The sequence below is a fragment of the Oryzias melastigma genome, linkage group LG13 (assembly GCF_002922805.2).
Source record: "Oryzias melastigma strain HK-1 linkage group LG13, ASM292280v2, whole genome shotgun sequence".
Taxonomy (NCBI): Eukaryota; Metazoa; Chordata; class Actinopteri; order Beloniformes; family Adrianichthyidae; genus Oryzias; species Oryzias melastigma.
Genome location: NC_050524.1, coordinates 28186616 through 28245860, shown reverse-complemented (window position 1 = coordinate 28245860; position 59245 = coordinate 28186616). Strand labels below are relative to the sequence as shown.

At 40.3% G+C, this 59245-nt stretch overlaps 1 protein-coding gene across 2 annotated transcripts; it reads left to right on the top strand.

Moving 5' to 3' along the window:
• Positions 1-14758: 14758 nt before the first annotated feature.
• LOC112149506 (TCDD-inducible poly(ADP-ribose) polymerase) lies at positions 14759-35258 on the top strand. 2 transcript variants are annotated; one of them, XM_024277234.2, is made up of 7 exons: positions 14759-15121; positions 16054-17103; positions 25414-25603; positions 26000-26187; positions 30627-30932; positions 31960-32217; positions 34011-35258. In XM_024277234.2, the coding sequence occupies exons 2-7, from the start codon at positions 16079-16081 to the stop codon at positions 34198-34200; spliced, it is 2157 nt and encodes a 718-aa protein (XP_024133002.1). In that variant the 5' UTR covers positions 14759-15121; positions 16054-16078; the 3' UTR covers positions 34201-35258. The 2 variants fall into 2 exon arrangements, with proteins under 2 accessions (XP_024133002.1, XP_024133003.1); XM_024277235.2 differs by lacking the exon at positions 14759-15121 and adding an exon at positions 15175-15685.
• The last annotated feature ends 23987 nt before the right edge of the window (positions 35259-59245 follow it).

Here is a 59245-nt window from a genome sequence, read left to right as displayed (position 1 = left end):
GGAAGGAAACTGCATGGACGCAAGCGTCATTTTGATTTTCACCTTCACACTTAACCTCTTCTTTATGACCTGTCACACCTGTGGGACAACCTTGGACTAATTACTTTAGGAGACTTTTATCCTGGCTTTCCAATCATCCAGCATGCCACAATGAAAATAAGAAACTCAGCTTTTGCTACAAATATGCACTACATGCAACTACTTTAGAAGGTCAACAAACCAAAAATATCACAAACATGCTTTAGTATCATCCTTATCACAAGCTGGTAAACCACACAGGGTCTCAATAGAAAGCAGGGACTCTGCAGATCTCACAGAAAGGGAAATAATGAAAAACAGTACAAAGAAGTGTTGCTCCTTTTGCAAACATTAGCACTTTTAGAAATGGAAACTATAATGTCCATTCAAAAATAGCACAAAAACTCTTCAGACTAGAAAAACGCCTCAAGATTTGTCAAACATTTATGCAGATATGTCCAAATTATCACCAAAACATGAAAGTAAACAAACCATAACTGCTCATTTTCTTTGCTGCTGCATCACAAAACTCATAAAACAAGAAGGAATCTGTGCTATAATACTAGCCATACTTCCCTATGGAAATCCTACAAAAAATCTCAGTGAATGCACGTTCATTATATTGTTCTATTAATAAAATCGTCTTTGTTTACTTATGCATCTGCTGGTGCAGCTGCCACGTCTCAGAGCTCTAGTAGGTTTTTACCTTTGACTGTATATGACAACTGGACTGAGTTAGTGTGATGTCACCCATATAAAATGTCTCACTTCCTGCTCCAACCAAATGAAGTCAATTTAGTCTATTGGTAATACTTACATCGCCCTGTTGGAAACAAGAAATTGTCAGGAAGCAGTGATTGGTTCATATTTGTCTGAGTTTCTATGGCAACCACTCTTGCCAATCAGGAGTGAGCTTGTTGGTGGTCCACACCCCCACCTCTTGAAAGTGAGTTTCATGAAACCTGCCAAATTTACACTTCAAAGGTTGGATGTAGACATCTGATTGGCCAGTTATTAACTTGAATAACTTGCACCACAGATAAAACATTTTTAAAAAGTAGGATTAGCAAGAATCTGTCTAAAAGTATCAGAGCAAGAAGTGTTAATCAGACTAATAGAATGATTGAGTAATAACTGCTTATTTCTCTACAGGAGTCTAGGGGGTTTTGGCTTCTTGGAGCCACCATGTACTTCCTATTTGGAATACAAAAGCGAAGGAGTCACTCAGTCCAGTTTTCATACACAGTTTGATTTGAATTTGATTTGATTGCACGCCCCCTATCTAACTCCAAAGGAGTGCCCAAAGTGGGGCCCGTGAGCCAAATTTGGCCCGCCAAAGGTTATCTTTTGACCCGCCAAGTTGTGGCTGCTGAAGTCGCTGTGTTTTTTTAAAACCCATTGATTCTCTATGGTGTTCCAAAACTCAACAGCTGTAATTTACTTCCGGCCTCCGGGGGGCGCTGATGGCACTTCCTTTGCCTGCGGCTATATGTGAAACCATCCACAAGTGAGTCAGCCCTGGGCTGTTTTTGTTTGTGTTAGAAATTCCAAAGCGGATTCACATTCACCTCTAATGCTTTTAGAAGTCTTTTTCAGCTAGCCGAGATGGAGCGACAACGGCAAACGGATCAAGTCAAAAGAGCAGATCCACGTCTCTCATCAGGATCCCAGTTTGCTGTTTTTATTGGATGATGTTTGTTTAGCTTGCTCTTGTTTTTCAATTAAAAATAGCCAGTGAGGCCTTCCTGTTAAAGGTTTTTAAAGACAAATGTTACTTACTCTTTATTCTTACTAATTATTTAATGAGCACAGAATCAAAACAAATAAATTAAACCATATTCTTTTTTTTCTCTTTTTATTTCATGACATGCAAAACAATATTGTATTCGGCCCGCGGGCCGGGATACCATTTAGATTTTGGCCCTTTGAGCGATAAAGTTTGGACACCTCTGGTCTAAACAAAGGATGACAAACATAATGTTTTACAGCCTCTTCAAACAAAAATAAAAAGTTGATACTTGATGAAAACCCGTCGAGAATCAAATGCAGGACTAAATGTTGCGATATATCGGAATATCGATGTTTTGGCACACCCCTAGTTTACAAGATTTGGTCCGGAACAGAAATCTCCGGTAGATCCCAGTCTGAATACAATCATTCTGGACCAAAGTACGTGGACTCAATCCAGAACAAATCAGTTTTCCAGTCTAAATACACCCTAAGTTGTTTTTGTGTGTGTGTGTGTTACAAGTACATTTTAAAAAAGGTACAATATCTCTTTTTACAAATAATTTTTCAGCCATTTTAAATATCTTGCCTTAATTATTGAATGATATTAAAATACTTTTTTGACAGTTGACAGTACAAACGGAGCATAATTAATCATTAAATTTACAAAATGTGATTGAAAGTCCTAAAGCCCCTTAATGTTAATTACTGACCTTCAAGGCGGGTACGCCTTTGGATCTAACTTCAATTTGGTGGAAATGATTTACGTAATACCTTCAAATAATAAAGGCATGATTACTGGTTTTCAAAGCAGAGAAAAGTTACAGTGATTTTACCCTTCACTGACTCCCAAGAGCTGAAAACCACATTCCTGCAGCAAACGAAGCTTTAATACACATGCTACCACATGTGACTGAGCTCTAAAAATGTACCAGGGAATTCGGTTTGCCGTGTTAGAAAGTTCATCTCTGGAGTTGCAGCCGTGCAGTCAGCACACAAAAGAAAGTATGCCCAAATAAATGACGTGCACACACGCACAAACAAATAAAGTTATGTGAGTTATTTTAAGTACTATTTCTGTCAGAGACAGAGAGGGATGCCTTTGCAGGTACCCCGACTGGTTAGATCACAAAAAAATTGTTGGTGTGCTTTTTTTTTTGCATTTCTAAATGACTATTAAAGGAGTGCAACACAATTCATGTGCAGAGTGATCCTGAGCCTTTCTGAAGAAAGAAGCTACAAAAGATGAGAGAAATTCCTGGTGCCACTTTACTCCAGCAGGGAAGGAAACACTGTAATGGGTCTCCCCCCACCTGGGTTCCCTCAAGCACTTTAGGGGCCATTAACAGCTGACTGAACCTTTTAGTCGTTCCTTTCGCTCTGTTTTCCAGTTTGCCTCTCAAATGTGGATCTTGGTTATGTAAATAACAGTCATTATCTCATTACAGTTTAGCAGAAGTTTTTTTAAAAAATAGATTTTTGGATCACTTTAACACCTTTGGATTGCCTTGTTATTGCTGCACACAGGGACGTTTAGCAATAGCCATCATTTAGGTGTGTTTTTTTTTTAATTAGATGTTTGCCATTTTTTTGTAACACCAACAAAAGGTCAAACATACCTGTCTAAATATAGCTCTAAAGAGACAGGAAGTATTGTTGTGAGAAAAATTCTTCACATCTCAGACAACAGTTCACTGGCTTACTTAATTACAGATTGCCCAACACAGTTTAAAAGTTGTTTAAAAATATCTTTAAGTTACAATAAAATAAAATGATGTTCTTTTGCTTTTCTTTCAGTCTTTGTCTGTGAGCCTCCACACTAAAGTTTATTCTATGCTCACAGTGGTCTCTGAAATATGCGTTCAATCAGCCACTTCTAATGATGTAACAATTCAGTCATGCCTCAATTTGATTCGATTCACCGTTTTAAAGTCACGATTTTGATTTTTTCAGATTTTTTTTCTCGACACAATGAATTCCAGGTATTTTAAGGCTAAGTATGTTTTCTTTTTGCCCCTTACATCAAACTCAATGCAATACAAATAAACAATTATACATAACACTTTAATGATCACAAATCCTTTCATACTCGGTTCATGTTGTGCATGTGTGACAGACCACTCCGTACCCGTGCCCGCTCAGCCCAACCCCGCCAGCCACTGGTCACGCACTCACACGCTCTTGCACTGACTCGGCGCAAATGAGCATTCACGCGCAGCTTGCAAAGACAAAAGACAGAAAGCTAAAGAGCACGGTTCCCGGTAAGGAGTCAGAAGGGAAACGGTCGCGAAGCTGGGTCGTCACCCATGACTATTGTCACGGTAGATTTGTCAAAGTCGGAGTAAAGTTGCAATGAAAATGTAACGCTGCAGTGTGAAGAACAAATCTCGAACATTGCTGGAATTTGCGCTAATAGTTGCGATTGCAACTTTGCGAAATCCTGGAGGGACAGACTTATGTAAAACTTTTAAATCTGAAAGAGCTGCGGGAATTTCCCAGGGAGGGAGCGCAGATGAACAACACGCAGCCAGTCCACTACTCACCCAGTCACAGCGAGCCTGCATGGAGACATGTCATCTGCTCTGCATTTCTAAATTCAGGCACAGGCCGTGACAAACTGATTTTTTAAATTTCTGCAACGATGAACATGTTGATGAGTTTCAATCGTTTTTTTTTTTTTTAACCAATTCACGAAGAATCATTACATCCTTAGACACTTCCAATGAAAAGTCTATGTAAACAGGCATATATGCACATTTCAGTCTTTTCCGTTAAAAATTCTGGCCTTCACGTGTTACTACGCATGTTTCTATCACAGTTTTAAGCTATATTCACACCAGGCATGTTCAAGACGTGCTATGGTTTTATGAACACGCATCCAGACAATTGTGTTCACGGACTAGACAAGAAGGGAGGGGATTCTTCTCCTTATGTCTCTTTACAGTTCACTGGCGCCACCACCACCTAGAATTGGTGGAGGATTATAAAAACAGCATCGCAAAACCTTACAAATCTTGCTCCAGACTTTGTCTTTCACAGCTCCCTTCCGCTATATGAAAGACTTGGTGTCATCTGTTCTAGCAAGGTACAAACTGTAATTATCAATATCTCCTTGGCGATCATGTTTACAACATTTGACATTTCCGTGTTTCGAAAAGGACACTACCCACAGGTCACTACCAAATCCAAATCCCTGATTAATCAAAGTTTAGCATTTTTGTGATTTAGCAGTCAGAAGTTCAACTGGTTGAGCGTCCAGTGAACAGTGTTTTATACGTAGAGGTCTAGACCAGACTTAAAAACTTGCATAACAATGCGTGAACACCAACATTCTGAATGCAAAAGCTTGAAATGAGTGTTGGAAGTCGATGTGGCCGATGTGAATGCACCTTTAGGAGAGAGACCTGGTTGCAGGCAAGATGGCGCCCAAACTCAACATTAAATCATTAGCTGGAAGCGGAAATGTTGCAATTGTAGCTGGAAGCTGAATTTACATTTCTATGCCAGAATATTCCTGACCCTGCCCTCCAATGGAGGGTAGGGGTCTGAACGCTTTTCTTCTAACCCTAACCTGGTTCCAGTGTTTTTCTAGAGGAACAGCGTGAACTTCGGTCGAGGACCTCCAGCTGGCGCCATCTTGGGACCATGTTGTTGTCTCTAAGGTGGTCCTCTAGGGCTCTATGCACAAAACGTGCGGTCATTGTGTCATGGTGGTCCCGTGTTCCTGGGTATCTTCTCCAGTGCAGTACTTTGGCCTCTTACCCCGTTTTCTAGTTCAAATAGTTTCTGTCTCTTGTCTGTCCTGCCGCTCACTGCTACCACTTCCTTTCTCCTGTTTCATCACCTCCATTATCAGTCGATCTGGGTCCAACTCTCCACCACGGCAGTCCGAGTTACAAAGGAATCCTGCTTCTAGCTACGGTAAGTTCTGACGCCATTCGCCTCTGGATTCTGCTTCCTGCGCATCCATCTGTCACTGAAAACTCTGCTTCCGCTTCAAGTCACCAGACTTCCACCAGACAATAAAAAGTTATTTATTCCTCATCCTGAATTCCGTGATCCTTCTGGGTTACACCTTCTGGATCTGCTACGCCTTACCTCCGTTACCATGACACACTGAATGCACATTGAAAGAACCAGCTCAACTTTGACCAATCAGGGACCCGGATTTAGTTGTGACTTATGGGTAGTGTCCTTTTAAAACATGAACCGTTTGAAAATTGATCTTGAAGGAGAAATTACTGGGTGCGACTTGTGCCTGGCTGGATTATGTGACACCAAATCTTTCATATCTCGGAAAAGAGCTGTGAAAGTAAAAATGTTTAGCAAGATTCACAATATAAGCCCCGCTTTGACATTACGTTCCAAGCCTCTTCCAACTGTAAGTCCACACACCAGTATTGGATAGCAACCGTCCAGTGGGAAGACCACATGCTAAAATTGCTTTCAAGAATGCCCGTTTAGCACTTTCTTAAACAACTATCACAATTCCTGTGTGTACGTAGCAGTGGAGGTGTTTATCGATAACTTGATGCATGGTCTATGAATTGACTTACTTAGCATCGATATGATACAGCTAAATTATTTTACCTAAATGGATATAATCTAGATACAGTATTATTTTTTTCATTCGGTACTTAAAACTTTAAATTAAAGTGCATGTTGTTTAAAAGAGAAACTCTTATTCTTTCGTACTGGTACTTAGACTGTTTTTTCAATGTGGTTAATACAAGTTTGTCATATTTATTTAAGTACTGTTTGTAGTCCTGTGGGGGGGGGAGTGTTATTGATGCTTAGTGTACACAACACACATTCCTTACTGTGGTTCACCTTCAACCAATTGTAACTGACTCGACTAGCTAGAATCAGGCCCTCGTTTGGACGTCTTTTTGCATCATGTGTCCATAAAAAGGCAAAGACTGTGGAGAGCACAACAGGAAGTGAAACCAACGTTGCCGAAAACAGATAATTTATTTTCAGCTTGGTTTTTACACATTTTAATGACATAATTTTGTTTGTATCTGCGGTTTAGAACCAATTCTGCTGAAACTCATAGATTTCTGTATCGTTTACATCCCTATATGGAATTAAAGATCCATGTTGTCAGGAGGACCCGTGGTTACTTGTTTAGTATATACCAGAGGCCAGGTGAGTTTTGTTCCCAGGAACTAAACAGACCAAACATCCAGGTTAGAATGTGTGGTTCCTCCTTGGCTAACTCTAATCAAGACCCACAAACACTGTAGTGAAAAACATAGCAGTGCAAATGATCAGGTTTGATTAATGTAGTAATAGGCCAAAGCTACGAGGTGACCAGGTGGCTGTCCACGTTTTGTGTAAAGTCTTCATCTTCCAGTGTTTTCTATTTGATTTTAGAGCATGGGAATTATAAAACACAAAGTGATGATTCATCACAATTTCAACCCTTAATTGTGTTTCCAGTGGATGGATTTACATACTGAGTGCAGCCAATCATTGCAAGAAAAAAATGTAAAGCTGCACTTTAAAATCACTAAAGCGAGTCTATTTATTCCTTTTTTTTGGTCAGCATCACATCAGTGGGCGTCGTGCAGGCTTCAAGCAGCATAGCAGTGACAGTACCCGTCTCACTTACAGGTTTGCTTGCATTCAAAAGTCATCAATTTTGACTGCTTGACAGGTGCTGCAGATATGGTTCACAGTGCATACAATGCCAGGCAGGTGCTGGGATTTTTTTTTTTTTTTTTTTCCAAAGGCTAAACCATTGACCCGAAACTGTGTGCTTTAGATTAGACTCAACCACGACAAGACATGGAGACAGCATGTGGGCTTGCTTTTGAAATACTTTGTGAGGCCCCTTCTTAATGTTGCAACCACTAATGTGTTCTGCTCTATGTCATAAACAAACAATATTTCCAACAAATATGTTTGTAGCTGAAATGATAAAAAAGGGAATACTAGTACATATTTATTTGTTCATGCTTGTTGTATCAGTAACACTTTAGATGAGGTGCTGCAAACCATTCAATAAAATGTTAACAAAGATAGTTAATACATTTGTTAAGCTTGTAAGCAGTTTATTAATATAGACAATGGTCTACCTTTCTTACTAAGTATGTTATTAAACCTTATTAAGCCTATTGTGCTAATAAATGTCTTACTAACACCTCATAAACACATTAATAATGTTTGTTAATGTGTTAATAAAGTTTGTCAAGGAATCTTTTTAACGTTGAAACCATTGTCACATCAACACAAAAATTTGACCTGTATGCATTTTCTGAACACGGCAAAAACAGAATCTTAAGAAAGCAAAAATGATAATAATAATAAATACTCGTTTTCAGAAAAAAAAATCCTATTTTCTGACTTAAGAAAAATAATCTTATGAAGAACATTTGTCAATATCAAAATAATTGCAATTCAAGAAAACACGTCTATCTGTCTGTAATAAAAATAAGAGTTCTTGGTAAGACCATTTTTTGACCCCATTAGGATTTTTTTCTTTTAAAGAAAACATTTAGAATTTTTGACTTATTTCTTATTTCCTGATTTTGCAGCTACTGCAGTAAAAACCTGCATGTTGAGTTGAAGGGCGATACGAAATCTGGCTCTGGCTTCCTAAATCTACAAAAAAAAAAAAAAAAAAATCTAAAGAGAGGAGAAAACAGACTTAATTAACTTAATGAACTCAAGTCAAGCAGATCACCTTATCAGGCCAGATGTCACTTACAGAGTAATTAGTCGTAAAGGTCGCAGCCGAGCCTAAAGTTGCGTTTAAACTCAAGCAGAATTGGTTTCGATCAGAGAGAATGACTCACAAAGTCGGGCTCCTGCCATCGGTACTGAAGGTATTACAGTACCTGTCTAACACATGAGTCACAATCAGTTCCAGGTTGTTCACACTGTAGCATTCAATGGTCTCAGAATCATTCATATCCCTTTCTTATCACAATGTAAAACGCAAAGATAAGACTTTATAGGTTGCTGTTGGCAGTAAAAACAAACACTAAGTGATAAGGACACCATGAAGTGTGTATTTTCATATGTAATATGCCAAGAAATATGTGTATTCAACAGGACCACATTTTTTTAATGTAAACTAAGTGTTTTTATAAGAATTCACAAATTTTTCACTTAAGGTTTGCACTCAAATAATACCTAAAGTTGCAATACATTGTTTTCCAGCTTTATTTAGCTACAGTAATTTACTAATTTAATCATTTCAGCACTAGTTTTATAATCTTAGCAGTTTGAAAGCGATTTTTAATTTGAGTGCGAGAACTTCAGTTAAAATGTAGTAGTTGATGAATTCAGGAAGAGTTGCTGGATTTTTTTTCCTGTTTGTAATTATTGTTTGTTCCCTTAAGCCTGAGTTACAACTGCCCATGCGCGTGGATATGGACTGTCTTTGTACAAGAAAAAATGTTCACGTGTAATTTTTCCAATGGGCATGCTGCGGGTGACAGATCGAAAGCTATGCAACACCCAGTTGAGACTCAGGGGTTTCATTTTCTTAACCCCCCTCCTCATCCTACAGACTGTGCAAGAGCTCCTAGTGCATGGCCTGACTCTTGAAAATTAGGAAATAAAACAACCAGAGTGCAGGCGTTCCACAGGCATTTACGCATCACCTCCACAATCCATGCATGTGGTATTTGCTCACAGTCAGTAAGGGTCCATACTTGCACCTTACTAGCGATTAGGGTGGTGTGGGGCATTGAACAACAGCATCACCTGTATGTCATGAATGTGTGCAACTTACATCATTACAAATACTTCCTGATACATTTACCATGCGCACAATTGTACACTTCGTTTTCATGACATCTCTTAAAGTGGCTTCATGACCCTCAAGGTAACACACTTGCGCCCCCTTTAAGATCCAGTCACTCCTCTCTATGACCCTCTACGGCAGGGTTTCTCAAAGTCAATTGACCTTGGGGTCACTGAAGGCAGAGTCTGGCTGAGGCTGAGATGGGATTCCACTTGTGCCAAAAATATGTTTGTGTGTCCACTGACTTTATCTTTGGTCCATTGTCTATGTCTACTAAACAAGTTTATTGAACTTTGGTTCGTGTCTATGTACTACTAAGCAATATCTTCCTGTGTCCTGTGAAACGAAAGAAGGTAACGGCGCTAGCAACTGTTGCTAAGGACCTTGCTGATGACAGGAACCAACGACAATAGCAAATGCAAAGTTTTAAGCAATAAAGAAAGCTGAAACATCACAAAGCAAATATAAAGCTATCATCAAAGATGCGTGGACATGCAGAATATATACATTGAACTTCCATATTTAGGCGGAGGCTCAAAATATTGTCTTGGGGCCGCACATGGCCCGTAGGCTGCCAGTTTGAGACGCCTGCTCCACGGGCATGGACAACCCAAAAACCCTCAGCACCCATACGGTTCAACCCCGTGTAAGGATGCATGTGACTAAGGCTTTAACCAACTAAACAGAAAATCACACATAGCTGGAGTTACTTTTGTTGAGTATGTCCAAGGCAGAAGAATTACCAAAGTAGATTTGTATTATTTTTATGTAGCTTGTGTAAAATATGTGTATAAGGAGAACAGTGTGTCTGTGGAAGACTCTTACATAATGCAACTCAGAGAATTTGCATTGAAGGCTCAACGATGGAAAAAATTGAACTAAATAAACTCATAAGTCTAATTAAACAAGAGGAAGTTTTAAAGGCTATTAATTTATTCCAGGTGTTGATCAGGTAAGAGGTTCAGAAGAAACAGAACCTTAAGCACTGAATAAAATCTTGGGATTTTTTTTTAACAAATTAACATGACTTTTGAAAAGGAATAATACCTGGAATTTTAATCAAAGTAGTTTTAGTGGAAAAATATCAGTGTAGTTTTCAATTAAATTTGTCTCAAGTGTTTCTTGTTTTCAAGCAGTTGCTGGAGTTGGACAAGCTTGTCAAGCCTCCCGGTCTGTCTCTGGTTTGCCTGTGCTGTGCGAGGACTCGTAAAAAGGAAAATATTTGAACGATGGAGGCTAAAAGACGTCACCTGTACCTGTTGGTTAGTTGAACGGGTTTACAGCAGTTTTTATTTGGAGCTAGTCCTCGTGAAAACATAAATTAGGGTTTTGTTGCTGTTTCTGACAACATCATCCTGCCTGCGCTGACCTTTCACCTCTATTAGAGGGAAACAGTGGAACAGAGACCGGTTTGACACCAACATGAGAATCCAAGCATGAGAATGAACCGTGTAAAGACACGGAGGGGAGAAAAAGGACATCTCCCTTCAGCTCTGATGGTGGTATTAAAAGATTTATTGCCTCAAACCAGGTAAAACATGGTCAAATATTAACATTACACAACATGAAATTATGTAAGCAACAAAATAATAAAAAAGCATTGAAGAAATACATGGGGTAATCATTAAAACCGCATCGTTTATAGGTTCTGTTTGGCCATTTTTCATTCAATCATCCGACTCTGTCACCAATGGAGCAAATCCTTCTGTCTTGTTGAGTAAATATAATTCTCTCTATGGATTTTTCAGCCACTACTGAACATTTATTTGTCTTGTTTCAAGTGTGGTACCAACAAATTTTACTTTACAGTTAGCTTGGAGTCATGCTGCTGTGCTTACTTGGCTTAAATTTCAAATCACAAGTGATTCTAATCAATAAAAATCAGATGGAATAAAGAAAATGTTATTTCCTGTTGTGTTCTTCATGGTCCTTAACCTTAACTATCCCCTATTACTGTGGTTTACAGTAGGAGTTTAGTGCATTTGGAGATTTTAGATCATATATCAACAAAACCCAACCAAATCCTTTCCGCCAAAGTTTCTGTCTGGTGATGTTTGTGCTGATATAATCGATTTGGTTTGTCACCACCGCTGGAACCACATAATTCGGCCAGACATCACAACTTTGGTTTTGTCTGTCCAAACACCATTTATCCAGAAGTTGTGGTTTGTGCACTCATGCAACTTTGCCAACCTCAGCCACGGTGCCTTGTCCTGTGTGGTGGTAGATGAGCCATAAACTTTAAAAATACATATTTTATTTTAGGATTGCACAGAGGGATGTTGCTAAAATGATTTTTTGACAACTCCAAGGGTCTTTGTCAAATTTTTTCTCGATTATGTCATTTTTATGACGATGGGTTTTTTGGTGTTCCCTTTGGTTATAACCTTTTACCTGCTTTAATAATAGCACTCCTCCCCACATACACGAAAGGATCATCCTGTTCTTGTTGTTTCATGTGCTGAGATTACTCACTGATTTCTGTGAAACAACAAGCAACCTGGAGTTGGCAAGCAGGTATCTGTTCTACAGGGCGTCCTCTGAGACGTGTCCCAGCTTGAACAATGGGTCGTCGTTATGCATGTCAGCCAGGCAGGAATGCTCACGATCCATCGGTATGCAACCAGGCAAATACTCCTATGTACGTCAGAGATTCGGTGTTTCCAGAAGCCAGGTTGTGACTTCCCCCTTTGCTACGCCTCAGTCAAACGACTGTGATGGCATTAGTTTGTTGAAAAAAGGTGCTTGTCCATGCATTTCCCTTTATTTCTAATCTATTGATCTACTATCTGCAGCCTGCATACATAACCAAATGAAAACATAGATTTGGCAACACAGGGCTTTGTTTCTTGACACTAAAGTTAATGTGTTTTACGTTTGGAAATGTAAAAACATTTGAATATTCAAACTGCTGCAATGCGATTCTTGGTAAACAATTCCTCTTCTGGATACCTTCAGTTCCTTTAAAAAAATCTATTGGGGAAATGTTCTTGTTTCTCTCCAAGAGAAACAATTATTTTTACAAAAGGGATCCTTCATTTTATTTATTATAAGACTATTTTTTTAATCAAGACGACTCCCTTCAAATGCTGCAAGTTAAGATATATTTCTGGGCGTGTATTTTACAATCTTACATCTGCAACTGCAGTGCTGCTTTGAATATGCTGACAAAAAATGAGCCCTTTTGACATATCTCTATGAGATATGACCCCACTGAAACTGGAAGCAGTTATGCTAAGCAGGCTCAATTGACGAAACTGAGGCCGGAAGGCAGCGCAAGACAGCTAGTTCCTTAAAAAACTCCTTCTGGTAAAGCAGACAGGAGTGGGAAGCTGACTCAACACACAGTCAGTAAGCATTACACTCGCTTATGGAAATGTGCTTACTGCTCATGACAGAGACAGGCTTTGGAAATAATTGAATAATCAATGAAACTTATATGAGCATTAAACATGCACTAGTTTTAACGTTGACAAGCATATTTTTACTGAAAGGTCCTCAATTTAAAAGCTCTCCTGAAGAAAAAAAAACATATTTCTATATATTGTAACTTGACGAAGCTAGACTGAAATTTAGAAAAGAATATTTGGAGTGGAGGTGAGATGTTTAATGTCCTGAGCTTGCAGCTGTATTTTTTACTAAAACATGAAGAAGAAAAAAATAATAGCACCAACATTTGATACCAAGTGTCAAGTTTTGAGGAAGAGAGGTGATCCTTGATGACACCTGAGAGTTTTTTGCTTGACATGTAGAAAAGCAAAATTGATGCATGGCCTCTGAGAAGGCGTAGACCCTGATTGGATGAAAAATTAGTTCTATGACCAATGATGGTGTTCACACTGAACTGTGGATACCCGATACCAGCTACAGCTAGAAAAGGCTTAGTATGAAATGCCAAAGCAGTGCAAATCTCGCAAATCTTGATCCAGGCTTTTTCTTTCATGCTACGTGCACACCAGGCATGTGATGTGCTTTCAAGAACACGCTGATTGCTGGTTCTTGAATGCGCTTCTAGCAAACATTGTTCACACTGGACTCTTGCTACTTGAGACTAGCGCATATACCCACAAATTGAAAAGGCTTGGTTCAAGTTTTTTCGTTCATGCTACACACTGGGGGCGTGATGCGTGTGCAAGAGCGCACTAAACGGACGTCCATGGAGGTTTTTTTTTTCTTGTTTGAGCTCACATCTGGTTCAATTCTGTACGACTGGATAGCACCAATATTGTTCGCCATTTTTGTTGCACTAGTTATGTTAGGTTGGGGGTGTGAGAAGCTGTAAACTAGTGGGAGAAAGTGTAAACAAAGGGTTCATAGGAAATGAGGGCAGGCTTACTCTGGGCCAACAGTCTGACAAATTTCTGAAGTTCCACTACAATCATCTTTTAATCTGGTGTAAAGGCGTTCCCAGTGGTCTTTTGAATAATTACGCTATCTTTAGCCAAAATAAAAAAACCTGTATCATCTATTAAGAAATTTGCCACTGAGTTGTGGACGGGACTGTTGGTTGGGAGTATGAAAGAAGAAAACAAGATTGTATTAATTCCTATTTGTCTGCAAGTGGATGCATCAGAATTAGGGCTGCCACAAATTATTATTTTAGTCGACTAATCACTTATTATTTTTCCGATTAGTCGAAAATCTGAAACAAAGGAACTATTTTCACAAAAGATACAGTTTTTGTCTCACTGACTCAAGTATTAGTAAAGGGCATTTTTTGTTGCAGAGATAAAATAAAAAAATAAAAAAACATAAATAAAGAAAAGACTAACTGACTATTAAATTAGTCGTTGACTAATCGACTAATCGTGGCGTCCTAATCGGAATGGAGTGGAACAGGGAGCTTGTGACCTGCCAATTGTAGTTTTCACATAACAGCTACAAGCTTTTTCCAATTGTATTTTTGTCTACTCTTAACTTACCACAGTTTGAAAAAAAAACTCAAAAACACATTTTTAATCTTCTTTATACATGTCTTCTAGCATCAGAAGGAGCATGCTAAGAACACCAGACACACTTTTTTTTATTGGAGCTGGTCTTCAAATGTTTATGAATTTCTGCAGAAACTTGTACATTTTGTAATTCTTCAGAAATGAGTGTACTTTTGAGGGTTTGAAACTCTGCTCAGTCATTTTTCTAAGTAGGAGAGGCGCTTTTCTGGCCGCTTTCCATCATGGCCGCCCCTGCGCGCGCCTCAAGCTCCAGTGCAGCTTCCTTCTATCACCGCCAGACGACTCTCTTCTCTCTCTCTCTCTCTTTCCCTTCCGTTTGAAGCGAAGCCCCGCCCCTGACAGGTTACGGGGGCGGGGCCTGGCAGTGAGGAGCCGGGAGTCGAGCAGAGCGGCTCTCCCGTCTTTGTCGTTTCGTGCTCCCTCCGTTGCGGCGCTTTTATTTGTCCCGTACAAGAATACAAAGCGAGTCCCGGCCAGTATGAACTAGAGACGGGGGATGAGAGCGGCGGGGGGAGCAGCGGGACACGAGCTGTCGAGGTGGACGAACCTGTAGCCCCCGAACGGATACTAAAAAGACGGGAAACGAAGCTTCGCCGATGTACACACTGGATTCTACCCACCAAAGAGTGTCGAAATCAGCCGAAGAGGGGTGGCTTTTCTCGCTCAGGTAGGGGTTTTGTCATGGAGATATGAAAACAAAGCTGTCGGTCTGTTTATAAATCGCTATTTAGGGAGCTGCGCGGTTAAAACGGGGAGTTTGGGAACGTTTGAAGCTAGCAAGGTCCTGTAGTCGTAAAAAAATAATAATAAAGAAAAGCAGTCTTTGGTTTAAAGTGCGCGAGCCCCGTTCGTCTCTTCTCCCCCGCCGCCACACTGCAGTCCCCGCCGCGCGCTAGTGCGCGCGTGCCGCCGAGAGAGTGTCAACTGTAGCCTACGTGCAAACTTGCTCGAGCGGCGATGCAAGCGGCACGTAGACGGCGGGGGCTGCGTATCGGACTCCCGAGATCAAAATATAGTCCTGGGAGAGAGTGGTGGTGGAGGGGGTGGTTTTGTTTCGCGGATGATCCTATCGCTCCTGTGCGGATACGCAGCTGTAATTGCGGGCATGACGTTAGCAAAGACCAGAGAAGAAAGAAAGGAATAAAAAAAAAATACCCGGCAAGGTGCAAATCCGCGTCCTCCTTGTAATATGATTAATCTGGAGGTTGTAACATCTCTGCTGCAGGATTAGGTAATTGTTTTCCCTTCTCCCCAGTAGGTGTAACAGGCTGTAATATTCCGACAAAGACTAATGTGTATGTGGCAACAGATCGCTGTGGTGACTGCTGCTCCAGTTACTCCTGCAGGCCTGACCCTGGAGTCACACCAGCCTACCGTTCTCGCTGCTGGTGGGGGTGTTTCGTTTCAGCGCATAGAGGGCAAAGGTTTTCTTTTCCAGGAAGGGAAAGGAGTGTTTTGATAGTATGGCATAATAGCTCGCCTAGCAACATATTAATCACTGCTGTTGTCGCCAGGGTGACTTCACTTTGGAAACGGATCATGGGATCCTAGCGGTTACCTTTTATGACTGCCTCTATCTTTGCTTTTGTCTTTCCTCAGGATTGCCGGGGTTTAAAGGGAGATCATGGATAAAACTTTGCACATACTCCAGAAATCCGCAGACAGTGTTACAACTGGGATCTCCCTGGATATGAGTTTAAACGTGGACGAAGGGGAAGATTTCTCGGAACAGCCGATCATGGGGTTGCCAGACAAAATACCTCTGGTGAAACCCTATTTCAAGAAGAAACAGAGAAAATTGGACGCCAAATGCCTGCATCATGCTCTGGAGGATCCCATACTGTCCAGTTTGCTGAGCACGGACACGCTGGTCCCTGGAGATATGGTGTTTGTTCCCCGGAGCCAACCGGGCCGGACGCCGGGTAATCTGTGTGCGGCGGCGGTGGTGAAGCAGAGCTGTGTGGGGCAGGTGTGCCTGAAAGACCCAGGAGCTACTGAAGATGCCACAGCTGCAGCAGCAGTGACCGGCTTAATGAGTCAGGACGTTGATGTGGAAATAGCTGATACTACTGCAGAGCTGGAGGAGACGGAGCGGCGAGGAGAGCGGCCCAAGGTGGCTGATTCCACCCCCGACTGCTTTACTCTGAAACCCGGCCTCGGAGTGGTGGGTGGCACAGAGACAAATACACCCCCAGGAAGGAATATACCTCCCATAGTTGCACCCCAGGTTTCTCATCAAGAGGAATCCATCAAAAACAAAGAACTCTTAGCCTCTGTTGGTGGGAATCTTCCAGTCAAAGACTGCACTGGAATCCAGGACCCTCATTCACTCCTCCTGCAAAAGCCTGACAAAGGAGCGTTATTTCAGGATAAAAGCGAGGAGGCCTCCCTGGACCTGGTTTTTGAGCTCCTCACTCAGCTCCAGTATCACACACACCAGGCAGACTCGGTGGACATTTGTGTGGATTTTCTTCAAGGACAGTGTGCTTATGGAAACGACTGTGCCCACCACCACACCGTCTTGCCATACCACTGGCAGATACGCAAGAGCAGCAGTCAGACATGGCAGAGCTTAGCAGACGACTCCCAGGAGCAACTGGAAAGACTGTATTGCAACCCGGACACTGAGCATGTTAGGCTTAAAACTCAGTAAGTACCTTCACTGTCATCAGTGTGCATGTCCATGGCTAAAACCAGCATCAGATTTTGTGTAGGAAGCACCACTTTCAAATCCTTTGCTTTAAACAGGGAAATGAAACCACAATCTAGCAGTTTTATTTTCCTTGTATTGGCATAAAATTGGAGTAGAACACAGCTGAGTACGGTGGGAATTGATGCTCTGTGGTCAATTGAGATGCATTTGTGACACGGTAAGGATCTTTGTTAGCCATAGCCACCTTTTGTTTAGGGCATATGGGTCAAACTCAAGGCCCGGGGGCCGGATCCGGCCCTTCAGATAGTTATATTTTATATTATTGTTATTAACCAGTGTTTATGTTCTTTGATTTACTGTAACTTTTAAACCATTAACACGATCAACGTAATTCTAGTTGATTCTGAAGGAGAAAAGCGGCACAAGCTTTTCTCCTTCAGAATCTACTAGAATTAAGTTGATCATGTTAATGGTTGAAAAGTTACAGTATGTTAAACACTTGACTGGCTCCACTCTCGTCCCAGATTTGAAAAATGCAAAAAATAAAAGGGGGGCAGGGCTAGGGGAGGCAGGCTTAGCGAAGGAGGTGTGGTCTGGAAATGTGATTGACAGTGACAGTGAGGTAACTAAAGGATCTTTTAATTATTGTCTCGATAACAATAAAATAAAAAAATCAGTAAGTTCAGGAGGCCCAAGCAGGCTGCCTCTCCTTCCCACAGCGAGCTAGCCATCTTTGCCGTTCTCTGCGTTTCGGGACGACCTCCACCACTCTTGACGTCAGCGTTGCGGGGTGAGCTCCAACACTCTCGGCATTAGCTCCGCCACCTTCGGCGCCGCGGGGAGATCACAAACAGTCTGTAACTCTCGAGCGTGTCATGTGTTCAAAGATGGGCGGGGCTTTTATACTGAGCATGATGAGGTGAAACTTTTTGGATTTACGCCAGTTGACCAATCAGAAAATTCAACTGTAATACCTCATTTCAACCTGTAGGGGAACATAAGATGGTTTTAAACCATATTTTCAGGAATTAAACAACTTTATTTTAAATTGTAAAAAACTGCCAATGACCAACAGACAGCTCTTTTAAAGCCCCATTTATAGAGGTCAACAGCCAAAAAAAGTTGATTTAGGTTTTGGTTACCCTTTAAGCGTCACCGGCAACGCCTCAGCTGTTAAAGGGTTCCAACTTATATAATTTTTCCGAAATATATTTACACAGAGTAAACTATTGAAAGTTATTTAAGGTTTAAGCTAATTTATTCTGGAATAATATTGCTGCCTGTTTTAAAAAGTTAATGTAAAAAGTTAAGTTTTTAAAGTTTTAAAATGTAGTTTTAGTGTGTTCAATAATGTTTATCCTGTTCGACCTAAGATGTGTTTTGGATTTTGGCCCCCTGTGGGATTGAGTTTGACACCCTAAACTTTAGAGTGTTAATAAAAGGAGACTGTAGGCTCAGTTCCCTTTTTGTTTTCACCTCTCCTGGCAAACAGAAAGCGGCGGCTCTGCAGCTGTTCTGCGCTTGCTGATGCCCGACCTAATAAGCCTGTTGTTTGTTTTCGAGAGCGGCGTGAACGTGGATGCTGGACCTGTTTGGCCTTCACGTGCCTTCTGGTTAATGTGCACTCTTTGTTTGAGCAGCTTTCATGCCCTGGCACTCCATCTCCCAGTTCCGATATCTGTTATCTATTTCCTGTATTTCCCTGCTCCCAAACGGGGCCATGTGATTGGCCGTGGCGTTGAGTGAAGCCAAATTTACAGCCCTCATGACCGAAAGCTGTGAACCTCCCTGACCCTTCAGTTGAGCTGTGTGGTCAGTGACACAGCCACACTTGGCAGCTCCTCTCCTCTCCCCTCAGTCGTAAACATGCACGGTATGGTGTGCAGCTGTGCGCACGCACGCACTTCGCCATGCAGACACTTGCACGAAAAGACTGCAGTAGGAGGCTAAGTGGCGTGCTGTGCTCACACGCACGCCTTTTAGGGACAGAGATAAACCTCCCTTTCACTATCTCACACTCCGTAGATGCGCAGACTCGTGCAAGCATTTGGAAAAGCTCAGTGGGTGGGGGGCGCGAAGGAGCTTGTAGTGCTTCCTGTGAAACAGTCACAAGCGCGTTTACACATGACCACTTACACACAATGAGAGCGTTCCATTTTTATGACCTCAAATCTGAACATGAGTTGTGATATTTGATCAATATTCTCATTACGGAACTTGCTGCTGCAAACATCCCCCTCCCCAAAGCAATCCATGCAGTTTCTCAGTCACTTTAATTTAAAAGGAAAATTCAGAGCAGTCAGTGACACAGCACTTTGCTATTATATCAGCTGCATCGACACCCTCAATTACATTTGTTGACTCTGAGCAGCAGTGTGTGCGTTTGTCGTTGTTTATGCTTAAACTGACGCACAGGTTAATCAGAGTATGGATGCGTCGTCTGTTTGACTTGTTGGCTGGTGTATTGAGCTGAAACTCTAAAGTGCACGTTGCTTCACAAACAGGATATGCACCTGGTGGAGCCAACCCAGATTTTTCAGAAGGTTTTTGAGGGCAATTCTCACTCAGTCAGGCTGGATGGTTTTGGCACCCTCAACTGAAACTTCCATTGAAACTAGAAATGCCAGAAATATTTCTCTAACCAATTTTGACCTCTATTCCTTTTTTTTTTTTTTTTTTTTTAAACTATGAGTCACTGTCTTTTTATTTGATTTGATGAGTCCTTGTTATGGTTTCACTGTGCGCCTGAAACTTAATATCTAAAAATTAGGTTGTATTGATGATCACTTCATAGAGTTCGGACTAAAAACAGGTTCAGCTTCTTCCAGCTTCACTGTTTGTTTGTTTGGCATTGAGATATGCTGACACACAGTTTTTAAACTTTTTTATTTACTTCAGGCTCCTGGAGCCTCACAGCCTGTGGAATAAGCCAAACAAACCCCATCCTGCTTGTTCAGCTCCACAAAGCTTTGTGTTGTGCTGCTTGTGTGAGAGCAGTCTCTTGATATTTCTCTTCAGAAACACGGTTTGTTCTTCATGCATGCAACACCACGAACAGAACATAAAAAAGAAGGCATCATGGCAGTTACTATGACCCAAATGATGACAGCCTCAGTGATCTAAAGAGCAGCCGACGACTTGAGAGGCTCTGTTGTCGGTATGGCAACGGCCATGTTTGGTGTGCGGGAAGAGTGGATAGAAAAGTGTATCTGTATCTGATTATGCACTCCTATATAGCAAAGCGCGCACACACGAGTGTGAGCTCTCTCCATGTGTGTGTGATCCATAGCTCAGGTTAATCCCATCCATATGATAAGCCGGAATGGGAGTTTTACTAATCCATGTTAGTCATGAACTCGGCAGGAGGGAGAAGTGTCAAACAGCCATCACCTCTAAAAGTTATACTCTAGTAATCTTTTGCCGTGATGTTCTTTGTTAAACCAGTTTGTGTATTCTGTTATATAAGTTTATAGCCTCTGGTTAAATTCAGTACTTTATGATATATATTTATTTAATAGAAAATAAAACGTCAGTCATGTCGATTTCCTCTTGAGAAGGGACCTGATTTTAATCTTTTCATAGCTATGAGGGCACTCACATCATTTGAATGTGCGCATTAGGGCCAGATTCTTTTGTCGGCCATGTGATAAAAGCCTCGCTTGTCATTAACCAGCATAAAAAGTCACTAAGCTGTGAGCACCGAGGGCAGAGTGACCCGACACCTATGTGTGTGCCTTTGTGTTTATATCGCAGGAGATTGTGCGCTACCTCGTTACCTAGAGCAAAATGAAAATATGTGCGGTGTAGATTTCAAGGAGAGGTGCATCCTATGCAGCCAGGGTGTGTGCACTTTGTGTTTATTGGGTTTATCACATAGCTCCCGCCATGAGCCAAAGGAGTGAGGTCCTGTCTGTAGTTTGACTTTGATCCCTCCATTTTTCCCCTATTCTGCAATTGTCGTTTTATTGCTTTTCTCTCCTTCTATTGGATCTAATTTTGTTGTTTTTGCTGCACTCACCATTAAAGTCTGTTGTAAAAGCTTTCCCAGTGGTCTTTTAGTTATGACTATGTTGGTTCTAGGCAAAAAAAAGTCAATTTTTAGGACATAGTTTCTGCAGAGCGGCATAAGTTCATTAGAATTTTGCTTCTGAGTGGTGGGCGGGACCGTTGCTGCGCTGATATCCCATCAACCCTTTGTTTACACCACGGTCGTCAAACTCAATCTCACAGGGGGCCAAAATACACCTTGGGTCGTGGGCCGATTAAGATAAACATTTGTTGAACACACGAAAACTAAAATTATAACACTTTCAAAACGTAACTTTTTATTGCGGACCAAACCTTGGGACACAGCCCATACCAGTACACTAACCCAGTGCTCTAACCGGAGTCTTGTCCGCGTCTGGAACCGGTACTGCATCTGGAACTGGGACCGACTTGTGTCCGGTACCGGGTTAAGGTTCGGGTTAGGATACCGGTGCGGTCCATGTCCCGGTATCGGTTTGCGGCCCGGAGATTGGGAAGCCTTGATTTAATGGGAACAGCCAGCATGTCAAAAAACATCAAGTTGGAGACACCCAAAATGTAAATTTTTGGCGCGGAGGGTCCTTAGTCATGCATCAATATGTGATGACTTGGGAAGGACAACTGCGGGAGGTTAATAACAAAAATATAAACTGATCAGGAGAGCCGGTTATAATCACCCAGTAGACCGAATCTGGTCCTCTGGTCGTGACTTTGACACGTGTGGTTTACACTCTCCCGCTAGCTTACAGCCCCTCACAATTCCAAACTAACAACATTGATGCTGCAACAAAACTGGCGAGTATTGTTGGAGTTATCCAGAGAGACAGTCTTGATCTAGATGCCAGCTTGGACAAGGAAAACAAAAACGTGTATGGATCTAGTCGTCTACAAGTGGATGTATCGCCTGTTTTTTTTTTTTTTTGTCTGCTCCTGATTCATAAGGATTTGAATAAAGAAATACTCAGAAACACAATTTCATTTTGCTTACATCATGAGAAAAGTGCCACAAGAACATGTTAAAAAAACACCAGAAACACTATTTTTATCTCCAAAATTTGTTGTAGTTCTGGTCATCCCTTGTTGTTTGTGGATTCAGTCAACCGAGAAGTGTAGATATGTCTAATTGTTCCTATATGTTAATAATTAGTAGTTACCCCTCTGCTTGTTTGTCTTGTGCTTTGTGTCTTTGTTTGCTGTCAGATTATTTTAACCCGGGGTCAAAGGGTTCAGGGACACAGCCCCCTGAGCTCCAAAGCTATATCACAAATACAGGTAGAAACTTACAGGAACAACCCGGGACACGCAGAGTCAGCAGATCCTGTTTTCCGTTTTCTTTTTTGACTATCGCTCTTCAGAGCCGCAGAACAAGATTCAGACGAGGAACACCAGAAAGTCAGCAAGGCTGACATGAGTAAACGGGGCTAGCCTATGACATCAATGAGGCGGAGTGTGAGAGAGGCCTTCGTCAGCAGATAAGGTTGACTGACTGACTTATCAAGGCGTGGCTGGATAAGTTTTTTCATGTGTGTACACGAATCTGCTCAAAGAATGTGTTTCTGCTTGTGTGTGACTGCCTCCTCTAATCTTTTTTTTTTGTGACGTTTTCAGTGGCATATGATGCAGGAATGCGGGCTCTTGTTAGCTTGTCCATAGAGAAACGGAAAGTGTATATGTTTGTGTTTTTAATTAAGTAATTTTGATAAAACTGACATTTTATCACATATAAATTTTTTAAACCCATATCATATTTGGAATTTGCTCTCTAGACTTTCTCTGCAATTTTTTTGAACAACTTAACATTTCTAGCCTGTTCCCTGATCTTGCCGAGGAAGACGTCCTTTGCATGCCTTTCCAGCTTTTTTGACTCGAAAATACAGAATCTCCGTTCGCCTAATTTAACTGCTGGAATTGTATTTTTAGAACAGTGCCAATGTAGGTTGGGAAGCTTTGCAAGTCATTGTCTAAAAGGATTTTAGTGGCATAGGGAAACCAAAGTGAAAGATTCAGAAACGATTATCACTCAGAGAGGCTTATTGCAACTTCCTCATATTAAAACGTGAATATTTGTGCATGCATCATAAGTCAGAGGAGAGTTTCACACACGCACACATAATCTGCTGTCGCCATAACAAACTGTTGCTGGTAGGAACTGTTCTGCACTGAGAGAAGGGACTATGCAGGTGCACGACATGCACATTCCTTCCCATACAGAAAACACAGAACATAGATTTGTGGAGATAATGGAAGAAGCAGAGAAACAAGAACCAGGGCAGAGACATGACGGGAAACACTGAGAGTACTCTATTGAACTAGCAAGGATTTAAGTACTGGGTCATAAAAAAATATTACTTTTCTTATTAGTTCTCAAAGCTCAGTAAATAAAACCTCATGTGAGTCCTACCTCATGATTATTCTGTGCTTTTCACTGAGTCATTATTTCTCACAGCGAATAAAAGCTTTCAATTTGTAAAATAATTTGCTGCTAAAGGTGGTCGCTCTGATGCCTTTTGTATTAGCTGTTGAGAAAGGATGACCCAGCCTAGTGTGTCATGTTTTATTGCTAATGTCAGGTTGTGTTCCCCTGATTTTCAAACCCGATAAGGACCAGGTGGTTTTGCCTTTTTCATCAGGTTTTGACTCATAAAGCCTTAGACCTGTGAAAGGGCTGTACGATTCTTTTTCTCATGACTCCAATTAAGCAAACAGTGCGCAGAAGAGAACGGGTTGTTCAGAGATAAAGCAGAAGAAGTTCTGTTTTTACCAGTTAATTTGTTTGTACATTTTCTGTTTCCTGCATCCCCGCCATGCGTCGTTTCTCTTCTGTTTTTCTCTTTTGTTGCTCACTTCACGCTCAAATTTAATCCTTGTACCTTTTTTTTTCTCATGAAACCAGAACACCAGTTAGTTAGATACAGAACAGAAACTCCTGTAAACACGAGCATTTATCTACCTGCCTCGTCGTTCTGGTTTTCTGCTTATCCGATAATCTGTAACTTATTCCTCAGTTACTGTTTTGTTTCTGCACGTGCTCAGTAAGCAATCTCGCGTTTCACTTCCTTAAAGAGAGATACAGTGCTGCTATGACTTAGCAGAAACACTGACTGTAAATATAGTGTGGATAAATACTATTTATAGGAGTATTTCTCTGTAAGGTGTTGAAATATGACTCAGGATTTTTAATTATCGTCCTCCTGACAGTAACCAGTGTGTACCATTTTTGTATCTGTGAGCTTGCAACCTCAGTAACCAGTAATTACAGTTACATTACAGAAAGCTGAATTCTTGTTTACCATGTACTGGTTGTAAGAGGAGACGTCAGTCCTCCCCTAGCTTAGCTTCTCTTTGTTCTAGCTGTTGAATCTCTTAAAACCTGCTTGTGTCGTATTTACACCCAAGACAGAGGCACGCTTGTAGACATCCAGCACGTGTCGGTTTGTGTTCTCTGTCTGAACGTGTGTCTTTGAGAGCCTAAGCCATGCTTGACTTCCGTACAGCAGCATGTCGGTGTATAATGCATATGTTCACGTGTTATATCTGACCCAGAAAAGATTTCCCAGAGGCGGAATAGAGGAATGATGTGAAGAGTGATACATGATCTCACAGCCCCGCATAAAATACATTTCTGAGGCTCAACATGTTGAGACTGTTTGTACTTGATGATGGTATGCATCCTTTTTTATTGATATAACAGATGGATATGAAATAGTAGTACACAGTGCCACACGCGACTGTAGATTTTATTGTATTTGTCAGAAAACAACCACTTCCCCCAATTTAATAATCCGTTTAATCGCCATACCTTCATTTTACATTAGGCAAACAAGTCTGCTTTTTATTCAATTAATTTACCAATCGGTGTCATCTCTTTGCCTGTGATCTGGTTTAGCTTTTGAAGAGCTATTCATCCATTCAGGCTCGTGTTATGAAATGATTTCTCTTGTTTCCTTTAATTTCCTGATTACATGTCCCATGCAAGTCATGTCCCCCTTTTTATTTTTTTTTTTTTTTGAACAAAAGCTGTCATCCTGCATGAGTCATCCTGTTTGTGCAACTGGCGATTTGGTCGTCTTGCTCCAGGGCACATGGGTTGAATTAAGGTTCTATCAGCAGCCATATGCTCGGTCACACGGCTGCTGATTGAAATATAAATACCAGTTAACAACAAGGTCACCATGTCACAGCTGCGTGTTAGTTGCCCGCGTGAGCAAGACTGCCGTTCAATAGCCGACTGCAGCGCTCCGTCTTTCGGCTGATTCAATGACTCTACCTTTATCTTTCAGGGGTCGAGTGTTTACCCTAAACTTTGGGACAATGCAAGTGTGTGACCTCGAGTTTGACTCTGTGCGGCGGCTGACTACTCCCCCCAGCCCTCTCCCCGTGCCTACAACAAACCCAAACCCCACGCCCAGCTGTCACACAGTGTGGAAGTACTACTGCAGAGACAATTTTGGCTGGAGGGAATACTCCGAGGTGAGCCACTGTCTGCCTTCATGTGCTTGTGTTTGTTTGCATGGATGCCCAGGAAATGAGGCCAGACGCATTAACTTTGCCCACTCTGGTCAATTGTGTGGCCACTTTGATTGAATCATTTAGAGGCGCATAGTCACTTGTAAACATGATGTAACCACCCTTTGTGAGTCAGCGTACTGCAGCTGCCATTCATGTCACCAGTAGAGAAACAGTCGAGTATCTTTAAATCCATGTGGGAGATTTCATATGTTATAGTTTTCTACCTGTTTCATGAGTAAACTCGTCTGCCATCAACAACTGTACCACACTTCTTCTCCATTTGAAAGTTCACAGGTCAGTTCCCGGAAATGAAAACCGGTCTAACTTCTGCTGTCTTGCATTTCTTCTCCTTTGCAGCCGGTGGTAAAACTCATAGAAGAGGCGAGTTCAAGAGGTCTTAAAGAAGTGCGATTCATTACTCTACAGAACCAGTACATCCTCAACATCATAGAGGGCTTCCAGCAAAACGCAGTCTTTGGCTTCAGGCGTCAGATCAAGAAGCGGCCCATGTTCATGTCCTCTGTGATGCTTACACCACATCTACAGTGAGTACTCAAAACTCCTTCTCCTTCCATCTTTACTTGCTGGTTGGGAGTTGGACATTGTTGTTGTGGGAGGGTCTCTAGACCGTGGTGTTGGTTGCTTGTTTCAGAGCTTTGGCATCAACACCTGGTGTAGAGGCTCAGTTGGTATTCATGTAATAGGCTTGGGTACCATAAAAACAGCCAACAGAGCTTGGAAGTGTGAGAAAAATAAAAATAAAAGAAAAAAATTGTCCAGTGCAATATCTGCCTCGCAAAGCTTGTGTTCTCTGGCAGCACTCCAGTGATACATGAACACCTGAAGAGGAAGCACGTTGTGACTGAGTATGATAACGTTGAAGAGTGATTGGCGTCTGGGAAAGCTAAGCTAACATTAGCTCAAACAGAGGGCAAAAAATGCTAATGATTGTGTGTTTTACATCCAGTTTACACATGAACCGATTAAAATAATCGACGATCAGTCGACTATTAAAATAATTGTTTGTGGCAGCCCTAATTGAATGCATAGAACAGGGGTGTCCAAATCTAGGCCTCGAGGGCCAGTGTCATTAATGCTTTCCAACCAATCTGCCATTGGAGCTCCTTATTGCCCAGACACACCTGATTCCGGTAATCAGCAGCAGATAAGGCAGGATTTCTGGAAACCAGCCGGATGCTGGATTTGGACACTCCTGGCATAGAAGAATTGGACCGAGTGAGTGTGATGTCACCCACAGAAAATGACTTACTTCTGTCTCCCAATGAAATGAAGTCATTTCAGTCGCCATTTTTGGGGGGATTTTGACGCCGCCAGTTGGAGCCAGACATTGTCAGTATTCAGTGATTGGTTCGTCAGTGTGAGGCATCGGATTGGCCAGTTTATAACTTGAATAACTTAATAGGATAATCAAGAACATGCTAAAGACGAGTAGCAGAGCTAGAATGGTTATTCTGACGAATACTATAAATACTATAAATGAGTAATATATATATATTTCTCAATTGAAGTCTATGGGATTTTGGCTCCTTGAAACCCTCGGGTACCTCCTGTTTGGAACACTAGAGGGAAGGGGTCACTCAGTCCAGTTCTCATATACAGTCAATGAGTAAACGTTTTGTATCATAAAACTAGAAGATGGTGTTTGTCATTTTAAAAACCAAAGATGACGAATATAATTTGGCTTATTTGAATCTTGTGAAAGGAAATCATTCTTTACAGTCTTTGACAATATAACTCAAAAATCTCTTTCAAATGCGGGTCGATATAAAAGCTTTTTGATACTGAAAAGCTTTTGTTGTTGTTGATTAACTTTCAGAAATGCTTCAAAGGTAGATGTTAAGGTCAACCAATTATTTGATAAATGTTCCCATTTGTTGCTGACCTGCACACTTGTTATAAAACGAGATATATTCTGGACACCGTGCATCTCTCAACTATTCAAAATAAGCTTTGTGTTTCACCTGACTTAAAGTTCCTGGCAACCCTTGAGTGGAACACAGTCAAAAAGTTGGCACTCCAGCACGTGACACTCTGTCTCCTCTCAGATCTGCGTGTTCTCTGCGCATTTGTGTTTAGAGATATGCCGGCACACTGAAGCTGGTACAGGACGCCAATGTCACAGTCAGGGCTGAATACTCAAAAGCCTTCGAACACTGCACCTACCTTTGATCCATTCAGCGCTGCTGCACTCTGGCAGCTGGAGCCAAGCTTGAAAAGCACATTAACACTTTGCAGCTCGGATTGTTGGCGAGTCAAACGGAGCTGCTGATACACGGGAGGTTGTCCCGTCCGAAATAAAGGCCGCCGGAGCCGAACAGATGGAGGATGAGATAATGGAGCAAATGCAATAAGTGGAGAAAAAAATAAGCAAAAACATATAATGCACAGAATTGTATTTTACTCCGATATGCGAGTAAATGATCTCTTTTAGTCGAGGCCTATCACCTTTCCTTCATAACGGTGGAGTGATTTGACTTGCAGCACTTTTAGGCTTTTACTTGAAACAAGTGGCAGCAGATTGGAAGTGAGTGGAGTCGGTTCACCCCAGTTGCAGCTTTTCTTTTTCACTCCATGTGTCGAGCAGTCTGTTGCAGTAGTGTCCTGCCAGTTTCCTCATGCAGAACCGAAGCTAGAACGGGCCTGTTCCTACCCAGCCAGGAGAGTCAAGTCGGAGCAAAATGGAGCACAACAAAACCCAGAAGTAAAAAAAAAACATCACAAAGAGAGGGTGATGCGGAGAGCATCCGGGGAAGCCTAAATGGTTTCCAGACTGGGATTGCAGCACAGCCGAGCTGATGAGTGTGAACCATTACTGCAGGGAGCTGGAGCTGCATGGAGGGTTTTGTTCATGGGGTGAATCACTTTATCTGATCACAGTTACATAATGGGAACAAGAAGTCAGGCTCAGAGTAGGGAACCATAAAACCCTCCGGTTTCACGTGAACTGTTATTTTTCTCTTGTATTATACATAGGAGGTTATAGACCGTTTTTCTGGAACAATCTGTGCTTGACTTAGTGATTGAGGTCATTAGTTTGATTGGCACTCCTCTCCTCTTATGATTTTTTCAGCTGTTCCCTCCTCTTCTGTCTTTACTATCTTTCTCCCTTTCAGTATTTTCTGCCCAACTCCATCACGCCTCTGTTATCTATACTTTTCCATTTCACATTTGTTTCCTGCAGCGGGCTGCTTGATCTCCTTAAAGCACACGGGGGATAGAAGCATCGATTTGACGGGAGGAAGGGAGGGGAGGCGACGAGATAAGACAAAGGGATAGAAAGAGATGAAAAGAAGTGTCACACAAACTCAAAACATCTTGATAACACCGGCAGACGTGCACACTTTGATAGGGGTAACGGCATTTACACTTAGAGCGTGATAACTTGACAGCCAAACTACTGTTATTGACTCGTATGCCAGACATGATCGTTTTTTTTCCCCCTGTCACTTCAGAGACAGCTCCACAATTGGCATTTAATTCCCCACCTTTCCCTCGTTCTCGCTCCAACCCCCCCCCCTCTTCCACCACCCCCCACCTCAGTGTCTCGTCTGATGTCTCGGTTTAATTTTCGCGTGCTACTTTTGTTGGGTCTGGTGTCTGACAGCTGCTGTTGAGCATCCAGCAGTGCAGGGCAGTCATGGGTGACAGTTGGTGAAATGTGACTTTTTCTGTCGTTTTTCTCTTTTTCTGCAACACAGTTGAGCTTTTATTGCTACAGACAGTCAGGTTTGTTTCACACAGGAATCAATTGGATTTCAAACAAAAGGGGAAAAGAAAGGAAAGATGGCAGGAGACCGTTTTTTTTTTCTCTAAACCAAAAAAATACATCAATTTCTTCATAGTAGCCATTGTTGATATATAAAAAAGGGGTACATTTATCTAACTTTAATTTTATTTCTAAATTAAAAGTAACAATTTCGTTTTTTTTTATTAATTTTGATCATTTCTGGTTAAATCTGGTTTTGTCAGCCTTCAATTGGCCCCACAATTAAAACCTCCCTGTAGATTTGAAAGCATTTACACAAAAAGTAGTGCACTAATAAAAGAAAACAGTCAAAAATTCTTACAATTTGAAAAAGTTTCTTTAAATAAGCAAGAAACATCTGTCAGTGGGGTAAAAAAAGACAGTCTTATCAAGAATTCTTATTTTAACGAAGCAATTCTAGTCACTTAAGACGGATTTTTTTAAAATAACAATTGATAATTTTTCTTGTTGGGTTTTTTTATGCAAGAAAAAATAAACTTTTCTTGAAACAAGGACCTCTTTACTTTTTTAAGATACTGTTTTTGCAGTGTTACACTTTAAAATTTCCCCTATGACAGTTGTTTTTCTTTTAAAAAATGTTCCCAGTAGTGTTTAATTATGATTATGAAGTTTTAAACCAAAATCCCACAACCTAAATGTCTTAAAAAGCTGTTTTTCATGTTAGTCTAAAGCCTCTGTTTCCAAAATCTCCTCTCAAGGGGCGTGGCTTTTGGAGCTGAGCTGAGCAGCCGTGCCCCTGTTACCATACGTATTGGATGAAACTCACACCAAAAATCCAGTGATGCTGATTTGACCACAGAAATGTGAACGACGGCTCATTTGACTGCAGTCAATGTGAAGATACCATCTTCTCTTCTCCAGAACCTGAACTAGACACTAGGAACAGATGAGGGTTTAGTGCATGTGCAGCAGAGCTGTTGATGGAAAGAAGATCATTCATTCAAACAGTCTGTCCAAGACAGTTTGATTGACAGATTTAAAAAGAGAAATACTCGGAAATACAAAAATGAAATGATTTCTTATTGCATTTGTTCTCTTTCAGAAGAAAAATGCCACAAATACATGTTAAAAACTCATAAAAACATGATTTTCATCAGAGGGGGACTTGAAAGTCAACAAATATTAGTAATTTAAAAACAATATCCCAAAATATTTCCTTAAACATTCATCACCATTGTCTTTTTCTGATTCTTCCAGGACCTTGGGTGGCCTCTCTTTGTCTCCTCTCGCCTCCTCCTCCTCCTCCCTGTGTGCCTCCACATCCATGGATACCTCGGCCTCGCAGCCTCTTTCACCGACGAGCACCAACCAGCCCAGCCTTTTTCCAGAAACGTGGCTGCCCATGCCAGTGAGCCAGGACTTCCTGCGGGTGCCCGTGTCCCGGGAAGACCGCAGCTACAGGACCGTGTACAGCCTGTTCCACAAGACGGTGTCCGAGACCAAGTTCAGGATCATCAAGATCCAGCGAGTACAAAACCCCTTTCTCTGGGAGAAGTACAAGAGGTGAGGCCACGAGCGTGACACCGACTTTTTCTGCTCGGTGTGGGCTAATATCTTCGGCGTGATCTGTGGTGAATGTGCTTATGAATATAGACTCACTTAAAGAAGCTCTAGATGCATGTCATTTTTGTGAGCATGAGATGGTTGAATTCAGAGATTATTGGATATTAGAACAACCTTGTGGTGGAGTCTAAGAACACTCAGTCATGGCTTTGTTTGCCATTAGGACGTGAAAAATCAGAAGTCTACACAAGGAAGCGTGCTTGGGGTTTGAAAGAAGGGAACTAGACCGAAGACTAGCAGCTGTGCTGAGCTTCGTGAGAACAAGTGTATGGGAGTGTGTGAACTCAGCAGATGAAGAGATGTTTGGTGATGATGATGTTCCGCTTGTGAACGCTGCAGGCTTACCGCTGTGGTCGGCCCGGACAGCTCCCATAAGCTGAAACAGTAAAACTCTCCCACACCGACCAGTACCACACGGTTTCACAATGACTGTCGGTGTGTGTCTGTGCGTGCCTGTCACCAACTCTGAAAGTGATACCCCCCCACCGATTGTCAGTCAGCTTCCCTTTCCCACACTTCGGCAGCAAGCGCAAAGCCCACAGCCTCTTTGCATGTCAGGGTTTGTGTGCGTCTGCATGCAAGAGTCTGTCAGTTATCGCGAAAGGAAGCTAGGCAATGAATTTAGAGAGGGGTAGGAAATGAGTCGCATGTTAGCTAGTGGGTGCATGTGTGATATCGGGTCACAAGCTGTTGCAGCGTGGAAGTTCATGTGTGGGTCACAGCCTTTGACACAAAGCACCGCGTCCTCGTGTGTCTTTGATTTATCCGTAGGTGACGTTCGGAGACAGATAAGCCTCGATAGTTCTATGCAGCTCTGGAGCAAACAAAGCAGAATCAATAGCAACCACAATGGATGCAGAGTCCTCAGACAAGCTTGATCTGTGTTATCATACACATTATGGACTTCCAGTACATGTTACCATTTCTGTACACCCATCTCATTGAGTGTCTCTTTCAAATCCAACAGGAAGAAGGAGTACATGTCGCGGCGTATGTCGGAAATGGACCGCCTGCTGAGCGAGCGCCACCTCTTCCACGGCACCTCCGCCGACGTGGTGGAGGGCATCTGCAAGCACAACTTCGACCCGCGCGTCTGCGGCAAGCACGCCACCATGTTCGGACAGGGTTCCTACTTCGCTCGCAAGGCTGTTTACTCCCACAACTTCTCCAAGCGCTCGCCCAAAGGAGTCCACTGCATGTTTCTGGCCAAAGTCCTCACCGGGAGGTATGTGCGGCAAGACTAATCTGCTGAACTTACACCAGTAATTAAAAGTAGTGTTTATCTTTACTAGATACAAGCTACACGTCTCTTTTCTGTCGATAAATTATCTTCTTTGAAATCATTTGTAGAAACCATTGACTGTACATGAGAACTGGACTGAGTGACCCCTCCCCCATCACATTCCAAACAGGAAGTACTCGCTGGCTCCAAGAAACCAAAATCCCATAGACTTCTATTGGGAAATAAAGCAGCTAAATTAGTCAGAATAAGCATTCTTACTTTGCCACATCTAACTTGCTATTCAAAGGATTTAAAGGATTTTATTCCTGCTAATCCTACATTTTTTACATATTTTTTCTGTAGTGCAAGTTGTTCAAGTTATAAACTGGCCAATCAGACGCCTCATTTAAAGTATGAGGCGTCTGCTGGGCTCCATGTCCAACATTTGAGGTGTTGGATTGATGGATTTTGTGTAGCCAATGGCAGTAGACTTCACCAGGCTTCTTTCAAGTGGTAGAGGCGTGGACTTCTGACGAGCTCACTCCTGATTGGCCAGAGTGATTGCCATAGAAATGTTGACTCAGACCGACTGACCAATCACTACTTTCTGTTGACATCTGGCTCCAACATGGCGGCGTCAATATCCCAAAAAAATGTAGATGGAATTGACTTCATTTGGAAACGAGTCATTTTCTACTGGTGACGTCACACTCGCTTGACTCGCTCCGGTTCTTATATATAGTCAATGGCACTAGACATACTATTACTAGTACATAAAATCTCAGTGACATCCACACTATCAGTCTACAGTTTTTAAAATCAATCAGAGGAAAAACAGGGATGTTGAACCCTTATCATAGCCTGAAGTACACAGAATTTAAACTCAAACTAACTTTAACTCACAATTTAAATTTAAATCTCTTAACTAACTCATGTCTGGCCATAACTCCACCTTTTCATCATTATGGTCGGGGAGAAAACAGACCATTGGTTCATTAAAACCTTCCTAGTCTTCATTCCCGTTATGAAACTCTTGGACACATTTGATCCGTTTCCACTTATGTGTCTCATTCTTTAATCCAGTCCAGGTGTGTTTTAGTTTTATTGTGTTTTGTATGGGTTTAACGTCTAGTTTGGTCTCTGACAGCCGTCCTCCTCTTTCTGAACACGTCCTTATAAACAACTCATTTCTTTGGGCCAATTTTCCGCAGGCTCCCAGCTTTTTGGACTAAATTTACAGAACCCATCAACATTCATTTGGATTATGAAAATCCTGAGGTTCTTTTCCATAAACCATCTCTCAGCCATGCTATTCTTCAATGCGACTCCCGTCTCTTTAAGAGCGAGTCAAATCTGCAGCTGCATATGTAAAACAGCTGATTTGGCTGGACGCATCATACATCACCACTTTTGTTCTGCTCCACACACACACACAGCTATGCTCCGAACCTTTAAATCTGTTCCACAGGCATCAAGAAAAAGCCAAACTACAACTCCAGCCTCTGTCTTTGTCTCTAATGTGCTCATTTTTGTGTTCTTTATTCATGATGCATGAGAAAAATGTTACTCAGGCTGATGGATCTTAAAGATGTGACATGAATATTTAAGAGAGTTGCTTATGGGATCCTACACTCGCTCTAAATGAAGTCCTTGCTCTTAGAGCTTTTTGTCAGAATTAGTCAAGCTTCCCTGAATCACCCAAAGGATTAAAAGTCACATTTTGAAGACCCCTAAAGTGTGTTTCTGTGTGTTTCCAGCACTCTAACGGAGGTTGTCTTTGCTGTGTTTTCATTCAGGTTCACAGTAGGAAATCCCTCCATGCGACGACCTCCTCCCATCAACCCCCGTGACCCCTCTAGTGACCTTTATGACTCCTGTGTGGACAACTGGGTGGACCCCCAGATCTATGTCATCTTCAACGATGACCAGAGCTATCCTTACTTTATCATTCACTACGAGGAGGTCCCCAGCACAGTGGCCATCTGAGCTCTTCACCGGAACTCTTTACGTCACTAAAGCTTAAGTTATAGTCAGTCTGTGGTCCGTCCGGGTGGCTGGAGCAGATGTTTTCAAACTAGCTAAAGTGTAACCAGTCCTGTTGGAACCGTTTCATCACCCGTTTACTGTAAACAGAGGAAACTGGAGTGTGTTTGCAAACGCTCCGTTCGGATGTGTGGTCAGACCGGACCGACTCCACTGGATAAAACTGGAAAGGACAAGGCCTGTTTCATGAGCGGACCCTTTAATAACTAGCATAGTGGTGGGGTCATCTTAGGGCGCAGGAGGATTAACATTATTTTAGAGACAAAAGCAAACCTCATTAGCAGTTCGACTCAGCCGTGTGTCTGGACATGAACTCGTTTCCCCTACACAACACTGTTCAAGGCAGTGTCCTGCCAGTAATGTGAATGAGCAGCTGGCTCTATGGGTAATCTTAGGAATCAGTGGGGCCTGGATAGAGAAACCGGGTCACCGTTGACCCGCTTGTCATAAACTCCAGTGAGCGATCGGCTAGCTTCTGAGCAATACTTTTTTTTTTTTTACCCATCACCCTCTCCCTAATCTCTATGCTGCGTGTTTGAATCTCAAATTCTGTGGCCATTCATTTTTGGCCTCTTCACGCAGACGGTGGACGGGAGCCTCAGAGGGACATCTGCATACTGTAAACCTCCTGGCAGAGGATTCAAATGAAGCTGCTCTTTTGTTGCCCTTTTTTTTTCCATGTTTGCACCCTTCGCTGTGGTTCCTCTCGAAGGTACTGAAGGGGATTGATGCTAAGACCCGGGACTGGAGGCGGCGCCGCTGGCGGCGGCGGCGGCAGCGCTGTCGCATTATGTCAACACGTCAGCTGAAGCTCATCTCTTTGTGGAGCGTGCTCTTGTTCAGACAGTAGACTTTTGTTTTTTGTTCATCTGGTTTCTTTGAGACAAACTGTACAGGTGTTCGCTTTGTTTATAGTTGAGCTGTGTGCCTTTTGTTGATAAAAAATGTTTATTTATGTTAGTTTTAATGTAACGATTAAATAAAGAATCGACAAGACTGAAGGACGACTGGTGCTTTTTCTGAAGAGAATTAGACACAAAGTGACAAAAAAGAATGTTCTTGGAGGATTTTAGCCTCGTATTTAGGTCATTTAGGAATCTTATTTGTTAATTTGTGTAGTTTTTTTTTAACCCTTCCCAAGATAATCATTTCGCATGAGTTTACAGTGAAGAATGATGATGTAAAAGCTGAAGGTTTGCTTTGAAAAGTCCCACTCTGATCATGTTTTGATGTATTCTAAAATCTTTAAATCATGATTATGCTGTTTTTAACCAAAATCATCAAACCAGTGTCATTTTTAAGGACATTGCTGCAGAGCCTCTACATTGTGGGCGGGGTTGTTGTGCAGAATAACTCCGCCCCATTTCCCCCCATCCATCTGTTTACAGGCTCTCCTGCTAGCTAACAACCCCTCACAACTCCAAGCTAACACTAGATAAATAGCATTACCTGCGATAATGGGTGTGTTTGAGATAACCCTACGCCTCGCCTGCATTATCGGTGAGACCAGGCAGCTGCAGGTGGGGAATTGCACATGAGAAGAAGGCAAACGGCGAGACTGTACGAGAACAGGAAGTTGGGGGATGTCCTTAACATTCAGTTGAATTTTAAGATGCCTCTTCTCCTTAGTATGATCTGTACTGTTATGTCTTTTATTTTATTTTTTTACATCTGTCAGTGGACAACAGATAAAAAATGGACAAATTTCATGTGCACTGTCCCACACAAATTAATACAATAGAAATTAAAGTTATTTTTTAAAGGCAGCAATAACACACATAACCACAGATTATTTGAAATCTTGTTTATTTTTTATCAAAGATTCACTACCTTCCAGAAAAAGTTACAAAATACCTAATTTCCTTCATTTAGCACCAGTTTTTCCTGACCAGCATCACGTCGAACTACAAGAACTGTTAGGACACTTTTTCCCACAATGCATTATTTTGTAGTCATCAAAAGCAAGCACAGTACCTATTTTCTGGCTGCCCTGGCTTAGGTAGGCACTTTGAAACCGCCCTTTACCCGTGATACTTCCATGTGACGTCGGTGCAAAAAACTAACCAGTGTACACCGTGTTGCAGGCAATCTGCGCATTGCTGTGTCTGCCATGGTCATCTCAAGCACGTTTCATGCATGTGTGAATGCTGTGAACTGAATGTGGCCACTAAAGACGCCAGAGCAGGTTGCAGAAAATGCTGAAGCTGAAAGGTTCCTAAAATGTTAGCTAAACTACAAATTATCCAAAAAACTGGAAAAATTACTAAATTAGCCAAAGAAACAGCTAGCATAATGCTAAAATGTTAGCTAAACTACAAATTAGCCAAAATACTGGAAACATGGCTAAATTAGCCAAAACAAAACAGCTAGCATAATGCTAAAACGTTAGCTAAATTACAAATCATCCAAAAAAAGTAAAAATGACTAAATTAGCCAAAAAAACAGCTAGCATAATGCTAAAATGTTAGCTAAATTACAAATTATCCAAAAAAAGTAAAAATGACTAAATTAACCAAAAAAACAGCTAGCATAACGCTAAAATGTTAGCTAAACTACAAATTTGCCAAAAAACTAGAAACATGACTAAATTAGCCAAAAAAACAGCTAGCATAATGCTAAAATGTTAGCTAAACTACAAATTTGCCAAGAAACTAAAAACATGACTAAATTAGTCAAAAAAAACAGCTACCATTATGCTAAAATCTTAGCTAAACTACAAATTTGCCACAAAACTAGAAACATGACTAAAGTAGCCAAAAAAAACAGCTAGCATTATGCTAAAATCTTAGCTAAACTACAAATTAGCCAAAAAAAAGCTAGAAACATGACTAAATTAGCCTAAAACGGCTAGCATTATGCTAAAATCTTAGCTAAACTACAAATTAGTCAAAAAATGGGAACATGTCTAAGTTAGCCAAAAACAGCTACCATAATGCTAAAATGTTAGCTAAATTACAAATTATCCAAAAAACTGTAAATATGTCTAAATTAGCCAAAAAACAGCTAGCATAATGCTACAATTTCTGCTTAACTCTAAGTTTGTCTAAAAAACTGGAAAAACTTCTAAATTAGCCTAAAACAGCTAGCACAATGTTGAGATAAAAGCTAAGTACCAAAATAACTTAAAAAAACTCAGGGGTTACTGAACATTTTAAAGTTTGAATGGCGTCTGGAGCTGAAAATATATGCAGAAGTTAACAAGTTTCAAAATGCACAAAGTTTTTTAAAGACTTGAGCAATTTCTCATTCATTTCCTATGTGGCATATTTTGCTCAATATTTCAAAAACAAGCAATAATGTCCTGAAAGAGCTGAACATGTTGATACTAAAAATGCTGAAATAGCTGAAAGTGTGATTGAGTGTGTCGAAAAACGTACAGAAATGCAGTAAAGCATTCACACAATTAGCGGTGATCAATATTGGAGCTATTTAGCCGAACAGATTCCCGCTCGAATGAGGAAAACAAAGATGTTCATGGATCTATCGTCAATTCTTTCACACCTACAAGCTTTTTCCAACATCTGCTCCCGATTCACAACAATTTGAATAAAAAAATTACTCAGAAAAGCCATTTTAAGCTTCATGTTCTTCATACACGTCCATCTTCAGAGAAACGTCACAAGAATGTGCTGTATCAGAGTGGGGCTTTAATGCTAATACATGTCATAAATGCAGCATCCTCGTGTTCCCAGATTGTATGATTTACCAGCAGCTGCAGAAACATGACTGCAGACGAGCACACACATTCATTCATGAAGATCATCTGAAACCTGATGGAAAGACGGGCAATTATTTCATCAGCGCAGACAGACGGACCGTCAGTCAGTCAGCGGTGGCATGGGGGTTTTATTGATGACACGGAGTGAAGGGAATGCAGACTTGGGACTTGAGCGTCTGTATTTATTAGGAGCTGAAATGATGTGAGTGAGCAGCTTTGATGGATGAGAGGACGCTCAGCCCACACAGTGGACTGCTGTTCAGACACTGAAGTGGATCAGCAAAAAAAGGCAACAGCATGCTGAGAAAGACTTCAAATTGGGATTATTTTTCATAAAAACAATATTTTATTTAAAGAGTCAAATTACATTTTATGTGAAAAACCGTTGTACAAATATGAGAGCAGTATCAGATATTTTAACCATCTGATTTGAGAGAAATATGTATGAAAAAAAGTCTAGTGGATGAATCAGAGGAATTTTCCTTCTTCACCAACACTCGATTTGATCAAATGACAAGCGTTTCTTTCCAGCCGTTAGTTCAGTTTTCTACGAGCTTGATCAAATACCACAGTTCAATGTGTTATTTCACAATGTTATGCATATTTTCTCCTGCAAGCGCAAGATTCATTTGGACAGCAGTGGATCTGTGGTGAAATGAAGAGTTTCTGTGCTTGAATGACCTTGAATGCTCCTTTGGTCTTTTCTTGATACCATTTTGACTGGATTAGATCCGATTAGACCGGACTAACAGGCTTAAAGTCCCCTATGACAATTTTTTTAATTCCAAAAAAACGACAATGAAGTTGTTTACCAGTCTCTCAACCTAAATGTCTTAAAAAGCCATTTTTCATGTTGATCTGAAGCCTCCGTTTCCAAAATCTCCTCTATTTTGTGCCACTCATCAAAGTCAAGGCTAATTGTATCTGGCCCTCTAGATCATTTTATTTTATTATTATTAACGGCCTGATGTTATCTTAACAACATATTGAAGCAACACTACAATTATGGAGGCTGAGAGATCAGCCAGACATAAAAATATGCTAAGGGTAACAAAACCCATCGACAAAACCCCAATCCGCCCAGAGAGGCAAAGGGAAGGATAACCCAAAATTCCTTGTGCTCCCAGATCTGACAGCAGCCCCAATGAGTCTGCGACCATCACTGCTAATTTAACTCCAAATCCCATCATACAGTGCAACACCTATTGCCAAACTACAGTGTTGCCAGAATATTGGATTTCCTATATAATATATAATGTTGACAGGATTTATTTAATAGAGAGCAAAATATTTTGGGATATTTATAAGTTTATGTTTTTTATATAAAATTACATACAAGTAAAGATATTTATTTTACATTTAGTGTATGTCTAACTTGTATAATTTTAACATTTTATCATGGAGGGTAAAATACTGAAAATTATTCAAGGTTTAAGTTGATTTATTCTGTAAAAATATTCTTATCTTTTTATTTTTTTAAACTACATTTTTAAAGTTTCAAAGTTTTAACAATCTAGTTTTAGTGTGATACAAGTAGTTGAAAATTTAAATCAAGGAAGTGAAAAGATGCTGCAGCAGGGAGATGGTAACAGAGAAGCCAAACTCTGGAGTCTAGACAATAACCAGACTTTGATAAAAGCACATTCAGCCCCTGTAGTCACACTATATAAAAATATATGTAAAATTTAAAAAAAATTGAAGCAACCGCCAGTTAAAGCAATGATACTGAGCACATCCCATCAACCTAAAAACAATATTCTTGTGCTGCTAAAAGAATTACAAGGAGAAATCTAGTTTCCTTTTTTTATTTCCTAACAGATTTCTCGAAGTCAAGAGTTTCTGGTTTAAGTGCTTTAACCCTAGAACACTTTAAAAAGCTACACCGTCACTTTTTGGTAATTTTTATCCAACATAATATACCCAATAAAACAAAAAAATTCATCAAAACATGCTGAATTAGAGTATGGAAACAAAACAAAAACATAGGAAGATCCTAAAAACATGCTGGAAAATTACTGAAAAATTAGGAATTTGAGAACCAAAAATTCCTGAAAAGAATTAAAAATAATGATCCAGGAGACTTGGTCTTTGGTCCACCCATTCCTGGATGGGAGACTTTACCCACAGACCCATGACACTCAGAAAAATGCAGCGTATTGAAAATCATGTGAATACTTTTACTGATTTTCGATCATGTGATCAGATCGGGACATCCCTAATACTTTGACATGTTTTTCTGGTGTCTTGTGGCTGGCTGTGTCCCTTTGACAGACTACGATCAATGTTTTTAGAGCCTTTCTCCCCTCAGTGTTTGTTGTTTGTCTGCACACAGCTGCAGCTCAGCCTTTCTTTCTTTTTGGCTGAAACCGTCACACTGAGCTTCACGTATTGGAGGTGAATGCAAGACAAGGAGGAGGGCTTGACAAGGTGGTAGAAGAAAAGGTACGAGAGCTTCCATTTCCCTCTCATCCCCTGTGCAGGTCGTCCTCTGTTTGCCCTCCACTCTCTCTTTCTCTCTAAGCTTTTATCGTTCAAATCAGTTTTTCTTTCCATGTTCTATCTCCCCCTCCCAGTGTTCCCTCCTTCATCACTTCCTGACGGTTTTGAAAGGCCTCATCTTGATGATCCTGCTCCTTCCGTCTATCTCTGTGAGTCATGCAGCGGGCACTGGTCGCGTTTGTTTGCCTGACCGCCCTCCAGGAACTGCCCCTGGCACGCCAGACTGGCCCTACTTGACCTGGTGGATGAGGTTAGAAGAGGCGAGCAATAAAAGAAGCAGATGGGGGGAGGGGGGCGGCAGAGACAAGAGAAGCCGGGGAGAGTTTGAAGAGGGGAGATGAGGCTGCAGAGACCAGGGCTGAGTCTGCAGCAGGCAGATAAACTCTAGCCGTCGTCGGAGCATCCTGAGGAGCTGAATTATTCAAAGGAGTGTGCTGTTGGATGCAAACAGTTGTCCACATGTGCCGTCACTCCGTTGTTCTTTGAAAGTCTGGAAAAGTCCAGGCTACATGGATTTGCATAAAACAGATGGAAATCAATCGTTTTTTATGGTTCCATGTTAAAGTGGTAAAATGTTAAAACTTGTACCAGCGGTTACAGACTCATTGATGTCTGAGGAGCCTTTTATTCATTCTTCCTGTTTGGTTTCTGTTCCACACTATAGTTCTGATCAAACTTGTGCTTGAAATGTGCACAAAGGCTGATCAAGTCCTTGTTTTCTAGTGATCGGAACAACTTTGAATCCACAAATCATTTTGGTTTTGTGGCTTTCTCTTGTAGCTGTTTTTTTAATTTGAAAACCAAACACTCACTTAGATGAAAATAGGTGTTTTTGAGGTTTTTAATATGTTCTTGTGGCATCAATTCAGATCAAAATGACATGTCAGAGTATTTCTGTATTCACATTGTTGTGAATCAGGAGCGGACGAAAACGGCTGTTTTGTTATGTAGAAAATACGCAGGGTGGGACGCAAGCTCCCTCCTTCTCTCTTGCACCAACAGACATCAATTTCTAACGAACTCCTGCGGCTCTGCAGAAACTGTGGCATAAAAAACACCACATTTCTTGATTTTGGATTAAAAATTAGCACAATCGTGTAAATGAGTAAAAACTCAATCACACTTTCAGAAATTTCAGTGATCTTGCTATCAAAATGTTCAGCCAATTCAGGACATCACTGCTTGCACTTTTGTTATTCATAAATGTATAGTTAATTTTTTTTTTAGCAAAATATGCCCGTTTGGAAATGAAAATGAGATGTTGTTCAGATTCTTCTAAAACTTTGAAACTTGTAAACTTCTGCATACTTTCAGCTAGAGACACTTCAAACTTCAAAATGTTCAGCAACTACTAGGTTGTTCATGGTAATTTGGAATTTAACTTTAATTTAGCATTAATGCTATCTGTTTTTGGTTAATTTAGAGATGTTTCCATTTTTTATGTCGAATTTGGAGTTTAGCTAATAATTTAGCATTATGCTAGCTGTTTTATCAAAATTAGACTTTTTAAGTTCTTTAGGCTAATTTACAGTTTAGCTAATGTTTCAGCTTTATGCTAGCTGTTTGTCAAAATTAGATTTTTTTAAGTGATTTATTCTAATTTTACTGTTTTGTTAACATTTTTTTTTAAATCATTTAGGCAAATTTTAGGTTTAGCTAATAATTTAGCATTATGCTAGCTGTTTTATCAAATTTTTTAAAAAAATCCAGTTTTTTCCAGTCATTTAGCTAATATTTTGGTCAAGCTATCAGCTTCAGCATTTTTATATCAGTTTCAACATTTTCAGTTGTTAACTCTAGCATCTTCAGCGGCCACATTTAGCTTACAGCATTCACACTTGAAGCATTGCCTGTAACGCTATATATCTAATTATGTTCTAAAGATCTCTGAGAACACTTGTAAAATAGATCAAAGGATGATCAGAGTGTGTCCTTAAAATCACATCTTGGTATTTAAATTGAAGGAAACATTAGATTTGACCTAGATTGTTTGTTTTTCGGTCTTTTTAATGACATTTTCATCCAATAACTGAACAGAGTCGGTCATTGGATGAAAATTTTGAAGGTGGAACCTTTTTTTTGTGTCTTTGATAAGCTTCATGTATGCAATTATTCAACTGATTTAACAAACTGGTTGCATTCATTCTTAAAAAAGATTGACTCATTTTGTCAAATACATGTGTTTGCTTTAAGGAAAACAATGGAACGTGTGATTTCTGTTTTTTATTTAACTCCAGCTGTAAATTTTGTCACTTTAGCTTAAAACACGGTTATTAAAATGATAAGAAAAGGCAGACACTGAGGCAGAGCTGGCTGTTTTTATAGAACATAACAACAAATGGCTCTTTTACATCACATGACAGTACAGGCTGTACAAACGGACTGATTGATTTTCCTTGAATTCTTACACGGCTCCGTCTTTCAATACATGTTTTATTCGGTTTGGTTTATCACAGCTTGTTTCCACTTTGCTCTGTGAAAACATCAAAGTCCATCTTTCATTTTAAAACCTACATCTCCAAGACATTTTGACACCTTGTCTGAGTACTCAGTTGCTTGACTAATAATACATGTAAAAAATGAATGTAAAACAAAAAAAACACCTCAAAATAATACATTAATTTGTTTATTTGTTACTGTTTTATTTTTTTCTTAATTATTTTCACTAAGTCAACTTTAAAAAAAGGAATCTGGGATGGCCTATAAACTGTATCAATTAGTATCAAATTATATTATATTATATTATATAAATTTTTTTTTTGTATTATGTCATATTTTATTATAACATTACAACTATTGTAACATTTTTACCTTTTTCCATAAAACATACACGTCCTTTGTTTTTTTTGTCCCTGTACTATGAATATTTTAAAGTGATTTGACAATTTAATACAATTTCTTTACGAGAACGTAATTTTTTTGTTGTATTTAAGGTATATTTTTTAGTTTCCTGGTAACAAATGACGACTTCAGCCTCTAATTTGTATAAATAAGATTTTTTTTTTAAATAGTTTAAGCTGGTTTTATTTTACTTAAAATATGGCTTTAAAAAAATTAGAGAATTTCTTCAAAAACTTTTGTTTTACCTGCAAAAGAGTTGGCTCATATTTAGAGGTCTGGAAATAAATAGAAAAGCAAGCAACATTTTACATTTTTTGTTCATTTTTATATCTATTTATATTTTGTTATAAATAATCAAATCGATGTTTTAAACTAAATGTATATACACAATTTATTTGAGACTAATTCATTCAAAGTAGGGAAAAATGATGACAGGAAGTGATTCTGTCTGTTAAAAATAGATTGGAAAACAGTAGCTATGCAGACATTTGGTTTTAAATTTTATAATTTTTCAGTTTATGAAGTTGTAAACTTTTCAGACACGGCCTACAAGTGCATGTTCTTAATTTTCCTAAACTGAGACGTTTTATTGCTAAATAGCATTAATATTTGATCTCCTTAGCCTCTGTTGCTCACCCTGAGACACAAGTTTTCTTCTGTAAAGTGACCCATTTGACCCTTCTTTTTTCTCTGAAAGCTGTCATTCACACTCTCACGCTGGCATACATGCAGCAGCTCACATACTTATATTTAGACTTATTTTCTTCACACGCACATGTCTGAAAATGTTCGAGCTTTGGTCTGCTTTAACCTAATATCTCATAAGTCTTCTCTCACACGCATGCACTGGTAAACACACTCGTCTGCATGCACACGCTTCATAGACAGAGATGCAGAGAAACACACCCACTTCCTGCTTCGGGCTTCGCTCTATATTGCTCCAGTGATGCCCAGCTGCATCCAATGAACATTCCTGCTGCTGTCTCTTTCCCTTCCTCCCTCTAGATCATTTCAAATTTCAGCTCTGAGCCTTAAAGAGTGTAAGTCTCCAAATATGGGTTGGCTCATGTCCTGAACTTTGTGCGACCCTCTAAAGCCGCAAAGAGATCATGACCTGAAAGACCCTGATTAAGACTCAGCTTTGGGTGGGTTTTGCATGACGGAAGGAAATCAGATGTCCCGCTGTGGGATGCTGACAAACCACCATCCTTAGAAAATCCTCAGATCTACAAAAGGATTTTAGAAGAATTTACTTTTAGAATTGTGCAAACAAACAACAAACAAACATGACTGGACTCTATGTACAGAGCTGAGTGATGTATTTCCAGTTTAAAATAAGACCGCTTGTTTACTTCCGTTTGTAGCAAAGCTAACATTGACTTAGCAAATCTTCATGTACTATCCCTGCTATTGTCTAATTTTTATTTTTTCTTACTTTGTATGTTAGTTTGTCATTATGTGTATACACAATCACATCTAAAAAGGAAAAGTTCATCTTCCTGAAACACCAAACACTCAGTACTCAAAAAACGCTACCATGTACAGTATGATCATGTGACAGATTGGGATGAAACGTAGCTATGTTAGAACATTTAAAACCTGATCAACAGAACTTTGAACATCTATCCAAACTTTGAAGTGAGTTCCAGACTACTGATCCTACTCTCAGCTGATGAGGTTTCCCTGCCTTCTTCATCGAGGGGTAACGGCGTGCTAACGGTCACCTCGCCTGTGTTGAGACGTTTTAGGAAAGGGAATCACGTCAGACTGTTTAAATCTGACACTAAAAACTGCATTGAAAAAAAAATGAGAAACACTCTGCTGTGGAGTAACTGAAACACAACTAACAGGTCATAAAGATAAAGACATCGATAATTAGATAAGTCTTTCATGCTAGTTAGCATTAGCCCAAATGAAAAGGGACAACAGTATTTGCAAGCCATTTTCTAAAGCCAGATCTGAACTTTTTTCTTGGCTGCACGAACCCAGAGGAAAAGTTAAGGTTATGATTATGGTTCCGGTTCAGGCTGATGCACCAAATGGTTCCCGATCGCGGTTGTATTGCAGCTGTGCTCCGTCCTGCAGCTGCATGACAGCTAATGAGAGTTCATTAAATATTCTGACCAGAACCAACAACTTTGGATGTACTTAAAATACGTGAAACTATGCAGAAATCTGCATCTTGGCTGAACTATTAAGTGTCGCCAACATGAATGTCCATCAGTTTTAGAGCTGGTCGCACGTAAATATGCGCTAAAAACATTAGCATTAGCATGTTACCTTCGAAGTTTGCTAAGTAGGACGACAAATACTTTAAATCTTTTTTGCATTTTTATTTTGGAGTATTTTCCCCTTAAAGATGAACAATGCGCCTAGCATCGTTTATAGTGACTCTTGGTGGCTACAAAAAGCTTTTTAAACTCCAAGTACTCTACTATTTCCATACAAACAACGGTCCACTGTCACAACTTAAAATGACTGAGCGGTCATGTACCGAATGCGGAAGTAGGTCGTTCATATTTCCCATTGTCTCCTTCACAGACTTGATTCTACTTCTGTAAGAAGCTCTTCTATCCTCCACTTGCTTGTATTAGTCAGACTGCAACCTCCCCATTAGGACCAAGACCGAAGAGCTGTCAAAGGACACCGGGAAAGAGGATGTAAATCTGAATAAGACTGGAATAAACCAATCTACTGTAAGCAGCAGATCAACTGTTGGAACAATAGTTAGAAAGCAGAAGAAATACAAGATCACTGAATCTCCCTCGAGCTCCATGCAAAATCTCACCTGCCATGTTTAGAGGAGAAAGAATGCAAAGGATGCCATACCCACTGTGAAGCATGGGGGTGGGAGTATCATGCTTTGGGGTTGCTTTTCTACAAAGGAGGAATGAGATCATGATTGGTGAGATTTTGGGCATAAATTCCTTCCATCATTCACAATATAAATGATGAAACGTGTCTAGATCTTCCAGGATAACAATAATCCCAAACACATTACCTGGAAAATTAACCCTTTAACACCTGAGGCGTCACTGGTGGTGTTTAAACACAAAATCTTTAACATTCTGTAAATAGTATTTCCACTATACTATTTCATTATGTGTTCATGTCACTGCTCTGACATTCAGTATATTGGCTGGAATTACATAAATCTTGAATCAAAAGGATCTGAAAATGAGACTTCTTTGCCGTCTTTGTACATCTATTTTTTTTTCTTTTATGTTCTCTCATTCTTCTGATCCATCTCGCTGGCTCTGCTCCACCAGACCTGCTGTCAACCCTTGTTTACCTAATTGGGATTCAGAGAGCTCGAGTCCAACGGGGAAAGGAGCGGAAGACGGAGATAAGCAAGAGGTGAAGGAGCGAGACAAAAAGGCTTTGGGTAAATGAAATTCATTTGAATACACTAATTTGCTGAAAGAGTGTAGGTCTGTCTGGAGCCAGGAACCTCTTTATGGTTGGTATTGAATAATAACATATAATGTTTAACGCTGTTGGGAAGTTCCAAGTTAAGCTGGATTTTGCTTTGGGAACATTAAGTTGTGCTGATCAAGAGACAAAAAATAAGTTATAATACATTTATGAAATAAGGGACATTTCTTGATTGTTCACAGGATCTACTTTTGATGTTGAGTATCTTCTACTTCTGCCCCATCTATTTAGACGCGCAGTTAATTTCTGTGCTCCATGCTAGATGGATGTGGGAGGAGCTACCACCTGATCGCTACATGGAACGGTGTCTGTGAAAGATACAGAGAATGATGAGAGAGAAGATTTATATATGAAAAAAAGTCAAAAGTCTAAATAGTTCAATTCCTCTGCGGTGTTTCATTCCTTCCATCTTACGCCGGGTTCACACCGCACGCGGAAGCTCGTGAAGCGGAGTGTGCGCGAAATCCGCTCCACCTCCAGTTCACATCAGACGCGTATTTTTTTGTGACAGTCGACAGACGCTTCTGCTCAGCTGTGGTTATTTATAGCTTCTCAAATTTATCTGACACCAAATTTATCTGATTTATTAGACACCAAGCATCCCCCCCCCCCACTCAATGGTCCGCCCACTACATTGATCTGTGTGTCTCAGTATCTGTTTGTTTTTTATGTGTTCTGCATTGTTTGTGTGTTTACAGTGTTTCTCCGCTTATTCACGTTTCTTTATTCATATTTATTCACATATTCGCATTTTTTTTTTCAGTTACACAATTCCTCCAATTTGACACAAAAACTTAAGAACACTCGTATGAAACCTTTGGTTTCAAAGATGCTGTGGGAATTTCCCAGGAGGAGAGTGCAGTCGAAGAGCCCGCTATCCTGTCTGCTATGTGCACACACACAACAAGCCTGCATGGAGAAATGGCATCAGCTGATACAGAAACGGCTCTAAAATATGATAATCGTAGAGGATAATTATCATCCAGAGCAGGTGTTTATTATGGATAAAACCAGCAAATTCTGGATAGCGATGCCCTCTCACACCTTTTTGATGAAAGAGGAAGCACGCGCTATTTTAAGGCAGAGACAAAGTGACAGTCCTCATGAAAGGTTCGCAGTCTATTGTTCTGGATTTAAAAAAAAATCTTTATGTTGAGAAATAACTGTCCCAGATGGAGACAGGAGGTTCTCTGTATTTGCGGAAGTCTCCGGTCCCTAACCCCACAAATAAATAGGTAATGTTGTATTTTCATCTCTACAGTCTGTTTAGATACAAAAATATGATCACAATTTTGAATAGCGGTTTTTATTGTGAAAAATTAGATATATTTTGAAAATTGACCGGATTTGACCGGATTTTCTCGTGTTTCCTGGCGTAACTTAACTGAACTGACCCGCCAGCCCCGGAAGACCGCGGTGCTTCGCGTCTGGCGTGAACTGCACTGATTAACAAGGACGCCGAATGAAAGCAGCTTCCGTTCTGCTCCACTTCAGGGTGCTTCCACGTGCATTATGAACACAGCGTTTGGCTTTAATAAACCCTTATTGTTTTGAGTAAGAGGAGTTTACAAAAATGACCACAGGAGTAGAGTTTTATTTCTGCAATATTGAGCTCCTTCAGCAACAACTACAACCTTTAACTACTGCATCCATCTTGAAAAACTATTTTAAGAGAGTATTTTATCCAAGTCTGCCTCAGGAAGTTCTGGTCACTTTGACCATTTCTAAAAGGTCTTTCAAAAGCCCTTCTATCTAGTGCGCCACAGTACTTTGAAGAGGCGTTTCAAAGCAAAGGAAATATGATTTCTACCACTCCCAAAGACACAATCTCGTTCTCCCCTTAGCAACAACAACTTCATGTGAAGTTGAGAGAAACGGGTGTCGCCTCCCTTTAGCATTATAAGGGTGTAAACCTTTATATGACTGGAACAGAAGAAGAAAAAAAATACTAATGAACACCTTTTCGGGAACATGGGGCTTGTTAAAAGCCTGAGGTTGTTTGATTATCTGTATGCTCAGGTGCATGTGCCAGTCGGAATATGTTTGAAGTTCAGAAGTTCTAATTGTGCTTTGGAGGGTGTGAGCGCACACAGCTGCTCTTGTAATGTTCGCTCAAGTAAAACTTGTCTTTTACTTTGAAAGTTTCCTTTTTTCACACATTATGATGGCAAGCAGATGAGAGCTCCTCTATGTTTATTCTGACTCTTTTGTGCACCAGTTCCTCTGGTTCTGTGACCTCACTTTCCTTTCTCGTCGATTGGTTCTTCTTTAGGGTAGATCCGCGGGAAGCTTAAGGCTTCCAGCTTCTTAACTCCTAATCTGCAGCTATGAGAGAAAAAAAAAAGTTTTTCATTCTTTTGAAAGTTCTAAGCCTTTACAAAATGAATTTAGAGAGGCATCTGACTGGGCTTGACCTCACTTGGCATCATGACAACACCCCAAGCGCCAGAGTCATGAGGGACTAAGGAGACGGGAGGCCGTACCTGCCAGAGGTGTTGCTTTAGCGGAACACGGCGGCCACAACTAATGCTGATTTAGCTTTTCTGCTCTGCTGTCAGAAAAGAAGTGATCACGAAAGCACCTCGCCTTTACATAACAGTACTGCACCTAAAAAAGCTCTAGATAAACAGGAACAGAGTGGCCCACTCATCACTGAATCACCATGACCACCATCAGTCTAATTACATCTCCTTTTCACAGAGACACAGTGACATTTGTATGAAACCAAGGTACTGATGGCGTTTTTAGATTACCGGTGTATGGTTTTATGTCGGCGCTTGTGTCAGAGTGTATTTCAGTTTGATGAATGTCACATTTATTCTTGTAGAGACACTGAGTCACAAACCTGCAGTGCTAGTCTGAAATTCCACAGCGCTTAAAAAAAAAAAAACTCTTTTATGGCACCTTGAATTTGTGCGGTTTCCCGTCCTTCACATGACCATAAAAGGCACAGAAATCGTCTCTGCATGTCAAATGAGACAGCTGGACCAAATCAATTAAACTATATCAACACAGGAACTGGGAGTTGTAATCCTGAATTAATTCTTTCAGAGATGATGAATTGGGGTGTATAACATGTTCAAGTTTCTGATGCTATATTCTCCAGTTTGTAAAGATGACTTTGCTGATATTTTTTTGTCTTCTTTTTTTGCTCCGGATTTGTTGTATTTTATTTTGAAATATTGTTTTATTTTTTTTGGTAAGTCAGTATGGTGCAACTTCTTATCTCACATAGTAATTATCTTTCTATTTGCAGCCATGGTGCAGAGGTAAAGCGGTCAACCTCTGATCAGAAGGTCACAGGTTCAATCCCTGGCTTGCCCACCAATGAGTCTTAAACCTCGTTTCCACTGAGCGGTCTGGTCCAGTATTTTGAATATTTCCATTATAAAATGGACCTTCTTGAGAGCCCTCATGCGTTGTAGGTTTATTGAAAATTAGAACAGAACGTTGATTGGAAGAAAGTGATGACCACATTGGAAACCAACAATGTAGAACTAAGCTAGCAATTCTGTTTTCCTCTTTACGGCGGTATTCTTTTTAGCCGCCCGCTATCTTCTTTCTTCTTTAAATTCCTGTTATACACGATGTATAAAAAGTAAAGTAATAAAAAGACGAGCTGCTGGATGACCCTTCATTGATGTTGCTTTTCTTGCTAGCGGTTTATACCACGCAGAACTTATTGGACCATACCATACCACACTACTCCATATCCAACTGGACCATACCAGACTGCTCAGTGGAAACGAAGCTAAAGTCTTCTTGTCTAAGACGCCAAGCTCCACATTTCTCCTGATGGTTGTAAGTTAGAACCAGTGTGTAATTGTGTGTAGGTGAATGGAACTATGAGACAACCTCAAGTGACCACTTTCAATGAAAAGTCCGTGTGAACATATTTAAAAGTGTGTTTTAAGCTTCCGCATTCAAAACTTTCACGGCTACATGATATTACAGAAGTTTCTACAATCGTTTTTGAGCTCGAAAAAACAAAAGGTGCATCAACCAAGTTGAACTTTGACCAACCAGGAACTCAAGTATGGTAGTGACATATGGATTGTGTCCTTTTTAATTCATGGAAGTGCCAAGCGTCTAAAAATTGACCATGTTGGAAATTATTGTTTGTGCCCGGCCAAAACTATGACACCAAGACTGATTCCCAATTCTTCCCCTACCCCTCCAAACACAGAGTTATGGAAAACAAGTGTCTTAAAATTTGGACATCACTCTCACTCAATGACATCATCAATAATTACTGGTTAGCTACTGTAGCGCGGAGCTACTAGCGCTCAGAATACATAAAAACATCAGTATTATAACTTTAAAAAGTCGTGCTAAAACAAAAAGTCATTACTTACATTTAAATGTAAACGTCTGTGCATTGATTAGAGCACACCTACATGAAGAAAAGTGGAACACCCTCGCCGCGGAGAGAAATTTCCGACCCCCTACCCCTTCAAATGCCCCTTCAATTGGAGGGATAAAATGCCGTAGGGGTGAGGGAAGAATTTGAACTTGGCCCAAATCTTTTATATATTGGAACAGAGCTGTGAAAGAAAAAGCCTGGAGTAAGATTTGAAAAATTTGCACCAAATTGACATTTTACATCAAGCCTTCAAACTGGCGGACATCCACTACTAGCGTGTAGTAAAAGTCCAGCGCAAACGCCATGTGCTAAACACACATCACATGCCATGTATAAGTGTAACATGAAGCGCTTTAGAATTTCAAGGAAGCTAGAGAAGAACTATATAAGTATTTACCCTTTTATTATCATGGCTAAACAATAGTCCTCCGTTTGTATCTCGGTTTTCAGCTTTTTCTTGCACTTTTTTCGCTTATTTTTCTTTGTCTTTTTGGGTGTAAATCTTTTGTAAATGTTTTCAGCTTGTCTTTTTTGTTTTTTTGGTCTGTGACTCCTCTGACAAAGTTATTAAAAAAAAAGTGCTTTTATACAAGTTCCACTGGGGTATTTTTTACTCATAATTACATGGATCATGCTGCTCCTTCTTTGGTTAACATATTTCTAGTACTTTTATGACTAATTCCCTGAACGTCTTGGTATTTGTGCCGTTTGGAAAAAACAATTAAGAACAAAACACATTAGATTTAAATTTAGAAACTGCTAAATGGAGTTAAGTGTAAATTAAGGTCATTTCACATAGTCCTGGTCTGGCATACCCAAAGTTTGCCTCCTTTGAGGACGACTTTGTTCATTTAATTCAGTTTCTCGTTTTTGTGTTACAGATATAACTCCTGCATGCATTGGAGAGAATAAAAATCCAACTGGGCTTTCGTTTTTTTGTTTTGGAATTAACATCAAACATTAGTTTGTGTGTGCGTGCACAGCTGGCAACACTTCAGCTCCACGCGCCGAGCCAACTCTCATTCCCATGGCAACATTATCAATAGTTCAGCAGCCATTTGGCAGCTGTCTTGTGTGTCCCAGCGAAATCGCCATTCAGATGTTGATTTGAATAAATACGCTCGTCCCGTCCATTCACTGAAGGACACGCGGAGCTGCAGCTCAGAACACGGCGTGCAGTGAGGAACAGCTAGAACAGAAGACAGCGGCCTGGTCTCTTTGGGGGTTTTTGGAAGGCCTGCATCTGGAGAATTGGAGTCAGAGAGGGGTGGAAGGAGGCAGGGAAGCGGAGAGCCAGCATGGGCTCAGTCCCAGTGAGTACAGGTGGTATTAATGGGAAGCAACAGAAAACGTTTGTACTTTCCAGGGGTCTCAGGATGATAATTGTGAACACACACTCCCTAAACGCTCTTCCCTCTGTCAGTTAAACTCGTCTCTGCTCATTATCTCTCAGGTGTTTGTTCGCAGGAGCATGTTCAAACAAATATTTGGTTTTCCATCTCACACACCCAGAACATAATAAACCCTCCACACCCTTTTTTTGCAAATTTACAGTAACTGGATGATACAGAGACTGAACGTCAGCTGTTGCTTCATATTGACTTTGATTCGTCACGCCTTGCTTTTATTGTCACTCTTGTGAAAGGTGTCCGCCGGGCTGGACTGGGTTTTTTTTTAATCTGGCTTTCAGAAAGATGAAGTATTCATTCATCTGAAGGAAACAAAGGCCTGTGTGAACGCTCACATCCCAAGCTTTGTTTCCTGTTTAACCCTCTTGAAAAGCCAGCTTTGTCAGTTCACAATCCCTCAGAAAGATTAATTCAAACAGGAAATGGTTTTGATGTTGGAATCAGGTTTCTAGAAAAAACTCGAGGCCTCAAAAATAGTTCGTTTTAGATGACCCACTTTGAGCAAACCCATAAACTAATCTGACATTTTTTTAAATCCATCGTCCACAATGTGGTTTCTTTCAGACTAAAGGAAAAATAAATAAACAAAGATCCACACATCTAGAGTTCCTGAGTAGAAATCTTGGTAGTTCTGATGGTTGAGCATCTGTTGGAAGAGCATTTCATACATACCTTAATGGGAACGCTTTATGGGGTTTTACCTAATCAGCATAAATCAGCTGATTCTGCCTTGTTGCATTTGGATGCAAAAGCTGCTTTTCGCCGTGTCAGAATTAGTTGATTCATTTTGATCACATAAATACTGGAAGAGTTACAGTATGTAAAAAAAAAATGTGTGTTATAGTAATTCTCCTGCTCCTTTCTTTACATTTTTTGGCACGTAAAAACTCAATCACACTTTCAGCAATCTTGGTATCAGAACGTTCAGCTAGTTTAGGATATTAAAGCTTGTACTTTATCGTTTTTGACATAGTGAGCAAATTATACCCCATAGGAAGTGAATGAGAGATTATTCAAATTCTTCAAAAACTTACTTATCTAGAAACTTTGTGCACTTTGAAACCATTGTTTCCAATAATTTAAAATACATTGACATTGAGTTGTTAAATTAGCATTGTGCTAGCTAATTTGGGCAATTTGGCATCCACTGAGGGCTTGTTTAAGCCAATTTGGAATTGATCCAATATTTTAGCAACATGCTAACATTTTTGGTTAATATGTCATCTACTGGGTTTTTTATGTTAATTTGGAATTTAGCTAATATTTTTTCATCAAGCTAATGTTTTGGGTTAATTTGTTATATACTGTCGTCTGTTAGGCTACTTTTGAGTTTACATAATAGTTTAGCAACAGGCTCTTTTTTTAATTTGGCATTTACTGAAGATTTTTAGGCTATTTTGGAGTTGAGCTAGTCTTTTAGCAATGGGTTAGCTTTTTAGGCAAATTTGGCATCTACTCAGGTTTTTTGGGGCTAATTTGAAGTTTAACTAATTTTTAAGCAAGACATTAAATGTTTTTTGTAAAATTGGCAAGTACTGAGGATTTAAAAGTAAACTTAATCAATTTTTTGTAAAAATTTGGCCTACTTCAGTAATTACGTGATTGGAAGATTTGGGTTAGGTTCCCACCGTGCCCATCCGTCCCTGTGTCAAAGTGTCACATGGACACTGAACCCACATTGCTTCTGGTGGTTACAGGTTGACGCCACGGTTAGGCAACGGAGCCGTCATTATTGACTTAATGTGTGTGTATGTGTAAATGGGACTGTGACTGTATGAAGTATCATCTAAGTATACTGCTATTTACCATACAATGTGAGTTCTTGAATTTGTGGTTCCTAAACAACAGAAAGACTGGAACTTGTGTTCTATTCATATGACAATTTCTGAAAGGTCTAGTCCTACAGGCATCTCAATTTTTTTTTTCTTTTTATTCTACATTTTTACAGATAAATGTGTTCATTGTCAGTCTTGAAGATTACTCCATGTTTTGCTCTTAGTGTTGACAGATTTTTTTATGATAAAAATATCAAAATCTGTGATTGAATCTTTAAAATCTCATGCCACCAAAAGAAAACAAAACTGTTGTGTTCTAAATCCATGTTCTGAAGATTTGTAAGTTCATGCTTATAATGTATTTACACACTTAAATAGGATTTACAGACAAGCTAAACCTGGTTAAAAATTTAGTAAAAAAGGGCATGCATTTAATTTAGTTAATCTGAGTCTGTCCTATTCTGTTTCTCTTTCACTGCCTCAAAAGCTTCAAGCCAAATTATGCAACCTTGGGCTGCAGGAAGGAAAAAAATTGAGGGAGGATGGAAGACTGTAAACTTGGCTTATCTAAGCGTTTTGTTCTCCTATCACCTTGGCAGGGATTGCATGTGGGTATAATGGGAAACAGCTCTGCCTATCTGACAGCAAAGAAAGAAAGAAAGATTATTATTTCCTGTCATGTGGACTTTTTTGGAGGAGGAGTGGGCACCATCTGCAGGAGGGGCATTGCTGAGAGGGGGGTGTGAACCTATGTGTACGTGCAGTGTGGTGTGTTCGGCTCGGTGGAGGTGGGGGCCGGAGAACAGGATGCACAGCCCTTGAGGAATGTGTACAGCTTGGTGGCACGTCTGCGAAACTCATCCCTCCCTCCTTCCTCTGATTTCTTTGCTCTCGTCTCTGACATCAGTCACAAAGGCACCACGAGGGAGATGTGAAGGCCGAGATTGTGAGGAAAATTAAAGGAGGGCGCTGATGGCTAGGAGGAACAGAGAAGGCCTTTGGGATGTGGTGTGCTGAGGAAGCCAGCAGAGGTTAACCTGCCAAAGGGCCTGATGGCCATCAAGATGGAAACAGGCGTGTAGAACATTTGTCAAAGCTTCTGGAGCCTGACAACTCAGTATGTTATTGCATTCCTTAAGATACATTTTTTTCTGAATTACATATACAGAGAAACATTTATTAACATGTTAAAGGCAACAACCAGCTGGTCCTTCTCGTGTCTCTTGAGTCAGGAACTCACAAAAGGTTTAAATGAGTAAAAAGAGGAATTTCTGTTAAAGATCCACTTTGATAAAATTGTGTTTTTGGTGTTTTTAACATTTTTCTGATACTGGAGGACATAAAACATTAAACATAAAGTTACATTTCTAAAAAAAATGTAATTTTAAAAAAAAAGTGGTTTGAAAAATATAGCATCTGCTCCGCTCCATTCTGATGTACTCACTTGTAGACAAGTAGTTCTAAATAGATTTTCTTGTCTGATATCTGGCTTCAAACTGGATTGCTCCAGTACACTGTAAAAAAAACAACTTGGATTTTTTGGGATGAAAAAGGATTTTAGGTTGTTAAAATTAGAAAATATAAGTTTTATTCATTAGGTGCAATAATTTAAGTTAGTACGAAAAACCATAGTAGTTATGTGCTTCAACATTATTTTATGAGTTGTCAGAACTCATGTCTTGAAGTTGGTGTTCACCACAACTTGCCAAAGTTCTGCTAACTGTCATGCTTTTGTTGTGAAATGCGGGAACTCCAACTTTTGGAGTTGTTCTTGAAGTAGTCTCAGTATCTGTTAGTACTGGTTGGAGCAGCCTGCCCAGGTAAGTGTTCCCTCATATTTATTTTGGTTCAAATAATGTTGGAAATCAATTTTTAGTGTGTTTTTTCTGCTATAGCTAACAACATTAAAACTTTATCATGTGTTTTTGGCTTCAGAAGGTTGAGTAAATCCTTCCCTTTAAAAATGTCAGTATTTGTCCCTAACTACTTAATGTCTGAACTATAGTTTTAATCACATATGTGACCGAGTAATATTTAATTTTTTTATGTAAACTAGCTAATCATTGAGAGAGTGCAGGGTTATATGATAGCTAAGATCACCTTTTGAGTCAACCAGATGGCTCAGTAGGCAGGGTGAAGGATTAGCACTCAGGAGACCTCAGTTTGAATCCAGGTTGTGCAGGCTAATCAGAATAAAACTTTTAAGTTTGCTTAACTTTTATGTGAGTTAGAAAAACTGAAAATTGAAAGTAAGACAAACTTAAAAGCATAACTGAAAATGCTGAGTTTAAGTGCTCAACTTGAAATTCTCCTGAAGTTTGTTGCCTTACAATTTTGAGTTTGCCCAACTTTTCTTTTTTTTACAGTGTATTACCTGCCATTTTTGTTGCATTGTTCATGCTAGGTTGGGGTAAGATAGTGGGAAATAGGGGCGGACTTACTCTACACCAACAGTCTCACCCACAACTCAGAGTCCAGAGGACCTGGTGGCAGGCAAGATGGCAGCTAAACATCGTTAGCTGGAAATGGAAATTCCACAACATTTCAAAGTTGTAGCCACTTCAATTAAAACTTTTTCTAGTGTTTAGGATCACTTAAAATGTGTCAAAAGATTGCACCGATATAGAATTACTTTATATTAGTAAAGTGTTGCATATTGGCGAAAAGCCAATTTAAAGTCATGCTTACTAGCGCTAAAAGGCTTTTCTCTGCCGATCCGCTAATTCCCATAGATCATGTGAGGAGTTACGGTATGTCAAAGAGCACTTTTAACACTTCAGGTGTTAAAAAGAAAAAAACGTAATCTGTTTGTACATCTGTTTATACATCACAAACGATCAGCCATCGCATCCACAATCACGCGGTCCAGTTCGCACTAATGTTGGCTGGATTTGATTGTAACTTTCCGCTATAACTGCGATGAACTTCTGAGTGGTGTTTCTACTTTTTAAGTGACGCAATCGTGTCAAGTGTTTATTTTTTAACATGATCAGCATCCTGTTCAGACACTTGTGGCATCTGAATGGGGCAACTACATGACAGAGGAGGAAGTGATGAGTTCATCCACTAAACAGAAGGAGGAGATACAAAGGCGAAATTTAGTAAAAAGAAGCGAATTGTATTTTCTGATGCTGTAAGATTTGATAAACAAGACATAATTTTCCAGTAACTTGCTCTTTTTTGTTTAAATTGTCCACTCTTTGTCTCTCTTTGTGTGTGAGGTTTTGTATAACCTAATATCTTAAGTAAGTTTTCATTATTTTCAGAGTTAAACAGATATTTTTAGACAGATTTCTCTTCGTAGTCGCGAACTCTAATCACTGAAATAAATTCAAGTTAAAATGCACTTCGGGCGTAACATTCGGGTGTCGGATTCTGCTCTGATGGCCATGTGACCACTGCGATGCAATCAATTACAAATTGCTTGGAAGTATAAACCGGCCTTTAGGGTCAGTGGTTATATTAATCTTTTTCGACCAAAAACTAGAGTATTTTTCAACTGAAAAGCCCAGCGGCAGGAGGAGAGGTCATGATGTTCCAGTCTTGGACTTGGACTGCTATTGATTTTCAGCCGCCATTTTTTCTGCCACCAGGTCACGAATAGTCCCACCTGTCGCTGCATTTTCGGTATGCGGAAGCAAATCGGTTGCATCGCTTACCCCGCATGCGCGAACCATACGTCACTTCCGCTCTTCACCCACTATACCACAGAGTCATTTCCAAACAGTAAAACTCCTTGATCACAAGAATTCATGTTTTTCTCAACAACTGAGAGCTTCTCTTGACTGGATTACAGTTCGAAAAAAAGCCACAGAGTTACTGTTAATAAGGTGTTTCTATTACTGGAGAAAATAAAGTGTCTTGAAGTGGCGCTGTATCCTCTTAGCTTTGGGAGTAAACTGCCGTCATGTAAAACAGCAGAAGAAGAAAACATTTGTAGTCCGTTTGTAGTCACTGCAAGATCGTAAGTTCCTGATCCTTAACATGTCTTTTTCCTTTTGTTTTTCAACAATAAGTGAATGTTTTCACCATGATAAACATTTTAAGTGCTATATTAACATCCTATGAGGTTATTATTGATGTTACCGTCCGAAGACCGTAAAATGCTTTAGCGGAAGTGACGTGTGGTTCGCGCATGCGGGAGAGCGGTACAATCGATTTGCTTCCGCATACAGAAAATGCAGCGACACCGCCCATAATTGTGAGGTGAATTTCTTATGAACTACTGGCACTCTATAGAAACTATTTACAAGAAAACTACACAAGTTTTATTTTGGGGGGATAAAAACGGCATAATGGTTCTTAAAAGACCATTGGGAACGCTTTGAAAAGAGATCAAGAGATGATTGGAATGGGTCTTTAAGCAAATCAACCTTTATCAAGATTGCTTCTGTTACACCTGTGCCCCCCCACCCCCACCCCTAAGTCAGCTGCTGTGCACCAAAGCCTAAAACGGATCCTTTTTTTCTTTTATTTTTTGGCCTTAGGCATGTTCTCTTCCCATCCATTTTATCCACATTCTTTTCCCATGTAAAAGTGCTGCATTCTCTTTCTCGCATACACACACACACATGCGCGCACACACAACCCTTCCTCTTCCCTCTGCGTCTCTTCAGCCCCACCTCCACCCCCCTTCCCAAAAAAGCAGCTGCTCTCCATTTGTCCTGATTATTCTTGAAACCAGAACAAAACACACCATGTAATAGAACAGCACGGACTGCACTCCATTCGCTGCACGCCGCTCGCCATGACTCCGAACGGCAAACCAGCCACAGCAGGCCTGCATTCCAGCCTTCCCCATCAGCCAGCCTGCTCCGTGCCACACGGCAGTCTGTAAAACGGCTCCACCTTCCACGTATCACCCTGTGACGTAGAAAACACACACTCATCGCAAGAATATCAACAATAATTAGTGTTTTTTCCTAAGATTTTCCATGTGACTCTGTTA

Excerpts from the sequence above, each read along its gene's own strand:
- LOC112149506 (XM_024277234.2), top strand. The coding sequence starts at position 16,079 with ATGGATAAAACTTTGCACATACTCCAGAAATCCGCAGACAGTGTTACA. Across the intron at positions 17,104-25,413 it reads CATGTTAGGCTTAAAACTCA|GGGTCGAGTGTTTACCCTAA; the intron begins GTAAGTACCTTC and ends TTTATCTTTCAG. Across the intron at positions 25,604-25,999 it reads GCTGGAGGGAATACTCCGAG|CCGGTGGTAAAACTCATAGA; the intron begins GTGAGCCACTGT and ends TCTCCTTTGCAG.